Source organism: Solanum lycopersicum, chromosome 12 (assembly GCF_036512215.1).
Source record: "Solanum lycopersicum chromosome 12, SLM_r2.1".
Taxonomy (NCBI): domain Eukaryota; kingdom Viridiplantae; phylum Streptophyta; class Magnoliopsida; order Solanales; family Solanaceae; genus Solanum; species Solanum lycopersicum.
The window spans coordinates 69,697,081-69,769,169 of record NC_090811.1 but is presented as its reverse complement, the minus strand read 5'-3'; positions in this window follow the sequence as shown (position 1 = coordinate 69,769,169).

Here is a 72,089-nt window from a genome sequence, read left to right as displayed (position 1 = left end):
TTTTTTGGGTGATCGGGATTCCGACGTCAAAAATGCCAAATTTGTTCGTGGACGTCCGTCAAGACGTTGTCTATGCATACGGTTGGCCATCACGGGTTTTCTGGGCCGTTTGGAAGGTCAAACGAGCCCCGGAGCGAGCATACGCCTCATTTTGACGATTTTCGTGTGCTATTGCACACCATTTTTTGGGTGATCGAGATTCCGACGTCAAAAATGCCAAATTTGTTCGTGGACGTCTGTCAAGACGTTGTCTATGCATACGGTTGGCCATCACGGGTTTTCTGGGCCATTTGGAAGGTCAAACGAGCCCCGGAGCGAGCATACGCCTCATTTTGACGATTTTCGTGTGCTATTGCACACCATTTTTTGGGTGATCAGGATTCCGACGTCAAAAATGTCAAATTTGTTCGTGGACGTCCGTCAAGACGTTGTCTATGCATACTGTTGGCCATCACGGGTTTTCTGGGCCGTTTGGAAGGTCAAACGAGCCCCGGAGCGAGCATACGCCTCATTTTGACGATTTTCGTGTGCTATTGCACACCATTTTTTGGGTGATCGGGATTCCGACGTCAAAAATGCCAAATTTGTTTGTGGACGTCCGTCAAGACGTTGTCTATGCATACGGTTGGCCATCACGGGTTTTCTGGGCCGTTTGGAAGGTCAAACGAGCCCCGGAGCGAGCATACGCCTCATTTTGATGATTTTCGTGTGCTATTGCACACCATTTTTTGGGTGATCGGGATTCCGACGTCAAAAATGCCAAATTTGTTCGTGGACGTCCGTCAAGACGTTGTCTATGCATACGGTTGGCCATCACGGGTTTTCTGGGCCGTTTGGAAGGTCAAACGAGCCCCGGAGCGAGCATACGCCTCATTTTGACAATTTTCGTGTGCTATTGCACACCATTTTTTGGGTGATCGGGATTCCGACGTCAAAAATGCCAAATTTGTTCGTGGGCGTCCGTCAAGACGCTGTCTATGCATACGGTTGGCCATCACGGGTTTTCTGGGCCATTTGGAAGGTCAAACGAGCCCCGGAGCGAGCATACGCCTCATTTTGACGATTTTCGTGTGCTATTGCACACCATTTTTTGGGTGATCGGGATTCCGACGTCAAAAATGCTAAATTTGTTCGTGGACGTCCGTCAAGACGTTGTCTATGCATACGGTTGGCCATCACGGGTTTTCTGGGCCGTTTGGAAGGTCAAACGAGCCCCGGAGCGAGCATACGCCTCATTTTGACGATTTTCGTGTGCTATTGCACACCATTTTTTGGGTGATCGGGATTCCGACGTCAAAAATGCAAAATTTGTTCGTGGACGTCCGTCAAGACGTTGTCTATGCATACGGTTGGCCATCACGGGTTTTCTGGGCCGTTTGGAAGGTCAAACGAGCCCCGGAGCGAGCATACGCCTCATTTTGACGATTTTCATGTGCTATTGCACACCATTTTTTGGGTGATCGGGATTCCGACGTCAAAAATGCCAAATTTGTTCGTGGACGTCCGTCAAGACGTTGTCTATGCATACGGTTTGCCATCACGGGTTTTCTGGGCCGTTTGGAAGGTCAAACGAGCCCCGGAGCGAGCATACGCCTCATTTTGACGATTTTCGTGTGCTATTGCACACCATTTTTTGGGTGATCGAGATTCCGACGTCAAAAATGCCAAATTTGTTCGTGGACGTCCGTCAAGACGTTGTCTATGCATACGGTTGGCCATCACGGGTTTTCTGGGCCATTTGGAAGGTCAAACGAGCCCCGGAGCGAGCATACGCCTCATTTTGACGATTTTCGTGTGCTATTGCACACCATTTTTTGGGTGATCAGGATTCCGACGTCAAAAATGTCAAATTTGTTCGTGGACGTCCGTCAAGACGTTGTCTATGCATACTGTTGGCCATCACGGGTTTTTTGGGCCGTTTGGAAGGTCAAACGAGCCCCGGAGCGAGCATACGCCTCATTTTGACGATTTTCGTGTGCTATTGCACACCATTTTTTGGGTGATCGGGATTCCGACGTCAAAAATGCCAAATTTGTTCGTGGACGTCCGTCAAGACGTTGTCTATGCATGTGGTTTGCCATCACGGGTTTTCTGGGCCGTTTGGAAGGTCAAACGAGCCCCGGAGCGAGCATACGCCTCATTTTGACGATTTTCGTGTGCTATTGCACACCATTTTTTGGGTGATCGGGATTCCGACGTCAAAAATGCAAAATTTGTTCGTGGACGTCCGTCAAGACGTTGTCTATGCATACGGTTGGCCATCACGGGTTTTCTGGGCCGTTTGGAAGGTCAAACGAGCCCCGGAGCGAGCATACGCCTCATTTTGACGATTTTCGTGTGCTATTGCACACCATTTTTTGGGTGATCGGGATTCCGACGTCAAAAATGCCAAATTTGTTCGTGGGCGTCCGTCAAGACGCTGTCTATGCATACGGTTGGCCATCACGGGTTTTCTGGGCCATTTGGAAGGTCAAACGAGCCCCGGAGCGAGCATACGCCTCATTTTGACGATTTTCGTGTGCTATTGCACACCATTTTTTGGGTGATCGGGATTCCGACGTCAAAAATGCTAAGTTTGTTCGTGGGCGTCCGTCAAGACGTTGTCTATGCATACGGTTGGCCATCACGGGTTTTCTGGGCCGTTTGGAAGGTCAAACGAGCCCCGGAGCGAGCATACGCCTCATTTTGACGATTTTCGTGTGCTATTGCACACCATTTTTTGGGTGATCGGGATTCCGACGTCAAAAATGCCAAATTTGTTCGTGGGCGTCCGTCAAGACGCTGTCTATGCATACGGTTGGCCATCACGGGTTTTCTGGGCCATTTGGAAGGTCAAACGAGCCCCGGAGCGAGCATACGCCTCATTTTGACGATTTTCGTGTGCTATTGCACACCATTTTTTGGGTGATCGGGATTCCGACGTCAAAAATGCTAAATTTGTTCGTGGACGTCCGTCAAGACGTTGTCTATGCATACGGTTGGCCATCACGGGTTTTCTGGGCCGTTTGGAAGGTCAAACGAGCCCCGGAGCGAGCATACGCCTCATTTTGACGATTTTCGTGTGCTATTGCACACCATTTTTTGGGTGATCGGGATTCCGACGTCAAAAATGCAAAATTTGTTCGTGGACGTCCGTCAAGACGTTGTCTATGCATACGGTTGGCCATCACGGGTTTTCTGGGCCGTTTGGAAGGTCAAACGAGCCCCGGAGCGAGCATACACCTCATTTTGACGATTTTCATGTGCTATTGCACACCATTTTTTGGGTGATCAGGATTCCGACGTCAAAAATGCCAAATTTGTTCGTGGACGTCCGTCAAGACGTTGTCTATGCATACTGTTGGCCATCACGGGTTTTCTGGGCCGTTTGGAAGGTCAAACGAGCCCCGGAGCGAGCATACGCCTCATTTTGACGATTTTCGTGTGCTATTGCACACCATTTTTTGGGTGATCGGGATTCCGACGTCAAAAATGCAAAATTTGTTCGTGGACGTCCGTCAAGACGTTGTCTATGCATACGGTTGGCCATCACGGGTTTTCTGGGCCATTTGGAAGGTCAAACGAGCCCCGGAGCGAGCATACGCCTCATTTTGACGATTTTCGTGTGCTATTGCACACCATTTTTTGGGTGATCAGGATTCCGACGTCAAAAATGCCAAATTTGTTCGTGGACGTCCGTCAAGACGTTGTCTATGCATACTGTTGGCCATCACGGGTTTTTTGGGCCGTTTGGAAGGTCAAACGAGCCCCGGAGCGAGCATACGCCTCATTTTGACGATTTTCGTGTGCTATTGCACACCATTTTTTGGGTGATCGGGATTCCGACGTCAAAAATGCAAAATTTGTTCGTGGACGTCCGTCAAGACGTTGTCTATGCATGTGGTTGGCCATCACGGGTTTTCTGGGCCGTTTGGAAGGTCAAACGAGCCCCGGAGCGAGCATACGCCTCATTTTGACGATTTTCGTGTGCTATTGCACACCATTTTTTGGGTGATCGGGATTCCGACGTCAAAAATGCAAAACTTGTTCGTGGACGTCCGTCAAGACGTTGTCTATGCATACGGTTGGCCATCACGGGTTTTCTGGGCCGTTTGGAAGGTCAAACGAGCCCCGGAGCGAGCATACGCCTCATTTTGACGATTTTCGTGTGCTATTGCACACCATTTTTTGGGTGATCGGGATTCCGACGTCAAAAATGCCAAATTTGTTCGTGGGCGTCCGTCAAGACGCTGTCTATGCATACGGTTGGCCATCACAGGTTTTCTGGGCCATTTGGAAGGTCAAACGAGCCCCGGAGCGAGCATACGCCTCATTTTGACGATTTTCGTGTGCTATTGCACACCATTTTTTGGGTGATCGGGATTCCGACGTCAAAAATGCTAAATTTGTTCGTGGACGTCCGTCAAGACATTGTCTATTCATACGGTTGGCCATCACGGGTTTTCTGGGCCGTTTGGAAGGTCAAACGAGCCCCGGAGCGAGCATACGCCTCATTTTGACGATTTTCGTGTGCTATTGCACACCATTTTTTGGGTGATCGGGATTCCGACGTCAAAAATGCAAAATTTGTTCGTGGACGTCCGTCAAGACGTTGTCTATGCATACGGTTGGCCATCACGGGTTTTCTGGGCCGTTTGGAAGGTCAAACGAGCCCCGGAGCGAGCATACGCCTCATTTTGACGATTTTCGTGTGCTATTGCACACCATTTTTTGGGTGATCGGGATTCCGACGTCAAAAATGCCAAATTTGTTCGTGGACGTCCGTCAAGACGTTGTCTATGCATACGGTTGGCCATCACGGGTTTTCTGGGCCATTTGGAAGGTCAAACGAGCCCCGGAGCGAGCATACGCCTCATTTTGACGATTTTCGTGTGCTATTGCACACCATTTTTTGGGTGATCATGATTCCGACGTCAAAAATGCCAAATTTGTTCGTGGACGTCCGTCAAGACGTTGTCTATGCATACTGTTGGCCATCACGGGTTTTTTGGGCCGTTTGGAAGGTCAAACGAGCCCCGGAGCGAGCATACGCCTCATTTTGACGATTTTCGTGTGCTATTGCACACCATTTTTTGGGTGATCGGGATTCCGACGTCAAAAATGCAAAATTTGCTCGTGGACGTCCGTCAAGACGTTATCTATGCATACAGTTGGCCATCACGGGTTTTCTGGGCCGTTTGGAAGGTCAAACGAGCCCCGGAGCGAGCATACGCCTCATTTTGACGATTTTCGTGTGCTATTGCACACCATTTTTTGGGTGATCGAGATTCCGACGTCAAAAATGCAAAATTTGTTCGTGGACGTCCGTCAAGACGTTGTCTATGCATACGGTTGGCCATCACGGGTTTTCTGGGCCGTTTGGAAGGTCAAACGAGCCCCGGAGCGAGCATACGCCTCATTTTGACGATTTTCGTGTGCTATTGCACACCATTTTTTGGGTGATCGGGATTCCGACGTCAAAAATGCAAAATTTGTTCGTGGACGTCCGTCAAGACGTTGTCTATGCATGTGGTTGGCCATCACGGGTTTTTTGGGCCGTTTGGAAGGTCAAACGAGCCCCGGAGCGAGCATACGCCTCATTTTGACTATTTTCGTGTGCTATTGCACACCATTTTTTGTGTGATCGGGATTCCGACGTCAAAAATGCCAAATTTGTTCGTGGGCGTCCTTCAAGACGCTGTCTATGCATACGGTTGGCCATCACGGGTTTTCTGGGCCGTTTGGAAGGTCAAACGAGCCCCGGAGCGAGCATACGCCTCATTTTGATGATTTTCGTGTGCTATTGCACACCATTTTTTGGGTGATCGGGATTCCGACGTCAAAAATGCAAAATTTGTTCGTGGACGTCCGTCAAGACGTTGTCTATGCATACGGTTGGCCATCACGGGTTTTCTGGGCCGTTTGGAAGGTCAAACGAGCCCCGGAGCGAGCTTACGCCTCATTTTGACGATTTTCGTGTGCTATTGCACACCATTTTTTGGGTGATCGGGATTCCGACGTCAAAAATGCCAAATTTGTTCGTGGACGTCCGTCAAGACGTTGTCTATGCATACGGTTGGCCATCACGGGTTTTCTGGGCCGTTTGGAAGGTCAAACGAGCCCCGGAGCGAGCATACGCCTCATTTTGACGATTTTCGTGTGCTATTGCACACCATTTTTTGGGTGATCGGGATTCCGACGTCAAAAATGCAAAATTTGTTCGTGGACGTCCGTCAAGACGTTGTCTATGCATACGGTTGGCCATCACGGGTTTTCTGGGCCGTTTGGAAGGTCAAACGAGCCCCGGAGCGAGCATACGCCTCATTTTGACGATTTTCGTGTGCTATTGCACACCATTTTTTGGGTGATCGGGATTCCGACGTCAAAAATGCCAAATTTGTTCGTGGACGTCCGTCAAGACGTTGTCTATGCATACGGTTGGCCATCACGGGTTTTCTGGGCCGTTTGGAAGGTCAAACGAGCCCCGGAGCGAGCATACGCCTCATTTTGACGATTTTCGTGTGCTATTGCACACCATTTTTTGGGTGATCGGGATTCCGACGTCAAAAATGCAAAATTTGTTCGTGGACGTCCGTCAAGACGTTGTCTATGCATACGGTTGGCCATCACGGGTTTTCTGGGCCGTTTGGAAGGTCAAACGAGCCCCGGAGCGAGCATACGCCTCATTTTGACGATTTTCGTGTGCTATTGCACACCATTTTTTGGGTGATCGGGATTCCGACGTCAAAAATGCCAAATTTGTTCGTGGACGTCCGTCAAGACGTTGTCTATGCATACGGTTGGCCATCACGGGTTTTCTGGGCCGTTTGGAAGGTCAAACGAGCCCCGGAGCGAGCATACGCCTCATTTTGACGATTTTCGTGTGCTATTGCACACCATTTTTTGGGTGATCGGGATTCCGACGTCAAAAATGCAAAATTTGTTCGTGGACGTCCGTCAAGACGTTGTCTATGCATACGGTTGGCCATCACGGGTTTTCTGGGCCGTTTGGAAGGTCAAACGAGCCCCGGAGCGAGCATACGCCTCATTTTGACGATTTTCGTGTGCTATTGCACACCATTTTTTGGGTGATCGGGATTCCGACGTCAAAAATGCCAAATTTGTTCGTGGACGTCCGTCAAGACGTTGTCTATGCATACGGTTGGCCATCACGGGTTTTCTGGGCCGTTTGGAAGGTCAAACGAGCCCCGGAGCGAGCATACGCCTCATTTTGACGATTTTCGTGTGCTATTGCACACCATTTTTTGGGTGATCGGGATTCCGACGTCAAAAATGCAAAATTTGTTCGTGGACGTCCGTCAAGACGTTGTCTATGCATACGGTTGGCCATCACGGGTTTTCTGGGCCGTTTGGAAGGTCAAACGAGCCCCGGAGCGAGCATACGCCTCATTTTGACGATTTTCGTGTGCTATTGCACACGTTTTTTGGGTGATCAGGATTCCGACGTCAAAAATGCCAAATTTGTTCGTGGACGTCCGTCAAGACGTTGTCTATGCATACGGTTGGCCATCACGGGTTTTCTGGGCCGTTTGGAAGGTCAAACGAGCCCCGGAGCGAGCGTACGCCTCATTTTGACGATTTTCGTGTGCTATTGCACACCATTTTTTGGGTGATCAGGATTCCGACGTCAAAAATGCCAAATTTGTTCGTGGACGTCCGTCAAGACGTTGTCTATGCATACGGTTGGCCATCACGGGTTTTCTGGGCCGTTTATAAGGTCAAACGAGCCCCGGAGCGAGCATACGCCTCATTTTGACGATTTTCGTGTGCTATTGCACACCATTTTTTGGGTGATCGGGATTCCGACGTCAAAAATGCCAAATTTGTTTGTGGACGTCCGTCAAGACGTTGTCTATGCATACGGTTGGCCATCACGGGTTTTCTGGGCCATTTGGAAGGTGAAACGAGCCCCGGACCGAGCATACGCCTCATTTTGACGATTTTTGTGTGCTATTGCACACCATTTTTTGGGTGATCAGGATTCCGACGTCAAAAATGCCAAATTTGTTCGTGGACGTCCGTCAAGACATTGTCTATGCATACGGTTGGCCATCACGGGTTTTCTGGGCCGTTTGGAAGGTCAAACGAGCCCCGGAGCGAGCATACGCCTCATTTTGACGATTTTCGTGTGCTATTGCACACCATTTTTTGGGTGATCGGGATTCCGAAGTCAAAAATGCAAAATTTGTTCGTGGACGTCCGTCAAGACGTTGTCTATGCATACGGTTGGCCATCACGGGTTTTCTGGGCCGTTTGGAAGGTCAAACGAGCCCCGGAGCGAGCATACGCCTCATTTTGACGATTTTCGTGTGCTATTGCACACCATTTTTTGGGTGATCGGGATTCCGACGTCAAAAATGCCAAATTTGTTCGTGGACATCCGTCAAGACGTTGTCTATGCATACGGTTGGCCATCACGGGTTTTCTGGGCCGTTTGGAAGGTCAAACGAGCCCCGAAGCGAGCATACGCCTCATTTTGACGATTTTCGTGTGCTATTGCACACCATTTTTTGGGTGATCGGGATTCCGACGTCAAAAATGAAAAATTTGTTCGTGGACGTCCGTCAAGACGTTGTCTATGCATACGGTTGGCCATCACGGGTTTTCTGGGCCGTTTGGAAGGTCAAACGAGCCCCGGAGCGAGCATACGCCTCATTTTGACGATTTTCGTGTGCTATTGCACACCATTTTTTGGGTGATCAGGATTCCGACGTCAAAAATGCCAAATTTCTTCGTGGACGTCCGTCAAGACGTTGTCTATGCATACGGTTGGCCATCACGGGTTTTCTGGGCCGTTTGGAAGGTCAAACGAGCCCCGGAGCGAGCATACGCCTCATTTTGACGATTTTCGTGTGCTATTGCACACCATTTTTTGGGTGATCGGGATTCCGACGTCAAAAATGCAAAATTTGTTCGTGGACGTCCGTCAAGACGTTGTCTATGCATACGGTTGGCCATCACGGGTTTTCTGGGCCGTTTGGAAGGTCAAACGAGCCCCGGAGCGAGCGTACGCCTCATTTTGACGATTTTCGTGTGCTATTGCACACCATTTTTTGGGTGATCAGGATTCCGACGTCAAAAATGCCAAATTTGTTCGTGGACGTCCGTCAAGACGTTGTCTAGCATACGGTTGGCCATCACGGGTTTTCTGGGCCGTTTAGAAGGTCAAACAAGCCCCGGAGCGAGCATACGCCTCATTTTGACGATTTTCGTGTGCTTTTGCACACCATTTTTTGGGTGATCGGGATTCCGACGTCAAAAATGCAAAATTTGTTCGTGGACGTCCGTCAAGACGTTGTCTATGCATACGGTTGGCCATCACGGGTTTTCTGGGCCGTTTGGAAGGTCAAACGAGCCCCGGAGCGAGCATACACCTCATTTTGACGATTTTCGTGTGCTATTGCACACCATTTTTTGGGTGATCGGGATTCCGACGTCAAAAATGCCAAATTTGTTCGTGGACGTCCGTCAAGACGTTGTCTATGCATACGGTTGGCCATCACGGGTTTTCTGGGCCATTTGGAAGGTCAAACGAGCCCCGGAGCGAGCATACGCCTCATTTTGACGATTTTCGTGTGCTATTGCACACCATTTTTTGGGTGATCAGGATTCCGACGTCAAAAATGCCAAATTTGTTCGTGGACGTCCGTCAAGACGTTGTCTATGCATACGGTTGGCCATCACGGGTTTTCTGGGCCGTTTGGAAGGTCAAACGAGCCCCGGAGCGAGCATACGCCTCATTTTGACGATTTTCGTGTGCTATTGCACACCATTTTTTGGGTGATCGGGATTCCGACGTCAAAAATGCAAAATTTGTTCGTGGACGTCCGTCAAGACGTTGTCTATGCATATGGTTGGCCATCACGGGTTTTCTGGGCTGTTTGGAAGGTCAAACGAGCCCCGGAGCGAGCATACGCCTCATTTTGACGATTTTCGTGTGCTATTGCACACCATTTTTTGGGTGATCGGGATTCCGACGTCAAAAATGCAAAATTTGTTCGTGGACGTCCGTCAAGACGTTGTCTATGCATATGGTTGGCCATCACGGGTTTTCTGGGCCGTTTGGAAGGTCAAACGAGCCCCGGAGCGAGCATACGCCTCATTTTGATGATTTTCGTGTGCTATTGCACACCATTTTTTGCGTAATCGGGATTCCGACGTCAAAAATGCAAAATTTGTTCGTGGACGTCCGTCAAGACGTTGTCTATGCATATGGTTGGCCATCACGGGTTTTCTGGGCCATTTGGAAGGTCAAACGAGCCCCGGAGCGAGCATACGCCTCATTTTGACGATTTTCGTGTGCTATTGCACACCATTTTTTGGGTGATCAGGATTCCGACGTCAAAAATGCCAAATTTGTTCGTGGACGTCCGTCAAGACGTTGTCTATGCATACGGTTGGCCATCATGGGTTTTCTGGGCCATTTGGAAGGTCAAACAAGCCCCGGAGCGAGCATACGCCTCATTTTGACGATTTTCGTGTGCTATTGCACACCATTTTTTGGGTGATAAGGATTCCGACGTCAAAAATGCCAAATTTGTTCGTGGACATCCGTCAAGACGTTGTCTATGCATACGGTTGGCAATCACGGGTTTTCTGGGCCGTTTGGAAGGTCAAACGAGCCCCGGAGCGAGCATACGCCTCATTTTGACGATTTTCGTGTGCTATTGCACACCATTTTTTGGGTGATCGGGATTCCGACGTCAAAAATGCCAAATTTGTTCGAGGACGTCCGTCAAGACGTTGTCTATGCATACGATTGGCCATCACGGGTTTTCTGGGCCATTTGGAAGGTCAAACGAGCCCCGGAGCGAGCATACGCCTCATTTTGACGATTTTCGTGTGCTATTGCACACCATTTTTTGGTTGATCAGGATTCCAACGTCAAAAATGCCAAATTTGTTCGTGGACGTCCGTCAAGACATTGTCTATGCATACGGTTGGCCATCACGGGTTTTCTGGGCCGTTTGGAAGGTCAAACGAGCCCCGGAGCGAGCATACGCCTCATTTTGACGATTTTCGTGTGCTATTGCACACCATTTTTTGGGTGATCGGGATTCCGACGTCAAAAATGCCAAATTTGTTCGTGGACGTCCGTCAAGATATTGTCTATGCATACGGTTGGCCATCACGGGTTTTCTGGGCCGTTTGGAAGGTCAAACGAGCCCCGGAGCGAGCATACGCCTCATTTTGACGATTTTCGTGTGCTATTGCACACCATTTTTTGGGTGATCGGGATTCCGACGGCAAAAATGCAAAATTTGTTCGTGGACGTCCATCAAGACGTTGTCTATGCATATGGTTGGCCATCTTGGGTTTTCTAGGCCGTTTGGAAGGTCAAACGAGCCCCGGAGCGAGCATACGCCTCATTTTGACGATTTTCGTGTGCTATTGCACACCTTTTTTGGGTGATCGGGATTCCGACGTCAAAAATGCCAAATTTGTTCGTGGACGTCCGTCAAGACGTTGTCTATGCATACGGTTGGCCATCACGGGTTTTCTGGGCCATTTGGAAGGTCAAACGAGCCCCGGAGCGAGCATACGCCTCATTTTGACGATTTTCGTGTGCTATTGCACACCATTTTTTGGGTGATCGGGATTTCGACATCAAAAATGCAAAATTTGTTCGTGGACGTCCGTCAAGACGTTGTCTATGCATACGGTTGGCCATCACGGGTTTTCTGGGCCGTTTGGAAGGTCAAACGAGCCCCGGAGCGAGCATACGCCTCATTTTGACGATTTTCGTGTGCTATTGCACACCATTTTTTGGGTGATCGGGATTATGACGTCAAAAATGCCAAATTTGTTCGTGGACGTCCGTCAAGATGTTGTCTATGCATACGGTTGGCCATCACGGGTTTTCTGGGCCGTTTGGAAGGTCAAACGAGCCCCGGAGCGAGCATACGCCTCATTTTGACGATTTTCGTGTGCTATTGCACACCATTTTTTGGGTGATCGGGATTCCGACTTCAAAAATGAAAAATTTGTTCGTGGACGTCTGTCAAGACGTTGTCTATGCATACGGTTGGCCATCACGGGTTTTCTGGGCCGTTTGGAAGGTCAAACGAGCCCCGGAGCGAGCATACGCCTCATTTTGACGATTTTCGTGTGCTATTGCACACCATTTTTTGGGTGATCAGGATTCCGACGTCAAAAATGCCAAATTTTTTCGTGGACGTCCGTCAAGACGTTGTCTATGCATACGGTTGGCCATCACGGGTTTTCTGGGCCGTTTGGAAGGTCAAACGAGCCCCGGAGCGAGCATACGCCTCATTTTGACGATTTTCGTATGCTATTGCACACCATTTTTTGGGTGATCGGGATTCCGACGTCAAAAATGCCAAATTTGTTCGTGGACGTCCGTCAAGACGTTGTCTATGCATACGGTTGGCCATCACGGGTTTTCTGGGCCATTTGGAAGGTCAAACGAGCCCCGGAGCGAGCATACGCCTCATTTTGACGATTTTCGTGTGCTATTGCACACCATTTTTTGGGTGATTAGTATTCCGACGTCAAAAATGCCAAATTTGTTCGTGGACGTCCGTCAAGACGTTGTCTATGCATACGGTTGGCCATCACGGGTTTTCTGGGCCGTTTGGAAGGTCAAACGAGCCCCGGAGCGAGCATACGCCTCATTTTGACGATTTTCGTGTGCTATTGCACACCATTTTTTGGGTGATCGGGATTCCGTCGTCAAAAATGCAAAATTTGTTCGTGGACGTCCGTCAAGACGTTGTCTATGCATATGGTTGGCCATCACGGGTTTTTTGGGCCGTTTGGAAGGTCAAACGAGCCCCGGAGCGAGCATACGCCTCATTTTGACGATTTTCGTGTGCTATTGCACACCATTTTTTGGGTGATCGGGATTCCGACGTCAAAAATGCAAAATTTGTTCGTGGACGTCCGTCAAGACGTTGTCTATGCATACGGTTGGCCATCACGGGTTTTCTGGGCCGTTTGGAAGGTCAAACGAGCCCCGGAGCGAGCATACGCCTCATTTTGACGATTTTCGTGTGCTATTGCACACCATTTTTTGGGTGATCGGGATTCCGACGTCAAAAATACAAAATTTCTTCGTGGACGTCCGTCAAGATGTTGTCTATGCATACGGTTGGCCATCACGGGTTTTCTGGGCCGTTTGGAAGGTCAAAGGAGCCCCGGAGCGAGCATACGCCTCATTTTGACGATTTTCGTGTGCTATTGCACACCATTTTTTGGGTGATCAGGATTCCGACGTCAAAAATGCCAAATTTGTTCGTGGACGTCCGTCAAGACGTTGTCTATGCATACGGTTGGCCATCACGGGTTTTCTGGGCCGTTTGGACGGTTAAACGAGCCCCGGAGCGAGCATACGCCTCATTTTGACGATTTTCGTGTGCTATTGCACACCATTTTTTTGGGTGATCGGGATTCCGACGTCAAAAATGCCAAATTTGTTCGTGGACGTCCGTCAAGACGTTGTCTATGCATACGGTTGGCCATCACGGGTTTTCTGGGCCGTTTGGAAGGTCAAACGAGCCCCGGAGCGAGCATACGCCTCATTTTGACGATTTTCGTGTGCTATTGCACACCATTTTTTGGGTGATCGGGATTCCGACGTCTTAAATGCCAAATTTGTTCGTGGACGTCCGTCAAGACGTTGTCTATGCATACGGTTGGCCATCACGGGTTTTCTGGGCCGTTTGGAAGGTCAAACAAGCCCCGGAGCGAGCATATGCCTTATTTTGACGATTTTCGTGTGCTATTGCACACCATTTTTTGGGTGATCGGGATTCCGACGTCAAAAATGCAAAATTTGTTCGTGGACGTCCGTCAAGACGTTGTCTATGCATACGGTTGGCCATCACGGGTTTTCTGGGCCGTTTGGAAGGTCAAACGAGCCCCGGAGCGAGCATACGCCTCATTTTGACGATTTTCGTGTGCTATTGCACACCATTTTTTGGGTGATCGGGATTCCGACGTCAAAAATGCAAAAACTGTTCGTGGACGTCCGTCAAGACGTTGTCTATGCATACGTTTGGCCATCACGGGTTTTCTGGGCCATTTGGAAGGTCAAACGAGCCCCGGAGCGAGCATACGCCTCATTTTGACGATTTTCGTGTGCTATTGCACACCATTTTTTGGGTGATCGGGATTCCGACGTCAAAAATACCAAATTTTTTCGTGGACGTCCGTCAAGACATTGTCTATGCATACGATTGGCCATCACGGGTTTTCTGGGCCATTTGGAAGGTCAAACGAGCCCCGGAGCGAGCATACGCCTCATTTTGACGATTTTCGTGTGCTATTGCACACCATTTTTTGGGTGATCAGGATTCCGACGTCAAAAATGCCAAATTTGTTCGTGGACGTCCGTCAAGACGTCTATGCATACGGTTGGCCATCACTGGTTTTCTGGGCCGTTTGGAAGGTCAAACGAGCCCCGGAGCGAGCATACGCCTCATTTTGACGATTTTCGTGTGCTATTGCACACCATTTTTTGGGTGATCGGGATTCCGACGTCAAAAATACAAAATTTGTTCGTGGACGTCCGTCAAGACGTCTATGCATACGGTTGGCCATCACGGGTTTTCTGGGCCGTTTGGAAGGTCAAACGAGCCCCGGAGCGAGCATACGCCTCATTTTGACGATTTTCGTGTGCTATTGCACACCATTTTTTGGGTGATCGGGATTCTGACGTCAAAAATGCAAAAACTGTTCGTGGACGTCCGTCAAGACGTTGTCTATGCATACGTTTGGCCATCACGGGTTTTCTGGGCCGTTTGGAAGGTCAAACGAGCCCCGGAGCGAGCATACGCCTCATTTTGACGATTTTCGTGTGCTATTGCACACCATTTTTTGGGTGATCGGGATTCCGACGTCAAAAATGCCAAATTTGTTCGTGGACGTCCGTCAAGACGTTGTCTATGCATACGGTTGGCCATCACGGGTTTTCTGGGCCGTTTGGAAGGTCAAACGAGCCCCGGAGCGAGCATATGCCTTATTTTGACGATTTTCGTGTGCTATTGCACACCATTTTTTGGGTGATCGGGATTCCGACGTCAAAAATGCAAAATTTGTTCGTGGACGTCCGTCAAGACGTTGTCTATGCATACGGTTGGCCATCACGGGTTTTCTGGGCCGTTTGGAAGGTCAAACGAGCCCCGGAGCGAGCATACGCCTCATTTTGACGATTTTCGTGTGCTATTGCACACCATTTTTTGGGTGATCGGGATTCCAACGTCAAAAATGCAAAAACTGTTCGTGGACGTCCGTCAAGACGTTGTCTATGCATACGTTTGGCCATCACGGGTTTTCTGGGCCATTTGGAAGGTCAAACGAGCCCCGGAGCGAGCATACGCCTCATTTTGACGATTTTCGTGTGCTATTGCACACCATTTTTTGGGTGATCAGGATTCCGACGTCAAAAATGCCAAATTTGTTCGTGGACGTCCGTCAAGATGTTGTCTATGCATACGGTTGGCCATCACGGGTTTTCTGGGCTGTTTGGAAGGTCAAACGAGCCCCGGAGCGAGCATACGCCTCATTTTGACGATTTTCGTGTGCTATTGCACACCATTTTTTGGGTGATCGGGATTCCGACGTCAAAAATGCAAAATTTGTTCGTGGACGTCCGTCAAGACGTTTTCTATGCATAAGGTTGGCCATCACGGGTTTTCTGGGCCGTTTGGAAGGTCAAACGAGCCCCGGAGCGAGCATACGCCTCATTTTGACGATTTTCGTGTGCATAGCACACCATTTTTTGGGTGATCGGGATTCCGACGTCAAAAATGCCAAATTTGTTCGTGGATGTCCGTCAAGACGTTGTCTATGCATACGGTTGGCCATCACGGGTTTTCTGGGCCGTTTGGAAGGTCAAACGAGCCCCGGAGCGAGCATACGCCTCATTTTGACGATTTTCGTGTGCTATTGCACACCATTTTTTGGGTGATCGGGATTCCGACGTCAAAAATGCAAAATTTGTTCGTGGACGTCCGTCAAGACGTTGTCTATGCATACGGTTGGCCATCACGGGTTTTCTGGGCCGTTTGGAAGGTCAAACGAGCCCCGGAGCGAGCATACGCCTCATTTTGACGATTTTCGTGTGCTATTGCACACCATTTTTTGGGTGATCGGGATTCCGACGTCAAAAATACCAAATTTTTTCGTGGACGTCCGTCAAGACGTTGTCTATGCATACGATTGGCCATCACGGGTTTTCTGGGCCATTTGGAAGGTCAAACGAGCCCTGGAGCGAGCATACGCCTCATTTTGACGATTTTCGGGTGCTATTGCACACCATTTTTTGGGTGATCAGGATTCCGACGTCAAAAATGCCAAATTTGTTCGTGGACGTCCGTCAAGACGTCTATGCATACGGTTGGCCATCACTGGTTTTCTGGGCCGTTTGGAAGGTCAAACGAGCCCCGGAGCGAGCATACGCCTCATTTTGACAATTTTCGTGTGCTATTGCACACCATTTTTTGGGTGATCGGGATTCCGACGTCAAAAATACAAAATTTGTTCGTGGACGTCCGTCAAGACGTCTATGCATACGGTTGGCCATCACGGGTTTTCTGGGCCGTTTGGAAGGTCAAACGAGCCCCGGAGAGAGCATACGCCTCATTTTGACGATTTTCGTGTGCTATTGCACACCATTTTTTGGGTGATCGGGATTCCGACGTCAAAAATACAAAATTTGTTCGTGGACGTCCGTCAAGACGTTGTCTATGCATACGGTTGGCCATCACGGGTTTTCTGGGCCATTTGGAAGGTCAAAGGAGCCCCGGAGCGAGCATACGCCTCATTTTGACGATTTTCGTGTGCTATTGCACACCATTTTTTGGGTGATCAGGATTCCGACGTCAAAAATGCCAAATTTGTTCGTGGTCGTCCGTCAAGACGTTGTCTATGCATACGGTTGGCCATCACGGGTTTTCTGGGCCGTTTGGAAGGTTAAACGAGCCCCGGAGCGAGCATACGCCTCATTTTGACGATTTTCGTGTGCTATTGCACACCATTTTTTTGGGTGATCGGGATTCCGACGTCAAAAATGCCAAATTTGTTCGTGGACGTCCGTCAAGACGTTGTCTATGCATACGGTTGGCCATCACGGGTTTTCTGGGCCGTTTGGAAGGTCAAACGAGCCCCGGAGCGAGCATACGCCTCATTTTGACGATTTTCGTGTGCTATTGCACACCATTTTTTGGGTGATCGGGATTCCGACGTCAAAAATGCCAAATTTGTTCGTGGACGTCCGTCAAGACGTTGTCTATGCATACGGTTGGCCATCACGGGTTTTCTGGGCCGTTTGGAAGGTCAAACGAGCCCCGGAGCGAGCATACGCCTCATTTTGACGGCACACCATTTTTTGGGTGATCAGGATTCCGACGTCAAAAATGCCAAATTTGTTCGTGGACGTCCGTCAAGACGTTGTCTATGCATACGGTTGGCCATCACGGGTTTTCTGGGCCGTTTGGAAGGTCAAACGAGCCCCGGAGCGAGCATACGCCTCATTTTGACGATTTTCGTGTGCTATTGCACACCATTTTTTGGGTGATCGGGATTCCGACGTCAAAAATGCAAAATTTGTTCGTGGACGTCCGTCAAGACATTGTCTATGCATACGGTTGGCCATCACGGGTTTTCTGGGCCGTTTGGAAGGTCAAACGAGCCCCGGAGCGAGCGTACGCCTCATTTTGACGATTTTCGTGTGCTATTGCACACCATTTTTTGGGTGATCAGGATTCCGACGTCAAAAATGCCAAATTTGTTCGTGGACGTCCGTCAAGACGTTGTCTAGCATACGGTTGGCCATCACGGGTTTTCTGGGCCGTTTAGAAGGTCAAACAAGCCCCGGAGCGAGCATACGCCTCATTTTGACGATTTTCGTGTGCTTTTGCACACCTTTTTTTGGGTGATCGGGATTCCGACGTCAAAAATGCAAAATTTGTTCGTGGACGTCCGTCAAGACGTTGTCTATGCATACGGTTGGCCATCACGGGTTTTCTGGGCCGTTTAGAAGGTCAAACGAGTCCCGGAGCGAGCATACACCTCATTTTGACGATTTTCGTGTGCTATTGCACACCATTTTTTGGGTGATCGGGATTCCGACGTCAAAAATGCCAAATTTGTTCGTGGACGTCCGTCAAGACGTTGTCTATGCATATGGTTGGCCATCACGGGTTTTCTGGCACATTTGGAAGGTCAAACGAGCCCCGGAGCGAGCATACGCCTCATTTTGACGATTTTCGTGTGCTATTGCACACCATTTTTTGGGTGATCAGGATTCCGACGTGAAAAATGCCAAATTTGTTCGTGGACGTCCGTCAAGACGTTGTCTATGCATACGGTTGGCCATCACGGGTTTTCTGGGCCGTTTGGAAGGTCAAACGAGCCCCGGAGCGAGCATACGCCTCATTTTGACGATTTTCGTGTGCTATTGCACACCATTTTTTGGGTGATCGGGATTCCGACGTCAAAAATGCAAAATTTGTTCGTGGACGTCCGTCAAGACGTTGTCTATGCATATGGTTGGCCATCACGGGTTTTCTGGGCAGTTTGGAAGGTCAAACGAGCCCCGGAGCGAGCATACGCCTCATTTTGACGATTTTCGTGTGCTATTGCACACCATTTTTTGGGTGATCGGGATTCCGACGTCAAAAATGCCAAATTTGTTCGTGGACGTCCGTCAAGACGTTGTCTATGCATACGGTTGGCCATCACGGGTTTTCTGGGCCGTTTGGAAGGTCAAACGAGCCCCGGAGCGAGCATACGCCTCATTTTGACGATTTTCGTGTGCTATTGCACACCATTTTTTGGGTAATCGGGATTCCGACGTCAAAAATGCAAAATTTGTTCGTGGACGTCCGTCAAGACGTTGTCTATGCATATGGTTGGCCATCACGGGTTTTCTGGGCCGTTTGGAAGGTCAAACGAGCCCCGGAGCGAGCATACGCCTCATTTTGACGATTTTCGTGTGCTATTGAACACCATTTTTTGGGTGATCAGGATTCCGACGTCAAAAATACCAAATTTGTTCGTGGACGTCCGTCAAGACGTTGTCTATGCATACGGTTGGCCATCACGGGTTTTCTGGGCCATTTGGAAGGTCAAACGAGCCCCGGAGCGAGCATACGCCTCATTTTGACGATTTTCGTGTGCTATTGCACACCATTTTTTGGGTGATAAGGATTCCGACGTCAAAAATGCCAAATTTGTTCGTGGACGTCCGTCAAGACGTTGTCTATGCATACGGTTGGCCATCACGGGTTTTTTGGGCCGTTTGGAAGGTCAAACGAGCCCCGGAGCGAGCATACGCCTCATTTTGACGATTTTCGTGTGCTATTGCACACCATTTTTTGGGTGATCGGCATTCCAACGTCAAAAATGCAAAATTTGTTCGTGGACGTCCGTCAAGACGTTGTCTATGCATACGGTTGGCCATCACGGGTTTTCTGGGCCGTTTGGAAGGTCAAACGAGCCCCGGAGCGAGCATACGCCTCATTTTGACGATTTTCGTGTGCTATTGCACACCATTTTTTGGGTGATCGGGATTCCGACGTCAAAAATGCCAAATTTGTTCGTGGACGTCCGTCAAGACGTTGTCTATGCATACGGTTGGCCATCACGGGTTTTCTGGGCCATTTGGAAGGTCAAAGGAGCCCCGGAGCGAGCATACGCCTCATTTTGACGATTTTCGTGTGCTATTGCACACTATTTTTTGGGTGATCAGGATTCCGACGTCAAAAATGCCAAATTTGTTCGTGGACATCCGTCAAGACGTTGTCTATGCATACGGTTGGCCATCATGGGTTTTCTGGGCCGTTTGGAAGGTTAAACGAGCCCCGGAGCGAGCATACGCCTCATTTTGACGATTTTCGTGTGCTATTGCACACCATTTTTTGGGTGATCGGGATTCCGACGTCAAAAATGCCAAATTTGTTCGTGGACGTCCGTCAAGACGTTGTCTATGCATACGGTTGGCCATCACGGGTTTTCTGGGCCGTTTGGAAGGTCAAACGAGCCCCGGAGCGAGCATACGCCTCATTTTGACGATTTTCGTGTGCTATTGAACATCATTTTTTGGGTGATCGGGATTCCGACGTCAAAAATGCCAAATTTGTTCGTGGACGTCCGTCAAGACGTTGTCGATGCATACGGTTGGCCATCACGGGTTTTCTGGGCCGTTTGGAAGGTCAAACGAGCCCCGGAGCGAGCATACGCCTCATTTTGACGATTTTCGTGTGCTATTGCACACCATTTTTTGGGTGATCGGGATTCCGACGTCAAAAATGCAAAATTTGTTCGTGGACATCCGTCAAGACGTTGTCTATGCATACGGTTGGCCATCACGGGTTTTCTGGGCCGTTTGGAAGGTCAAACGAGCCCCGGAGCGAGCATACGCCTCATTTTGACGATTTTCGTGTGCTATTGCACACCATTTTTTGGGTGATCGGGATTCCGACGTCAAAAATGCCAAATTTGTTCGTGGACGTCCGTCAAGACGTTGTCTATGCATACGGTTGGCCATCACGGGTTTTCTGGGCCATTTGGAAGGTCAAACGAGCCCCGGAGCGAGCATACGCCTCATTTTGACGATTTTCGTGTGCTACTGCACACCATTTTTTGGGTGATCAGGATTCCGACGTCAAAAATGCCAAATTTGTTCGTGGACGTCCGTCAAGACGTTGTCTATGCATACGGTTGGCCATCACGGGTTTTCTGGGCCGTTTGGAAGGTCAAACGAGCCCCGGAGCGAGCAGACGCCTCATTTTGACGATTTTCGTGTGCTATTGCACACCATTTTTTGGGTGATCGAGATTCCGACGTCAAAAATGCCAAATTTGTTCGTGGACGTCCGTCAAGACGTTGTCTATGCATACGGTTGGCCATCACGGGTTTTCTGGGCCGTTTGGAAGGTCAAACGAGCCCCGGAGCGAGCATACGCCTCATTTTGACGATTTTCGTGTGCTATTGCACACCATTTTTTGGGTGATCGGGATTCCGACGTCAAAAATGCAAAATTTGTTCGTTGACGTCCGTCAAGACGTTGTCTATGCATACGGTTGGCCATCACGGGTTTTCTGGGCCGTTTGGAAGGTCAAACGAGCCCCGGAGCGAGCATACGCCTCATTTTGACGATTTTCGTGTGCTATTGCACACCATTTTTTGGGTGATCAGGATTCCGACGTCAAAAATGCAAAATTTGTTCGTGGACGTCCGTCAAGACGTTGTCTATGCATACGGTTGTCCATCACGGGTTTTCTGGGCCATTTGGATGGTCAAACGAGCCCCCGAGCGAGCATACGCCTCATTTTGACGATTTTCGTGTGCTATTGCACACCATTTTTTGGGTGATCAGGATTCCAACGTCAAAAATGCCAAATTTGTTCGTGGACGTCCGTCAAGACATTGTCTATGCATACGGTTGGCCATCACGGGTTTTCTGGGCCGTTTGGAAGGTCAAACGAGCCTCGGAGCGAGCATACGCCTCATTTTGACAATTTTCGTGTGCTATTGCACACCATTTTTTGGGTGATCGGGATTCCGACGTCAAAAATGCAAAATTTGTTCGTGGACGTCCGTCAAGACGTTGTCTATGCATACGGTTGGCCATCACGGGTTTTCTGGGCCGTTTGGAAGGTCAAACGAGCCACGGAGCGAGCATACGCCTCATTTTGACGATTTTCGTGTGCTATTGCACACCATTTTTTGGGTGATCGGGATTCCAACGTCAAAAATGCCAAATTTGTTCGTGGACGTCCGTCAAGACGTTGTCTATGCATACGGTTGGCCATCACGGGTTTTCTGGGCCGTTTGGAAGGTCAAACGAGCCCCGGAGCGAGCATACGCCTCATTTTGACGATTTTCGTGTGCTATTGCACACCATTTTTTTGGTGATCGGGATTCCAACGTCAAAAATGCCAAATTTGTTCGTGGACGTCCGTCAAGACGTTGTCTATGCATACGGTTGGCCATCACGGGTTTTCTGGGCCGTTTGGAAGGTCAAACGAGCCCCGGAGCGAGCATACGCCTCATTTTGACGATTTTCGTGTGCTATTGCACACCATTTTTTTGGTGATCGGGATTCCGACGTCAAAAATGCAAAATTTGTTCGTGGACGTCCGTCAAGACGTTGTCTATGCATAAGGTTGGCCATCACGGGTTTTCTGGGCCATTTGGAAGGTCAAACGAGCCCCGGAGCGAGCATACGCCTCATTTTGACGATTTTCGTGTGCTATTGCACACCATTTTTTGGGTGATCAGGATTCCGACGTCAAAAATGCCAAATTTGTTCGTGGACGTCCGTCAAGACGTTGTCTATGCATACGGTTGGCCATCACGGGTTTTCTGGGCCATTTGGAAGGTCAAACGAGCCCCAGAGCGAGCATACGCCTCATTTTGACGATTTTCGTGTGCTATTGCACACCATTTTTTGGGTGATCAGGATTCCGACGTCAAAAATGCCAAATTTATTCGTGGACGTCCGTCAAGACGTTGTCTACGCATACGGTTGGCCATCACGGGTTTTCTGGGCCGTTTGGAAGGTCAAACGAGCCCCGGAGCGAGCATACGCCTCATTTTGACGATTTTCGTGTGCTACTGCACACCATTTTTTGGGTGATCGGGATTCCGACGTCAAAAATGCAAAATTTGTTCATGGACGTCCGTCAAGACGTTGTCTATGCATACGGTTGGCCATCACAGGTTTTTTGGGCCGTTTGGAAGGTCAAACGAGCCCTGGAGCGAGCATACGCCTCATTTTGACGATTTTCGTGTGCTATTGCACACCATTTTTTGTGTGATCGGGATTCCGACGTCAAAAATGCCAAATTTGTTCGTGGACTACCGTTAAGACGTTGTCTATGCATACGGTTGGCCATCACGGGTTTTCTGGGCCGTTTGGAAGGTCAAACGAGCCCCGGAGCGAGCATACGCCTCATTTTGACGATTTTCGTGTGCTATTGCACACCATTTTTTGGGTGATCGGGATTCCGACGTCAAAAATGCAAAATTTGTTCGTGGACGTCCGTCAAGACGTTGTCTATGCATACGGTTGGCCATCACGGGTTTTCTGGGCCGTTTGGAAGGTCAAACGAGCCCCGGAGCGAGCATACGCCTCATTTTGATGATTTTCGTGTGCCATTGCACACCATTTTTTGGGTGATCGGGATTCCGACGTCAAAAATGCCAAATTTGTTCGTGGACGTCCGTCAAGACGTTGTCTATGCATACGGTTGGCCATCACGGGTTTTCTGGGCCGTTTGGAAGGTCAAACGAGCCCCGGAGCGAGCATACGCCTCATTTTGACGATTTTCGTGTGCTATTGCACACCATTTTTTGGGTGATCGGGATTCCGACGTCAAAAATGCAAAATTTGTTCGTGGACGTCCGTCAAGACGTTGTCTATGCATACGGTTGGCCATCACGGGTTTTCTGGGCCGTTTGGAAGGTCAAACGAGCCCCGGAGCGAGCATACGCCTCATTTTGACGATTTTCGTGTGCTATTGCACACCATTTTTTGGGTGATCGGGATTCCAACGTCAAAAATGCCAAATTTGTTCGTGGACGTCCGTCAAGACGTTGTCTATGCATACGGTTGGCCATCACGGGTTTTCTGGGCCGTTTGGAAGGTCAAACGAGCCCCGGAGCGAGCATACGCCTCATTTTGACGATTTTCGTGTGCTATTGCACACCATTTTTTGGGTGATCGGGATTCCGACGTCAAAAATGCAAAATTTGTTCGTGGACGTCCGTCAAGACGTTGTCTATGCATACGGTTGGCCATCACGGGTTTTCTGGGCCGTTTGGAAGGTCAAACGAGCCCCGGAGCGAGCATACGCCTCATTTTGACGATTTTCGTGTGCTATTGCACACCATTTTTTGGGTGATCGGGATTCCGACGTCAAAAATGCCAAATTTGTTCGTGGACGTCCATCAAGACGTTGTCTATGCATACGGTTGACCATCACGGGTTTTCTAGGCCGTTTGGAAGGTCAAACGAGCCCCGGAGCGAGCATACGCCTCATTTTGACGATTTTTGTGTGCTATTGCACACCATTTTTTGGGTGATCGGGATTCCGACGTCAAAAATGCAAAATTTGTTCGTGGACGTCCGTTAAGACGTTGTCTATGCATACGGTTGGCCATCACGGATTTTCTGGGCCGTTTGGAAGGTCAAACGAGCCCCGGAGCGAGCATACGCCTCATTTTGACGATTTTCGTGTGCTATTGCACACCATTTTTTGGGTGATCGGGATTCCGACGTCAAAAATGCAAAATTTGTTCGTGGACGTCTGTCAAGACGTTGTCTATGCATACGGTTGGCCATCACGGGTTTTCTGGGCCATTTGGAAGGTCAAACGAGCCCCGGAGCGAGCATACGCCTCATTTTGACGATTTTCGTGTGCTATTGCACAACATTTTTTGGGTGATCAGGATTCCGACGTCAAAAATGCAAAATTTGTTCGTGGACGTCCGTCAAGATGTTGTCTATGCATACGGTTGTCCATCACGGGTTTTCTGGGCCATTTAGATGGTCAAACGAGCCCCCGAGCGAGCATACGCCTCATTTTGACGATTTTCGTGTGCTATTGCACACCATTTTTTGGGTGATCAGGATTCCGACGTCAAAAATGCCAAATTTGTTCGTGGACGTCCGTCAAGACATTGTCTATGCATACGGTTGGCCATCACGGGTTTTCTGGGCCGTTTGGAAGGTCAAACGAGCCCCGAAGCGAGCATACGCCTCATTTTGACGATTTTCGTGTGCTATTGCACACCATTTTTTGGGTGATCGGGATTCCAACGTCAAAAATGCAAAATTTGTTCGTGGACGTCCGTCAAGACGTTGTCTATGCATACGGTTGGCCATCACGGGTTTTCTGGGCCGTTTGGAAGGTCAAACGAGCCCCGGAGCGAGCATACGCCTCATTTTGACGATTTTCGTGTGCTATTGCACACCATTTTTTGGGTGATCGGGATTCCGACGTCAAAAATGCCAAATTTGTTCGTGGACGTCCGTCAAGACGTTGTCTATGCATACGGTTGGCCATCACGGGTTTTCTGGGCCGTTTGGAAGGTCAAACGAGCCCCGGAGCGAGCATACGCCTCATTTTGACGATTTTCGTGTGCTATTGCACACCATTTTTTGGGTGATCGGGATTCCGACGTCAAAAATGCCAAATTTGTTCGTGGACGTCCATCAAGACGTTGTCTATGCATACGGTTGGCCATCACGGGTTTTCTGGGCCATTTGGAAGGTCAAACGAGCCCCGGAGCGAGCATACGCCTCATTTTGACGATTTTCGTGTGCTATTGCACACCATTTTTTGGGTGATCAGGATTCCGACGTCAAAAATGCCAAATTTGTTCGTGGACGTCCGTCAAGACGTTGTCTATGCATACGGTTGGCCATCACGGGTTTTCTGGGCCGTTTGGAAGGTCAAACGAGCCCCGGAGCGAGCATACGCCTCATTTTGACGATTTTCGTGTGCTATTGCACACCATTTTTTGGGTGATCGGGATTCCGACGTCAAAAATGCAAAATTTGTTCGTGGACGTCCGTCAAGACGTTGTCTATGCATACGTTGGCCATCACGGGTTTTCTGGGCCGTTTGGAAGGTCAAACGAGCCCCAGAGCGAGCATACGCCTCATTTTGACGATTTTCGTGTGCTATTGCACACCATTTTTTGGGTGATCGGGATTCCGACGTCAAAAATGCAAAATTTGTTCGTGGACGTCCGTCAAGACGTTGTTTATGCATACGGTTGGCCATCACGAGTTTTCTGGGCCGTTTGGAAGGTCAAACGAGCCCCGGAGCGAGCATACGCCTCATTTTGACGATTTTCGTGTGCTATTGCACACCATTTTTTGGGTGATCGGGATTCCGACGTCAAAAATGCAAAATTTGTTCGTGGACGTCCGTCAAGACGTTGTCTATGCATACGTTGGCCATCACGGGTTTTCTGGGCCGTTTGGAAGGTCAAACGAGCCCCAGAGCGAGCATACGCCTCATTTTGACGATTTTCGTGTGCTATTGCACACCATTTTTTGGGTGATCGGGATTCCGACGTCAAAAATGCAAAATTTGTTCGTGGACGTCCGTCAAGACGTTGTTTATGCATACGGTTGGCCATCACGAGTTTTCTGGGCCGTTTGGAAGGTCAAACGAGCCCCGGAGCGAGCATACGCCTCATTTTGACGATTTTCGTGTGCTATTGCACACCATTTTTTGGGTGATCGGGATTCCGACGTCAAAAATGCCAAATTTGTTCGTGGACGTCCATCAAGACGTTGTCTATGCATACGGTTGGCCATCACGGGTTTTCTGGGCCATTTGGAAGGTCAAACGAGCCCCGGAGCGAGCATACGCCTCATTTTGACGATTTTCGTGTGCTATTGCACACCATTTTTTGGGTGATCAGGATTCCGACGTCAAAAATGCCAAATTTGTTCGTGGACGTCCGTCAAGACGTTGTCTATGCATACGGTTGGCCATCACGGGTTTTCTGGGCCGTTTGGAAGGTCAAACGAGCCCCGGAGCGAGCATACGCCTCATTTTGACGATTTTCGTGTGCTATTGCACACCATTTTCTGGGTGATCGGGATTCCGACGTCAAAAATGCAAAATTTGTTCGTGGACGTCCGTCAAGACGTTGTCTATGCATACGGTTGGCCATCACGGGTTTTCTGGGCCGTTTGGAAGGTCAAACGAGCCCCGGAGCGAGCATACGCCTCATTTTGACGATTTTCGTGTGCTATTGCACACCATTTTTTGGGTGATCGGGATTCCGACGTCAAAAATGCAAAATTTGTTCGTGGACGTCCGTCAAGACGTTGTCTATGCATACGGTTGGCCATCACGGGTTTTCTGGGCCGTTTGGAAGGTCAAACGAGCCCCGGAGCGAGCATACGCCTCATTTTGACGATTTTCGTGTGCTATTGCACACCATTTTTTGGGTGATCGGGATTCCGACGTCAAAAATGCCAAATTTGTTCGTGGACGTCCGTCAAGACGTTGTCTATGCATACGGTTGGCCATCACGGGTTTTCTGGGCCATTTGGAAGGTCAAACGAGCCCCGGAGCGAGCATACGCCTGATTTTGACGATTTTCGTGTGCTATTGCACACCATTTTTTGGGTGATCAGGATTCCGACGTCAAAAATGCCAAATTTGTTCGTGGACGTCCGTCAAGACGTTGTCTATGCATACGGTTGGCCATCACGGGTTTTCTGGACCGTTTGGAAGGTCAAACGAGCCCCGGAGCGAGCATACGCCTCATTTTGACGATTTTCGTGTGCTATTGCACACCATTTTTTGGGTGATCGGGATTCCGACGTCAAAAATGCAAAATTTGTTCGTGGACGTCCGTCAAGACGTTGTCTATGCATACGGTTGGCCATCACGGGTTTTCTGGGCCGTTTGGAAGGTCAAACGAGCCCCGGAGCGAGCATACGCCTCATTTTGACGATTTTCGTGTGCTATTGCACACCATTTTTTGGGTGATCGGGATTCCGACGTCAAAAATGCAAAATTTGTTCGTGGACGTCCGTCAAGACATTGTCTATGCATACGGTTGGCCATCACGGGTTTTCTGGGCCGTTTGGAAGGTCAAACGAGCCCCGGAGCGAGCATACGCCTCGTTTTGACGATTTTCGTGTGCTATTGCACACCATTTTTTGGGTGATCGGGATTCCGACGTCAAAAATGCAAAATTTGTTCGTGGACGTCCGTCAAGACGTTGTCTATGCATACGGTTGGCCATCACGGGTTTTCTGGGCCGTTTGGAAGGTCAAACGAGCCCCGGAGCGAGCATACGCCTCATTTTGACGATTTTCGTGTGCTATTGCACACCATTTTTTGGGTGATCTGGATTCCGACGTCAAAAATGCCAAATTTGTTCGTGGACGTCCATCAAGACGTTGTCTATGCATACGGTTGGCCATCACGGGTTTTCTGGGCCATTTGGAAGGTCAAACGAGCCCCGGAGCGAGCATACGCCTCATTTTGATGATTTTCGTGTGCTATTGCACACCATTTTTTGGGTGATCAGGATTCCGACGTCAAAAATGCCAAATTTGTTCGTGGACGTCCGTCAAGACGTTGTCTATGCATACGGTTGGCCATCACGGGTTTTCTGGGCCGTTTGGAAGGTCAAACGAGCCCCGGAGCGAGCATACGCCTCATTTTGACGATTTTCGTGTGCTATTGCACACCATTTTTTGGGTGATCGGGATTCCGACGTCAAAAATGCAAAATTTGTTCGTGGACGTCCGTCAAGACGTTGTCTATGCATACGGTTGGCCATCACGGGTTTTCTGGGCCGTTTGGAAGGTCAAACGAGCCCCGGAGCGAGCATACGCCTCATTTTGACGATTTTCGTGTGCTATTGCACACCATTTTTTGGGTGATCGGGATTCCGACGTCAAAAATGCATAATTTGTTCGTGGACGTCCGTCAAGATGTTGTCTATGCATACGGTTGGCCATCACGGGTTTTCTAGGCCGTTTGGAAGGTCAAACGAGCCCCGGAGCGAGCATACGCCTCATTTTGACGATTTTCTTGAGCTATTGCACACCATTTTTTGGGTGATCGGGATTCCGACGTCAAAAATGCCAAATTTGTTCGTGGACGTCCGTCAAGACGTTGTCTATGCATACGGTTGGCCATCACGGGTTTTCTGGGCCGTTTGGAAGGTCAACGAGCCCCGGAGCGAGCATACGCCTCATTTTGACGATTTTCGTGTGCTATTGCACACCATTTTTTGGGTGATCGGGATTCCGACGTCAAAAATGCCAAATTTGTTCGTGAACGTCCGTCAAGACGTTGTCTATGCATACGGTTGGCCATCACGGGTTTTCTGGGCCATTTGGAAGGTCAAACGAGCCCCGGAGCGAGCATACGCCTCATTTTGACGATTTTCGTGTGCTATTGCACACCATTTTTTGGGTGATCAGGATTCCGACGTCAAAAATGCCAAATTTGTTCGTGGACGTCCGTCAAGACGTTGTCTATGCATACGGTTGGCCATCACGGGTTTTCTGGGCCGTTTGGAAGGTCAAACGAGCCCCGGAGCGAGCATACGCCTCATTTTGACGATTTTCGTGTGCTATTGCACACCATTTTTTGGGTGATCGGGATTCCGACGTCAAAAATGCAAAATTTGTTCGTGGACGTCCGTCAAGACGTTGTCTATGCATACGGTTGGCCATCACGGGTTTTCTGGGCCGTTTGGAAGGTCAAACGAGCCCCGGAGCGAGCATACGCCTCATTTTGACAATTTTCGTGTGCTATTGCACACCATTTTTTGGGTGATCGGGATTCCGACGTCAAAAATGCCAAATTTGTTCGTGGACGTCCGTCAAGACGTTGTCTATGCATACGGTTGGCCATCACGGGTTTTCTGGGCCGTTTGGAAGGTCAAACGAGCCCCGGAGCGAGCATACGCCTCATTTTGACGATTTTCGTGTGCTATTGCACACCATTTTTTGGGTGATCGGGATTCCGACGTCAAAAATGCAAAATTTGTTCGTGGACGTCCGTCAAGACGTTGTCTATGCATACGGTTGGCCATCACGGGTTTTCTGGGCCGTTTGGAAGGTCAAACGAGCCCCGGAGCGAGCATACGCCTCATTTTGACGATTTTCGTGTGCTATTGCACACCATTTTTTGGGTGATCGGGATTCCGACGTCAAAAATGCCAAATTTGTTCGTGGACGTCCGTCAAGACGTTGTCTATGCATACGGTTGGCCATCACGGGTTTTCTGGGCCATTTGGAAGGTCAAACGAGCCCCGGAGCGAGCATACGCCTGATTTTGACGATTTTCGTGTGCTATTGCACACCATTTTTTGGGTGATCAGGATTCCGACGTCAAAATTGCCAAATTTGTTCGTGGACGTCCGTCAAGACGTTGTCTATGCATACGGTTGGCCATCACGGGTTTTCTGGGCCGTTTGGAAGGTCAAACGAGCCCCGGAGCGAGCATACGCCTCATTTTGACGATTTTCGTGTGCTATTGCACACCATTTTTTGGGTGATCGGGATTCCGACGTCAAAAATGCAAAATTTGTTCGTGGACGTCCGTCAAGACGTTGTCTATGCATACGGTTGGCCATCACGGGTTTTCTGGGCCGTTTGGAAGGTCAAACGAGCCCCGGAGCGAGCATACGCCTCATTTTGACGATTTTCGTGTGCTATTGCACACCATTTTTTGGGTGATCGGGATTCCGACGTCAAAAATGCAAAATTTGTTCGTGGACGTCCGTCAAGACATTGTCTATGCATACGGTTGGCCATCACGGGTTTTCTGGGCCGTTTGGAAGGTCAAACGAGCCCCGGAGCGAGCATACGCCTCATTTTGACGATTTTCGTGTGCTATTGCACACCATTTTTTGGGTGATCGGGATTCCGACGTCAAAAATGCAAAATTTGTTCGTGGACGTCCGTCAAGACGTTGTCTATGCATACGGTTGGCCATCACGGGTTTTCTGGGCCGTTTGGAAGGTCAAACGAGCCCCGGAGCGAGCATACGCCTCATTTTGACGATTTTCGTGTGCTATTGCACACCATTTTTTGGGTGATCGGGATTCCGACGTCAAAAATGCCAAATTTGTTCGTGGACGTCCATCAAGACGTTGTCTATGCATACGGTTGGCCATCACGGGTTTTCTGGGCCATTTGGAAAGTCAAACGAGCCCCGGAGCGAGCATACGCCTCATTTTGACGATTTTCGTGTGCTATTGCACACCATTTTTTGGGTGATCAGGATTCCGACGTCAAAAATGCCAAATTTGTTCGTGGACGTCCGTCAAGACGTTGTCTATGCATACGGTTGGCCATCACGGGTTTTCTGGGCCGTTTGGAAGGTCAAACGAGCCCCGGAGCGAGCATACGCCTCATTTTGACGATTTTCGTGTGCTATTGCACACCATTTTTTGGGTGATCGGGATTCCGACGTCAAAAATGCAAAATTTGTTCGTGGACGTCCGTCAAGACGTTGTCTATGCATACGGTTGGCCATCACGGGTTTTCTGGGCCGTTTGGAAGGTCAAACGAGCCCCGGAGCGAGCATACGCCTCATTTTGACGATTTTCGTGTGCTATTGCACACCATTTTTTGGGTGATCGGGATTCCGACGTCAAAAATGCCAAATTTGTTCGTGGACGTCCGTCAAGATGTTGTCTATGCATACGGTTGGCCATCACGGGTTTTCTAGGCCGTTTGGAAGGTCAAACGAGCCCCGGAGCGAGCATACGCCTCATTTTGACGATTTTCTTGAGCTATTGCACACCATTTTTTGGGTGATCGGGATTCCGACGTCAAAAATGCCAAATTTGTTCGTGGACGTCCGTCAAGACGTTGTCTATGCATACGGTTGGCCATCACGGGTTTTCTGGGCCGTTTGGAAGGTCAACGAGCCCCGGAGCGAGCATACGCCTCATTTTGACGATTTTCGTGTGCTATTGCACACCATTTTTTGGGTGATCGGGATTCCGACGTCAAAAATGCCAAATTTGTTCGTGAACGTCCGTCAAGACGTTGTCTATGCATACGGTTGGCCATCACGGGTTTTCTGGGCCATTTGGAAGGTCAAACGAGCCCCGGAGCGAGCATACGCCTCATTTTGACGATTTTCGTGTGCTATTGCACACCATTTTTTGGCTGATCAGGATTCTGACGTCAAAAATGCCAAATTTTTTCGTGGACGTCCGTCAAGACGTTGTCTATGCATACGGTTGGCCATCACGGGTTTTCTGGGCCGTTTGGAAGGTCAAACGAGCCCCGGAGCGAGCATACGCCTCATTTTGACGATTTTCGTGTGCTATTGCACACCATTTTTTGGGTGATCGGGATTCCGACGTCAAAAATGCAAAATTTGTTCGTGGACGTCCGTCAAGACGTTGTCTATGCATACGGTTGGCCATCACGGGTTTTCTGGGCCGTTTGGAAGGTCAAACGAGCCCCGGAGCGAGCATACGCCTCATTTTGACAATTTTCGTGTGCTATTGCACACCATTTTTTGGGTGATCGGGATTCCGACGTCAAAAATGCCAAATTTGTTCGTGGACGTCCGTCAAGACGTTGTCTATGCATACGGTTGGCCATCACGGGTTTTCTGGGCCGTTTGGAAGGTCAAACGAGCCCCGGAGCGAGCATACGCCTCATTTTGACGATTTTCGTGTGCTATTGCACACCATTTTTTGGGTGATCGGGATTCCGACGTCAAAAATGCCAAATTTGTTCGTGGACGTCCGTCAAGACGTTGTCTATGCATACGGTTGGCCATCACGGGTTTTCTGGGCCATTTGGAAGGTCAAACGAGCCCCGGAGCGAGCATACGCCTGATTTTGACGATTTTCGTGTGCTATTGCACACCATTTTTTGGGTGATCAGGATTCCGACGTCAAAAATGCCAAATTTGTTCGTGGACATCCGTCAAGACGTTGTCTATGCATACGGTTGGCCATCACAGGTTTTCTGGGCCGTTTGGAAGGTCAAACGAGCCCCGGAGCGAGCATACGCCTCATTTTGACGATTTTCGTGTGCTATTGCACACCATTTTTTGGGTGATCGGGATTCCGACGTCAAAAATGCAAAATTTGTTCGTGGACGTCCGTCAAGACGTTGTCTATGCATACGGTTGGCCATCACGGGTTTTCTGGGCCGTTTGGAAGGTCAAACGAGCCCCGGAGCGAGCATACGCCTCATTTTGACAATTTTCGTGTGCTATTGCACACCATTTTTTGGGTGATCGGGATTCCGACGTCAAAAATGCCAAATTTGTTCGTGGACGTCCGTCAAGACGTTGTCTATGCATACGGTTGGCCATCACGGGTTTTCTGGGCCGTTTGGAAGGTCAAACGAGCCCCGGAGCGAGCATACGCCTCATTTTGACGATTTTCGTGTGCTATTGCACACCATTTTTTGGGTGATCGGGATTCCGACGTCAAAAATGCAAAATTTGTTCGTGGACGTCCGTCAAGACGTTGTCTATGCATACGGTTGGCCATCACGGGTTTTCTGGGCCGTTTGGAAGGTCAAACGAGCCCCGGAGCGAGCATACGCCTCATTTTGACGATTTTCGTGTGCTATTGCACACCATTTTTTGGGTGATCGGGATTCCGACGTCGAAAATGCCAAATTTGTTCGTGGACGTCCGTCAAGACGTTGTCTATGCATACGGTTGGCCATCACGGGTTTTCTGGGCCATTTGGAAGGTCAAACGAGCCCCGGAGCGAGCATACGCCTGATTTTGACGATTTTCGTGTGCTATTGCACACCATTTTTTGGGTGATCAGGATTCCGACGTCAAAAATGCCAAATTTGTTCGTGGACGTCCGTCAAGACGTTGTCTATGCATACGGTTGGCCATCACGGGTTTTCTGGGCCGTTTGGAAGGTCAAACGAGCCCCGGAGCGAGCATACGCCTCATTTTGACGATTTTCGTGTGCTATTGCACACCATTTTTTGGGTGATCGAGATTCCGACGTCAAAAATGCAAAATTTGTTCGTGGACGTCCGTCAAGACGTTGTTTATGCATACGGTTGGCCATCACGGGTTTTCTGGGCCGTTTGGAAGGTCAAACGAGCCCCGGAGCGAGCATACGCCTCATTTTGACGATTTTCGTGTGCTATTGCACACCATTTTTTGGGTGATCGGGATTCCGACGTCAAAAATGCCAAATTTGTTCGTGGACGTCCGTCAAGACGTTGTCTATGCATACGGTTGGCCATCACGGGTTTTCTGGGCCGTTTGGAAGGTCAAACGAGCCCCGGAGCGAGCATACGCCTCATTTTGACGATTTTCGTGTGCTATTGCACACCATTTTTTGGGTGATCGGGATTCCGACGTCAAAAATGCAAAATTTGTTCGTGGACGTCCGTCAAGACATTGTCTATGCATACGGTTGGCCATCACGGGTTTTCTGGGCCGTTTGGATGGTCAAACGAGCCCCGGAGCGAGCATACGCCTCATTTTGACAATTTTCGTGTGCTATTGCACACCATTTTTTGGGTGATCGGGATTCCGACGTCAAAAATGCCAAATTTGTTCGTGGACGTCCGTCAAGACGTTGTCTATGCATACGGTTGGCCATCACGGGTTTTCTGGGCCATTTGGAAGGTCAAACGAGCCCCGGAGCGAGCATACGCCTCATTTTGACGATTTTCGTGTGCTATTGCACACCATTTTTTGGGTGATCAGGATTCTGACGTCAAAAATGCCAAATTTGTTCGTGGACGTCCGTCAAGACGTTGTCTATGCATACGGTTGTCCATCACGGGTTTTCTGGGCCGTTTGGAAGGTCAAACGAGCCCCGGAGCGAGCATACGCCTCATTTTGACGATTTTCGTGTGCTATTGCACACCATTTATTGGGTGATCGGGATTCCGACGTCAAAAATGCAAAATTTGTTCGTGGACGTCCTTCAAGACGTTGTCTATGCATACGGTTGGCCATCACGGGTTTTCTGGGCCGTTTGGAAGGTCAAACGAGCCCCGGAGCGAGCATACGCCTCATTTTGACGATTTTCGTGTGCTATTGCACACCATTTTTTGGGTGATCGGGATTCCGACGTCAAAAATGCCAAATTTGTTCGTGGACGTCCGTCAAGACGTTGTCTATGCATACGGTTGGCCATCACGGGTTTTCTGGGCCGTTTGGAAGGTCAAACGAGCCCCGGAGCGAGCATACGCCTCATTTTGACGATTTTCGTGTGCTATTGCACACCATTTTTTGGGTGATCGGGATTCCGACGTCAAAAATGCAAAATTTGTTCGTGGACGTCCGTCAAGACGTTGTCTATGCATACGGTTGGCCATCACGGGTTTTCTGGGCCGTTTGGAAGGTCAAACGAGCCCCGGAGCGAGCATACGCCTCATTTTGACGATTTTCGTGTGCTATTGCACACCATTTTTTGGGTGATCGGGATTCCGACGTCAAAAATGCAAAATTTGTTCGTGGACGTCCGTCAAGGCGTTGTCTATGCATACGGTTGGCCATCACGGGTTTTCTGGGCCGTTTGGAAGGTCAAACGAGCCCCGGAGTGAGCATACGCCTCATTTTGACGATTTTCGTGTGCTATTGCACACCATTTTTTGGGTGATCGGGATTCCGACGTCAAAAATGCCAAATTTGTTCGTGGACGTCCATCAAGACGTTGTCTATGCATACGGTTGGCCATCACGGGTTTTCTGGGCCGTTTGGAAGGTCAAAGGAGCCCCGGAGCGAGCATACGCCTCATTTTGACGATTTTCGTGTGCTATTGCACACCATTTTTTGGGTGATCGGGATTCCGACGTCAAAAATGCAAAATTTGTTTGTGGACGTCCGTCAAGACGTTGTCTATGCATACGGTTGGCCATCACGGGTTTTCTGGGCCGTTTGGAAGGTCAAACGAGCCCCGGAGCGAGCATACGCCTCATTTTGACGATTTTCGTGTGCTATTGCACACCATTTTTTGGGTGATCGGGATTCCGACGTCAAAAATGCAAAATTTGTTCGTGGACGTCCGTCAAGACGTTGTCTATGCATACGGTTGGCCATCACGGGTTTTCTGGGCCGTTTGGAAGGTCAAACGAGCCCCGGAGCGAGCATACGCCTCATTTTGACGATTTTCGTGTGCTATTGCACACCATTTTTTGGGTGATCGGGATTCCGACGTCAAAAATGCAAAATTTGTTCGTGGACGTCCGTCAAGGCGTTGTCTATGCATACGGTTGGCCATCACGGGTTTTCTGGGCCGTTTGGAAGGTCAAACGAGCCCCGGAGTGAGCATACGCCTCATTTTGACGATTTTCGTGTGCTATTGCACACCATTTTTTGGGTGATCGGGATTCCGACGTCAAAAATGCCAAATTTGTTCGTGGACGTCCATCAAGACGTTGTCTATGCATACGGTTGGCCATCACGGGTTTTCTGGGCCGTTTGGAAGGTCAAAGGAGCCCCGGAGCGAGCATACGCCTCATTTTGACGATTTTCGTGTGCTATTGCACACCATTTTTTGGGTGATCGGGATTCCGACGTCAAAAATGCAAAATTTGTTTGTGGACGTCCGTCAAGACGTTGTCTATGCATACGGTTGGCCATCACGGGTTTTCTGGGCCGTTTGGAAGGTCAAACGAGCCCCGGAGCGAGCATACGCCTCATTTTGACGATTTTCGTGTGCTATTGCACACCATTTTTTGGGTGATCGGGATTCCGACGTCAAAAATGCCAAATTTGTTCGTGGACGTCCGTCAAGACGTTGTCTATGCATACGGTTGGCCATCACGGGTTTTCTGGGCCATTTGGAAGGTCAAACGAGCCCCAGAGCGAGCATACGCCTCATTTTGACGATTTTCGTGTGCTATTGCACACCATTTTCTAGGTGATCAGGATTCCGACGTCAAAAATGCCAAATTTGTTCGTGGACGTCCGTCAAGACGTTGTCTATGCATACGGTTGGCCATCACGGGTTTTCTGGGCCGTTTGGAAGGTCAAACGAGCCCCGGAGCGAGCATACGCCTCATTTTGACGATTTTCGTGTGCTATTGCACACCATTTTTTGGGTGATCGGGATTCCGACGTCAAAAATGCCAAATTTGTTCGTGGACGTCCGTCAAGACGTTGTCTATGCATAAGGTTGGCCATCACGGGTTTTCTGGGCCGTTTGGAAGGTCAAACGAGCCCCGGAGCGAGCATACGCCTCATTTTGACGATTTTCGTGTGCTATTGCACACCATTTTTTGGGTGATCGGGATTCCGACGTCAAAAATGCAAAATTTGTTCGTGGACGTCCGTCAAGACGTTGTCTATGCATACGGTTGGCCATCACGGGTTTTCTGGGCCGTTTGGAAGGTCAAACGAGCCCCGGAGCGAGCATACGCCTCATTTTGACGATTTTCGTGTGCTATTGCACACCATTTTTTGGGTGATCGGGATTCTGACGTCAAAAATGTCAAATTTGTTCGTGGACGTCCGTCAAGACGTTGTCTATGCATACGGTTGGCCATCACGGGTTTTCTGGGCCATTTGGAAGGTCAAACGAGCCCCGGAGCGAGCATACGCCTCATTTTTACAATTTTCGTGTGCTATTGCACACCATTTTTTGGGTGATCAGGATTCCGACGTCAAAAATGCTAAATTTGTTCGTGGACGTCTGTCAAGACGTTGTCTATGCATACGGTTGGCCATCACGGGTTTTCTGGGTCGTTTGGAAGGTCAAACGAGCCCCGGAGGGAGCATACGCCTCATTTTGACGATTTTCATGTGCTATTGCACACCATTTTTTGGGTGATCGGGATTCCGACGTCAAAAATGCAAAATTTGTTCGTGGACGTCCGTCAAGACGTTGTCTATGCATACGGTTGGCCATCACGGGTTTTCTGGGCCGTTTGGAAGGTCAAACGAGCCCCGGAGCGAGCATACGCCTCATTTTGACGATTTTCGTGTGCTATTGCACACCATTTTTTGGGTGATCGGGATTCCAACGTCAAAAATGCCAAATTTGTTCGTGGACGTCCGTCAAGACGTTGTCTATGCATACGGTTGGCCATCACGGGTTTTCTGGGCCATTTGGAAGGTCAAACGAGCCCCGGAGCGAGCATACGCCTCATTTTGACGATTTTCGTGTGCTATTGCACACCATTTTTTGGGTGATTGGGATTTCGACGTCAAAAATGCCAAATTTGTTCGTGGACGTCCGTCAAGACGTTGTCTATGCATACGGTTGGCCATCACGGTTTTTCTGGGCCGTTTGGAAGGTCAAACGAGCCCCGGAGCGAGCATACGCCTCATTTTGACGATTTTCGTGTGCTATTGTACACCATTTTTTGGGTGATCGAGATTCCGACGTCAAAAATGCAAAATTTGTTCGTGGACGTCCGTCAAGACGTTGTCTATGCATACGGTTGGCCATCACGGGTTTTCTGGGCCGTTTGGAAGGTCAAACGAGCCCCGGAGCGAGCATACGCCTCATTTTGACGATTTTCGTGTGCTATTGCACACCATTTTTTGGGTGATCGAGATTCCGACGTCAAAAATGCAAAATTTGTTCGTGGACGTCCGTCAAGACGTTGTCTATGCATACGGTTGGCCATCACGGATTTTCTGGGCCGTTTGGAAGGTCAAACGAGCCCCGGAGCGAGCATACGCCTCATTTTGATGATTTTCGTGTGCTATTGCACACCATTTTTTGGGTGATCGGGATTCCGACGTCAAAAATGCCAAATTTGTTCGTGGACGTCCGTCAAGACGTTGTCTATGCATACGGTTGGCCATCAGGGGTTTTCTGGGCCGTTTGGAAGGTCAAACGAGCCCCGGAGCGAGCATACGCCTCATTTTGACGATTTTCGTGTGCTATTGCACACCATTTTTTGGGGATCGGGATTCCGACGTCAAAAAATCAAAATTTGTTCGTGGACGTCCGTCAAGACGTTGTCTATGCATACGGTTGGCCATCACGGGTTTTCTGGGCCGTTTGGAAGGTCAAACGAGCCCCGGAGCGAGCATACGCCTCATTTTGACGATTTTCGTGTGCTATTGCACACCATTTTTTGGGTGATCGGGATTCCGACGTCAAAAATGCAAAATTTGTTCGTGGACGTCCGTCAAGACGTTGTCTATGCATACGGTTGGCCATCACGGGTTTTCTGGGCCGTTTGGAAGGTCAAACGAGCCCCGGAGCGAGCATACGCCTCATTTTGACGATTTTCGTGTGCTATTGCACACCATTTTTTGGGTGATCGGGATTCCGACGTCAAAAATGCAAAATTTGTTCGTGGACGTCCGTCAAGACGTTGTCTATGCATACGGTTGGCCATCACGGGTTTTCTGGGCTGTTTGGAAGGTTAAACGAGCCCTGGAGCGAGCATACGCCTCATTTGTACGATTTTCGTGTGCTATTGCACACCATTTTTTGGGTGATCGGGATTCCGACGTCAAAAATGCCAAATTTGTTCGTGGACGTCCGTCAAGACGTTGTCTATGCATACGGTTGGCCATCACGGGTTTTCTGGGCCATTTGGAAGGTCAAACAAGCCCCGGAGCGAGCATACGCCTCATTTTGACGATTTTCGTGTGCTATTGCACACCATTTTTTGGGTGATCAGGATTCCGACGTCAAAAATGCAAAATTATTTCGTGGACGTCCGTCAAGACTTTGTCTATGCATACGGTTGGCCATCACGGGTTTTCTGGGCCGTTTGGAAGGTCAAACGAGCCCCGGAGCGAGCATACGCCTCATTTTGACGATTTTCGTGTGCTATTGCACACCATTTTTTGGGTGATCGGGATTCCGACGTCAAAAATGCCAAATTTGTTCGTGGACATCCGTCAAGACGTTGTCTATGCATACGGTTGGCCATCACGGGTTTTCTGGGCCGTTTGGAAGGTCAAACGAGCCCCGGAGCGAGCATACGCCTCATTTTGACGATTTTCGTGTGCTATTGCACACCATTTTTTGGGTGATCGGGATTCCGACGTCAAAAATGCAAAATTTGTTTGTGGACGTCCGTCAAGACGTTGTCTATGCATACGGTTGTCCATCACGGATTTTCTGGGCCGTTTGGAAGGTCAAACGAGCCCCGGAGCGAGCATACGCCTCATTTTGATGATTTTCGTGTGCTATTGCACACCATTTTTTGGGTGATCGGGATTCCGACGTCAAAAATGCCAAATTTGTTCGTGGACGTCCGTCAAGACGTTGTCTATGCATACGGTTGGCCATCACGGGTTTTCTGGGCCGTTTGGAAGGTCAAACGAGCCCCGGAGCGAGCATACGCCTCATTTTGACGATTTTCGTGTGCTATTGCACACCATTTTTTGGGTGATCGGGATTCCGACGTCAAAAATTCAAAATTTGTTCGTGGACGTCCGTCAAGACGTTGTCTATGCATACGGTTGGCCATCACGGGTTTTCTGGGCCGTTTGGAAGGTCAAACGAGCCCCGGAGCGAGCATACGCCTCATTTTGACGATTTTCGTGTGCTATTGCACACCATTTTTTGGGTGATAGGGATTCCGACGTCAAAAATGCCAAATTTGTTCGTGGACGTCCGTCAAGACGTTGTCTATGCATACGGTTGGCCATCACGGGTTTTCTGGGCCATTTGGAAGGTCAAACGAGCCCCGGAGCGAGCATACGCCTCATTTTGACGATTTTCGTGTGTTATTGCACACCATTTTTTGGGTGATCAGGATTCCGACGTCAAAAATGCCAAATTTGTTCGTGGACGTCCGTCAAGACGTTGTCTATGCATACGGTTGGCCATCATGGGTTTTCTGGGCCGTTTGGAAGGTCAAACGAGCCCCGGAGCGAGCATACGCCTCATTTTGACGATTTTCGTGTGCTATTGCACACCATTTTTTGGGTGATTGGGATTCCGACGTCAAAAATGCAAAATTTGTTCGTGGACATCCGTCAAGACGTTGTCTATGCATACGGTTGGCCATCACGGGTTTTCTGGGCCGTTTGGAAGGTCAAACGAGCCCCGGAGCGAGCATACGCCTCATTTTGACGATTTTCGTGTGCTATTGCACACAATTTTTTGGGTGATCGGGATTCCGACGTCAAAAATGCCAAATTTGTTCGTGGACGTCCGTCAAGACGTTGTCTATGCATACAGTTGGCCATCACAGGTTTTCTGGGCCGTTTGGAAGGTCAAACGAGCCCCGTAGCGAGCATACGCCTCATTTTGACGATTTGCGTGTGCTAATGCACACCATTTTTTGGGTGATCGGGATTCCGACGTCAAAAATGCAAAATTTGTTCGTGAACGTCCGTCAAGACGTTGTCTATGCATACGGTTGGCCATCACGGGTTTTCTGGGCCGTTTGGAAGGTCAAACGAGCCCCAGAGCGAGCATACGCCTCATTTTGACGATATTTTTTGGTGATCGGGATTCTGACGTCAAAAATGCCAAATTTGTTCGTGGACGTCCGTCAAGACGTTGTCTATGCATACGGTTGGCCATCACGGGTTTTCTGGGTCGTTTGGAAGGTCAAACGAGCCCCGGAGGGAGCATACGCCTCATTTTGACAATTTTCGTGTGCTATTGCACACCATTTTTTGGGTGATCGGGATTCCGACGTCAAAAATGCAAAATTTGTTCGTGGACGTCCGTCAAGACGTTGTCTATGCATACGGTTGGCCATCACGGGTTTTCTGGGCCGTTTGGAAGGTCAAACGAGCCCCGGAGCGAGCATACGCCTCATTTTGACGATTTTCGTGTGCTATTGCACACCATTTTTTGGGTGATCGGGATTCCGACGTCAAAAATGCCAAATTTGTTCGTGGACGTCCGTCAAGACGTTGTCTATGCATACGGTTGGCCATCACGGGTTTTCTGGGCCGTTTGGAAGGTCAAACGAGCCCCGGAGCGAGCATACGCCTCATTTTGACGATTTTCGTGTGCTATTGCACACCATTTTTTGGGTGATCGGGATTCCGACGTCAAAAATGCAAAATTTGTTCGTGGACGTCCGTCAAGACGTTGTCTATGCATACGGTTGGCCATCACGGGTTTTCTGGGCCGTTTGGAAGGTCAAACGAGCCCCGGAGCGAGCATACGCCTCATTTTGACGATTTTCGTGTGCTATTGCACACCATTTTTTGGGTGATCGGGATTCCGACGTCAAAAATGCAAAATTTGTTCGTGGACGTCCGTCAAGACGTTGTCTATGCATACGGTTGGCCATCACGGGTTTTCTGGGCCGTTTGGAAGGTCAAACGAGCCCCGGAGCGAGCATACGCCTCATTTTGACGATTTTCGTGTGCTATTGCACACCATTTTTTGGGTGATCGGGATTCCGACGTCAAAAATGCAAAATTTGTTCGTGGACGTCCGTCAAGACGTTGTCTATGCATACGGTTGGCCATCACGGGTTTTCTGGGCTGTTTGGAAGGTTAAACGAGCCCTGGAGCGAGCATACGCCTCATTTGTACGATTTTCGTGTGCTATTGCACACCATTTTTTGGGTGATCGGGATTCCGACGTCAAAAATGCCAAATTTGTTCGTGGACGTCCGTCAAGACGTTGTCTATGCATACGGTTGGCCATCACGGGTTTTCTGGGCCATTTGGAAGGTCAAACGAGCCCCGGAGCGAGCATACGCCTCATTTTGACGATTTTCGTGTGCTATTGCACACCATTTTTTGGGTGATCAGGATTCCGACGTCAAAAATGCCAAATTTGTTCGTGGACGTCCGTCAAGACGTTTTCTATGCATACGGTTGGCCATCACGGTTTTTCTGGGCCGTTTGGAAGGTCAAACGAGCCCCGGAGCGAGCATACGCCTCATTTTGACGATTTTCGTGTGCTATTGCACACCATTTTTTGGGTGATCGAGATTCCGACGTCAAAAATGCAAAATTTGTTCGTGGACGTCCGTCAAGACGTTGTCTATGCATACGGTTGGCCATCACGGGTTTTCTGGGCCGTTTGGAAGGTCAAACGAGCCCCGGAGCGAGCATACGCCTCATTTTGACGATTTTCGTGTGCTATTGCACACCATTTTTTGGGTGATCGAGATTCCGACGTCAAAAATGCAAAATTTGTTCGTGGACGTCCGTCAAGACGTTGTCTATGCATACGGTTGGCCATCACGGATTTTCTGGGCCGTTTGGAAGGTCAAACGAGCCCCGGAGCGAGCATACGCCTCATTTTGATGATTTTCGTGTGCTATTGCACACCATTTTTTGGGTGATCGGGATTCCGACGTCAAAAATGCCAAATTTGTTCGTGGACGTCCGTCAAGACGTTGTCTATGCATACGGTTGGCCATCAGGGGTTTTCTGGGCCGTTTGGAAGGTCAAACGAGCCCCGGAGCGAGCATACGCCTCATTTTGACGATTTTCGTGTGCTATTGCACACCATTTTTTGGGTGATCGGGATTCCGACGTCAAAAAATCAAAATTTGTTCGTGGACGTCCGTCAAGACGTTGTCTATGCATACGGTTGGCCATCACGGGTTTTCTGGGCCGTTTGGAAGGTCAAACGAGCCCCGGAGCGAGCATACGCCTCATTTTGACGATTTTCGTGTGCTATTGCACACCATTTTTTGGGTGATCGGGATTCCGACGTTAAAAATGCAAAATTTGTTCGTGGACGTCCGTCAAGACGTTGTCTATGCATACGGTTGGCCATCACGGGTTTTCTGGGCCGTTTGGAAGGTCAAACGAGCCCCGGAGCGAGCATACGCCTCATTTTGACGATTTTCGTGTGCTATTGCACACCATTTTTTGGGTGATCGGGATTCCGACGTCAAAAATGCCAAATTTGTTCGTGGACATCCGTCAAGACATTGTCTATGCATACGGTTGGCCATCACGGGTTTTCTGGGCCGTTTGGAAGGTCAAACGAGCCCCGGAGCGAGCATACGCCTCATTTTGACGATTTTCGTGTGCTATTGCACACCATTTTTTGGGTGATCGGGATTCCGACGTCAAAAATGCAAAATTTGTTCGTGGACGTTTGTCAAGACGTTGTCTATGCATACGGTTGGCCATCACGGGTTTTCTGGGCCGTTTGGAAGGTCAAACGAGCCCCGGAGCGAGCATACGCCTCATTTTGACGATTTTCGTGTGCTATTGCACACCATTTTTTGGGTGATCGGGATTCCGACGTCAAAAATGCAAAATTTGTTTGTGGACGTCCGTCAAGACGTTGTCTATGCATACGGTTGGCCATCACGGGTTTTCTGGGCCATTTGGAAGGTCAAACGAGCCCCGGAGCAAGCATACGCCTCATTTTGACGATTTTCGTGTGCTATTGCACACCATTTTTTGGGTGATCAGGATTCCGACGTCAAAAATGCCAAATTTGTTCGTGGACGTCCGTCAAGACGTTGTCTATGCATACGGTTGGCCATCACGGGTTTTCTGGGCCGTTTGGAAGGTCAAACGAGCCCCGGAGTGAGCATACGCCTCATTTTGATGATTTTCGTGTGCTATTGCACACCATTTTTTGGGTGATCGGGATTCCGACGTCAAAAATGCAAAATTATTTCGTGGACGTCCGTCAAGACTTTGTCTATGCATACGGTTGGCCATCACGGGTTTTCTGGGCCGTTTGGAAGGTCAAACGAGCCCCGGAGCGAGCATACGCCTCATTTTGACGATTTTCGTGTGCTATTGCACACCATTTTTTGGGTGATCGGGATTCCGACGTCAAAAATGCCAAATTTGTTCGTGGACATCCGTCAAGACGTTGTCTATGCATACGGTTGGCCATCACGGGTTTTCTGGGCCGTTTGGAAGGTCAAACGAGCCCCGGAGCGAGCATACGCCTCATTTTGACGATTTTCGTGTGCTATTGCACACCATTTTTTGGGTGATCGGGATTCCGACGTCAAAAATGCAAAATTTGTTTGTGGACGTCCGTCAAGACGTTGTCTATGCATACGGTTGTCCATCACGGATTTTCTGGGCCGTTTGGAAGGTCAAACGAGCCCCGGAGCGAGCATACGCCTCATTTTGATGATTTTCGTGTGCTATTGCACACCATTTTTTGGGTGATCGGGATTCCGACGTCAAAAATGCCAAATTTGTTCGTGGACGTCCGTCAAGACGTTGTCTATGCATACGGTTGGCCATCACGGGTTTTCTGGGCCGTTTGGAAGGTCAAACGAGCCCCGGAGCGAGCATACGCCTCATTTTGACGATTTTCGTGTGCTATTGCACACCATTTTTTGGGTGATCGGGATTCCGACGTCAAAAATTCAAAATTTGTTCGTGGACGTCCGTCAAGACGTTGTCTATGCATACGGTTGGCCATCACGGGTTTTCTGGGCCGTTTGGAAGGTCAAACGAGCCCCGGAGCGAGCATACGCCTCATTTTGACGATTTTCGTGTGCTATTGCACACCATTTTTTGGGTGATAGGGATTCCGACGTCAAAAATGCCAAATTTGTTCGTGGACGTCCGTCAAGACGTTGTCTATGCATACGGTTGGCCATCACGGGTTTTCTGGGCCATTTGGAAGGTCAAACGAGCCCCGGAGCGAGCATACGCCTCATTTTGACGATTTTCGTGTGTTATTGCACACCATTTTTTGGGTGATCAGGATTCCGACGTCAAAAATGCCAAATTTGTTCGTGGACGTCCGTCAAGACGTTGTCTATGCATACGGTTGGCCATCATGGGTTTTCTGGGCCGTTTGGAAGGTCAAACGAGCCCCGGAGCGAGCATACGCCTCATTTTGACGATTTTCGTGTGCTATTGCACACCATTTTTTGGGTGATTGGGATTCCGACGTCAAAAATGCAAAATTTGTTCGTGGACATCCGTCAAGACGTTGTCTATGCATACGGTTGGCCATCACGGGTTTTCTGGGCCGTTTGGAAGGTCAAACGAGCCCCGGAGCGAGCATACGCCTCATTTTGACGATTTTCGTGTGCTATTGCACACAATTTTTTGGGTGATCGGGATTCCGACGTCAAAAATGCCAAATTTGTTCGTGGACGTCCGTCAAGACGTTGTCTATGCATACAGTTGGCCATCACGGGTTTTCTGGGCCGTTTGGAAGGTCAAACGAGCCCCGGAGCGAGCATACGCCTCATTTTGACGATTTGCGTGTGCTAATGCACACCATTTTTTGGGTGATCGGGATTCCGACGTCAAAAATGCAAAATTTGTTCGTGAACGTCCGTCAAGACGTTGTCTATGCATACGGTTGGCCATCACGGGTTTTCTGGGCCGTTTGGAAGGTCAAACGAGCCCCAGAGCGAGCATACGCCTCATTTTGACGATTTTCGTGTGCTATTGCACACCATTTTTTGGGTGATCGGGATTCCGACGTCAAAAATGCAAAATTTGTTCGTGGACGTCCGTCAAGACGATGTCAATGCATACGGTTGGACATCACGGGTTTTCTGGGCCGTTTGGAAGGTCAAACGAGCCCCGGAGCGAGCATACGCCTCATTTTGATGATTTTCGTGTGCTATTGCACACCATTTTTTGGGTGATCGGGATTCCGACGTCAAAAATGCAAAATTTGTTCGTGGACGTCCGTCAAGACGTTGTCTATGCATACGGTTGGCCATCACGGGTTTTCTGGGCCGTTTGGAAGGTCAAACGAGCCCCGGAGCGAGCATACGCCTCATTTTGACGATTTTCGTGTGCTATTGCACACCATTTTTTGGGTGATCAGGATTCCGACGTCAAAAATGCCAAATTTGTTCGTGGACGTCCGTCAAGACGTTGTCTATGCATACGGTTGGCCATCACGGGTTTTCTGGGTCGTTTGGAAGGTCAAACGAGCCCCGGAGCGAGAATACGCCTCATTTTGACGATTTTCGTGTGCTATTGCACACCATTTTTTGGGTGATCGGGATTCCGACGTCAAAAATGCAAAATTTGTTCGTGGACGTCCGTCAAGACGTTGTCTATGCATACGGTTGGCCATCACGGGTTTTCTGGGCCGTTTGGAAGGTCAAACGAGCCCCGGAGCGAGCATACGCCTCATTTTGACGATTTTCGTGTGCTATTGCACACCATTTTTTGGGTGATCGGGATTCCGACGTCAAAAATGCAAAATTTGTTCGTGGACGTCCGTCAAGACGTTGTCTATGCATACGGTTGGCCATCACGGGTTTTCTGGGCCGTTTGGAAGGTCAAACGAGCCCCGGAGCGAGCATACGCCTCATTTTGACGATTTTCGTGTGCTATTGCACACCATTTTTTGGGTGATCGGGATTCCGACGTCAAAAATGCAAAATTTGTTTGTGGACGTCCGTCAAGACGTTGTCTATGCATACGGTTGGCCTTCACGGGTTTTCTGGGCCGTTTGGAAGGTCAAACGAGCCCCGGAGCGAGCATACGCCTCATTTTGACGATTTTCGTGTGCTATTGCACACCATTTTTTGGGTGATCGGGATTCCGACGTCAAAAATGCAAAATTTGTTCGTGGACGTCCGTCAAGACGTTGTCTATGCATACGGTTTGCCATCACGGGTTTTCTGGGCCGTTTGGAAGGTCAAACGCGCCCCGGAGCGAGCATACGCCTCCTTTTAACGATTTTCGTGTGCTATTGCACACCATTTTTTGGGTGATCGGGATTCCGATGTCAAAAATGCAAAATTTGTTCGTGGACGTCCGTCAAGACGTTTTCTATGCATACGGTTGGCCATCACGGGTTTTCTGGGCCGTTTGGAAGGTCAAACGAGCCCCGGAGCGAGCATACGCCTTATTTTGACGATTTTCGTGTGCTATTGCACACCATTTTTTGGGTGATCAGGATTCCAACGTCAAAAATGCCAAATTTATTCGTGGACGTCCGTCAAGACGTTGTCTATGCATACGGTTGGCCATCACGGGTTTTCTGGGCCGTTTGGAAGGTCAAACGAGCCCCGGAGCGAGCATACGCCTCATTTTGACGATTTTCGTGTGCTATTGCACACCATTTTTTGGGTGATCGGGATTCCGACGTCAAAAATGCAAAATTTGTTTGTGGACGTCCGTCAAGACGTTGTCTATGCATACGGTTGGCCTTCACGGGTTTTCTGGGCCGTTTGGAAGGTCAAACGAGCCCCGGAGCGAGCATACGCCTCATTTTGACGATTTTCGTGTGCTATTGCACACCATTTTTTGGGTGATCGGGATTCCGACGTCAAAAATACCAAATTTGTTCGTGGACGTCCGTCAAGACGTTGTCTATGCATACGGTTGGCCATCACGGGTTTTCTGGGCCGTTTGGAAGGTCAAACTAGCCCCGGAGCGAGCATACGCCTCATTTTGACGATTTTCGTGTGCTATTGCACACCATTTTTTGGGTGATCGGGATTCCAACGTCAAAAATGCAAAATTTGTTCGTGGACTTCCGTCAAGACGTTGTCTATGCATACGGTTGGCCATCACGGGTTTTCTGGGCCGTTTGGAAGGTCAAACGAGCCCCAGAGCGAGCATTCGCCTCATTTTGACGATTTTCGTGTGCTATTGCACACCATTTTTTGGGTGATCGGGATTCCGACGTCAAAAATGCCAAATTTGTTTGTGGACGTCCGTCAAGACGTTGTCTATGCATACGGTTGGCCATCACGGGTTTTCTGGGCCATTTGGAAGGTCAAACGAGCCCCGGAGCGAGCATACGCCTCATTTTGACGATTTTCGTGTGCTATTGCACACCATTTTTTGGGTGATCAGGATTCCGACGTCAAAAATGCCAAATTTGTTCGTGGACGTCCGTCAAGACGTCATCTATGCATACGGTTGGCCATCACGGGTTTTCTGGGCCGTTTGGAAGGTCAAACGAGCCCCGGAGCGAGCATACGCCTCATTTTAACGATTTTCGTGTGCTATTGCACACCATTTTTTGGGTGATCGGGATTCCGACGTCAAAATCGCAAAATTTGTTCGTGGACGTCCGTCAAGACGTTGTCTATGCATACGGTTGGCCATCACGGGTTTTCTGGGCCGTTTGGAAGGTCAAACGAGCCCCTGAGCGAGCATACGCCTCATTTTGACGATTTTCGTGTGCTATTGCACACCATTTTTTGGGTGATCGCAATTCTGACGTCAAAAATGCCAAATTTGTTCGCGGACGTCCGTCAAGACGTTGTCTATGCATACGGTTGGCCATCACGGGTTTTCTGGGCCGTTTGGAAGGTCAAACGAGCCCCGGAGCGAGCATACGCCTTATTTTGACGATAGCATACCATTTTTTGGGTGATCGGGATTCCAACGTCAAAAATGCAAAATTTGTTCGTGGACTTCTGTCAAGACGTTGTCTATGCATACGGTTGGCCATCACGGGTTTTCTGGGCCGTTTGGAAGGTCAAACGAGCCCCAGAGCGAGCATACGCCTCATTTTAACGATTTTCGTGTGCTATTGCACACCATTTTTTGGGTGATCGGGATTCCGACGTCAAAAATGCAAAATTTGTTCGTGGACGTCCGTCAAGACGTTGTCTATGCATACGGTTGGCCATCACGGGTTTTCTGGGCCGTTTGGAAGGTCAAACGAGCCCCGGAGCGAGCATACGCCTCATTTTGACGATTTTCGTGTGCTATTGCACACCATTTTTTGGGTGATCAGGATTCCGACGTCAAAAATGCAAAATTTGTTCGTGGACGTCCGTCAAGACGTTGTCTATGCATACGGTTGGTCATCACGGGTTTTCTGGGCCGTTTGGAAGGTCAAACGAGCCCCGGAGCGAGCATACGCCTCATTTTGACGATTTTCGTGTGCTATTGCACACCATTTTTTGGGTGATCGGGATTCCGACGTCAAAAATGCCAAATTTGTTCGTGGACGTCCGTCAAGACGTTGTCTATGCATACGGTTGGCCATCACGGGTTTTCTGGGCCATTTGGAAGGTCAAACGAGCCCCGGAGCGAGCATACGCCTCATTTTGACGATTTTCGTGTGCTATTGCACACCATTTTTTGGCTGATCAGGATTCCGACGTCAAAAATGCCAAATTTGTTCGTGGACGTCCGTCAAGACGTTGTCTATGCATACGGTTGGCCATCACGGGTTTTCTGGGCCGTTTGGAAGGTCAAACGAGCCCCGGAGTGAGCATACGCCTCATTTTGACGATTTTCATGTGCTATTGCACACCATTTTTTGGGTGATCGGGATTCCGACGTCAAAAATGCCAAATTTGTTCGTGGACGTCCGTCAAGACGTTGTCTATGCATACGGTTGGCCATCACAGGTTTTCTGGGCCGTTTGGAAGGTCAAACGAGCCCCGGAGCGAGCATACGCCTCATTTTGACGATTTTCGTGTGCTATTGCACACCATTTTTGGGTGATCGGGATTCCGACGTCAAAAATGCCAAATTTGTTCGTGGACGTCCATCAAGACGTTGTCTATGCATACGGTTGGCCATCACGGGTTTTCTGGGCCGTTTGGAAGGTCAAACGAGCCCCGGAGCGAGCATACGCCTCATTTTGACGATTTTCGTGTGCTATTGCACACCATTTTTTGGGTGATTGGGATTCCGACGTCAAAAATGCAAAATTTGTTCGTGGATGTCCGTCAAGACGTTGTCTATGCATACGGTTGTCCATCACGGGTTTTCTGGGCGGTTTGGAAGGTCAAACGAGCCCCGGAGCGAGCATACGCCTCATTTTGACGATTTTCGTGTGCTATTGCACACCATTTTTTGGGTGATCGGGATTCCGACGTCAAAAATGCCAAATTTGTTCGTGGACGTCCGTCAAGACGTTGTCTATGCATACGGTTGGCCATCACGGGTTTTCTGGGCCATTTGACAGGTCAAACGAGCCCCGGAGCGAGCATACGCCTCATTTTGACGATTTTCGTGTGCTATTGCACACCATTTTTTGGGTGATCAGGATTCCGACGTCAAAAATACCAAATTTGTTCTTGCACGTCCGTCAAGACGTTGTCTATGCATACGGTTGGCCATCACGGGTTTTCTGGGCCGTTTGGAAGGTCAAACGAGCCCCGGAGCGAGCATACGCCTCATTTTGACGATTTTCGTGTCCTATTGCACACCATTTTTTGGGTGATCGGGATTCCGACGTCAAAAATGCAAAATTTGTTCGTGGACGTCCGTCAAGACGTTGTCTATGCATACGGTTGGCCATCACGGGTTTTCTGGGCCGTTTGGAAGGTCAAACGAGCCCCGGAGCGAGCATACGCCTCATTTTGACGATTTTCGTGTGCTATTGCACACCATTTTTTGGGTGATCGGGATTCCGACGTCAAAAATGCAAAATTTGTTCGTGGACGTCCGTCAAGACGTTGTCTATGCATACGGTTGGCCATCACGGGTTTTCTGGGCCGTTTGGAAGGTCAAACAAGCCCCGGAGCGAGCATACGCCTCATTTTGACGATTTTCGTGTGCTATTGCACACCATTTTTTGGGTGATCGGGATTCCGACGTCAAAAATGCTAAATTTGTTCGTGGACGTCCGTCAAGACGTTGTCTATGCATACGGTTGGCCATCACGGGTTTTCTGGGCCATTTGGAAGGTCAAACGAGCCCCGGAGCGAGCATACGCCTCATTTTGACGATTTTCGTGTGCTATTGCACACCATTTTTTGGGTGATCAGGATTCCGACGTCAAAAATGCCAAATTTGTTCGTGGACGTCCGTCAAGACGTTGTCTATGCATACGGTTGGCCATCACGGGTTTTCTGGGCCGTTTGGAAGGTCAAACGAGCCCCGGAGCGAGCATACGCCTCATTTTGACGATTTTCGTGTGCTATTGCACACCATTTTTTGGGTGATCGGGATTCCGACGTCAAAAATGCCAAATTTGTTCGTGGACGTCCGTCAAGACGTTGTCTATGCATACGGTTGGCCATCACGGGTTTTCTGGGCCGTTTGGAAGGTCAAACGAGCCCCGGAGCGAGCATACGCCTTATTTTGACGATTTTCGTGTGCTATTGCACACCATTTTTTGGGTGATCAGGATTCCAACGTCAAAAATGCCAAATTTATTCGTGGACGTCCGTCAAGACGTTGTCTATGCATACGGTTGGCCATCACGGGTTTTCTGGGCCGTTTGGAAGGTCAAACGAGCCCCGGAGCGAGCATACGCCTCATTTTGACGATTTTCGTGTGCTATTGCACACCATTTTTTGGGTGATCGGGATTCCGACGTCAAAAATGCCAAATTTGTTCGTGGACGTCCGTCAAGACGTTGTCTATGCATACGGTTGGCCATCACGGGTTTTCTGGGCCATTTGGAAGGTCAAACGAGCCCCGGAGCGAGCATACGCCTCATTTTGACGATTTTCGTGTGCTATTGCACACCATTTTTTGGCTGATCAGGATTCCGACGTCAAAAATGCCAAATTTGTTCGTGGACGTCCGTCAAGACGTTGTCTATGCATACGGTTGGCCATCACGGGTTTTCTGGGCCGTTTGGAAGGTCAAACGAGCCCCGGAGCGAGCATACGCCTCATTTTGACGATTTTCATGTGCTATTGCACACCATTTTTTGGGTGATCGAGATTCCGACGTCAAAAATGCCAAATTTGTTCGTGGACGTCCGTCAAGACGTTGTCTATGCATACGGTTGGCCATCACAGGTTTTCTGGGCCGTTTGGAAGGTCAAACGAGCCCCGGAGCGAGCATACGCCTCATTTTGACGATTTTCGTGTGCTATTGCACACCATTTTTTGGGTGATCGGGATTCCGACGTCAAAAATGCCAAATTTGTTCGTGGACGTCCGTCAAGACGTTGTCTATGCATACGGTTGGCCATCACGGGTTTTCTGGGCCATTTGGAAGGTCAAACGAGCCCCGGAGCGAGCATACGCCTCATTTTGACGATTTTCGTGTGCTATTGCACACCATTTTTTGGCTGATCAGGATTCCGACGTCAAAAATGCCAAATTTGTTCGTGGACGTCCGTCAAGACGTTGTCTATGCATACGGTTGGCCATCACGGGTTTTCTGGGCCGTTTGGAAGGTCAAACGAGCCCCGGAGCGAGCATACGCCTCATTTTGACGATTTTCATGTGCTATTGCACACCATTTTTTGGGTGATCGAGATTCCGACGTCAAAAATGCCAAATTTGTTCGTGGACGTCCGTCAAGACGTTGTCTATGCATACGGTTGGCCATCACAGGTTTTCTGGGCCGTTTGGAAGGTCAAACGAGCCCCGGAGCGAGCATACGCCTCATTTTGACGATTTTCGTGTGCTATTGCACACCATTTTTGGGTGATCGGGATTCCGACGTCAAAAATGCCAAATTTGTTCGTGGACGTCCATCAAGACGTTGTCTATGCATACGGTTGGCCATCACGGGTTTTCTGGGCCGTTTGGAAGGTCAAACGAGCCCCGGAGCGAGCATACGCCTCATTTTGACGATTTTCGTGTGCTATTGCACACCATTTTTTGGGTGATTGGGATTCCGACGTCAAAAATGCAAAATTTGTTCGTGGACGTCCGTCAAGACGTTGTCTATGCATACGGTTGTCCATCACGGGTTTTCTGGGCGGTTTGGAAGGTCAAACGAGCCCCGGAGCGAGCATACGCCTCATTTTGACGATTTTCGTGTGCTATTGCACACCATTTTTTGGGTGATCGGGATTCCGACGTCAAAAATGCCAAATTTGTTCGTGGACGTCCATCAAGACGTTGTCTATGCATACGGTTGGCCATCACAGGTTTTCTGGGCCGTTTGGAAGGTCAAACGAGCCCCGGAGCGAGCATACGCCTCATTTTGACGATTTTCGTGTGCTATTGCACACCATTTTTTGGGTGATCGGGATTCCGACGTCAAAAATGCCAAATTTGTTCGTGGACATCCGTCAAGACGTTGTCTATGCATACGGTTGGCCATCACGGGTTTTCTGGGCCGTTTGGAAGGTCAAACGAGCCCCGGAGCGAGCATACGCCTCATTTTGACGATTTTCGTGTGCTATTGCACACCATTTTTTGGGTGATCGGGATTCCGACGTCAAAAATGCAAAATTTGTTTGTGGACGTCCGTCAAGACGTTGTCTATGCATACGGTTGTCCATCACGGATTTTCTGGGCCGTTTGGAAGGTCAAACGAGCCCCGGAGCGAGCATACGCCTCATTTTGATGATTTTCGTGTGCTATTGCACACCATTTTTTGGGTGATCGGGATTCCGACGTCAAAAATGCCAAATTTGTTCGTGGACGTCCGTCAAGACGTTGTCTATGCATACGGTTGGCCATCACGGGTTTTCTGGGCCGTTTGGAAGGTCAAACGAGCCCCGGAGCGAGCATACGCCTCATTTTGACGATTTTCGTGTGCTATTGCACACCATTTTTTGGGTGATCGGGATTCCGACGTCAAAAATTCAAAATTTGTTCGTGGACGTCCGTCAAGACGTTGTCTATGCATACGGTTGGCCATCACGGGTTTTCTGGGCCGTTTGGAAGGTCAAACGAGCCCCGGAGCGAGCATACGCCTCATTTTGACGATTTTCGTGTGCTATTGCACACCATTTTTTGGGTGATAGGGATTCCGACGTCAAAAATGCCAAATTTGTTCGTGGACGTCCGTCAAGACGTTGTCTATGCATACGGTTGGCCATCACGGGTTTTCTGGGCCATTTGGAAGGTCAAACGAGCCCCGGAGCGAGCATACGCCTCATTTTGACGATTTTCGTGTGTTATTGCACACCATTTTTTGGGTGATCAGGATTCCGACGTCAAAAATGCCAAATTTGTTCGTGGACGTCCGTCAAGACGTTGTCTATGCATACGGTTGGCCATCATGGGTTTTCTGGGCCGTTTGGAAGGTCAAACGAGCCCCGGAGCGAGCATACGCCTCATTTTGACGATTTTCGTGTGCTATTGCACACCATTTTTTGGGTGATTGGGATTCCGACGTCAAAAATGCAAAATTTGTTCGTGGACATCCGTCAAGACGTTGTCTATGCATACGGTTGGCCATCACGGGTTTTCTGGGCCGTTTGGAAGGTCAAACGAGCCCCGGAGCGAGCATACGCCTCATTTTGACGATTTTCGTGTGCTATTGCACACAATTTTTTGGGTGATCGGGATTCCGACGTCAAAAATGCCAAATTTGTTCGTGGACGTCCGTCAAGACGTTGTCTATGCATACAGTTGGCCATCACAGGTTTTCTGGGCCGTTTGGAAGGTCAAACGAGCCCCGTAGCGAGCATACGCCTCATTTTGACGATTTGCGTGTGCTAATGCACACCATTTTTTGGGTGATCGGGATTCCGACGTCAAAAATGCAAAATTTGTTCGTGAACGTCCGTCAAGACGTTGTCTATGCATACGGTTGGCCATCACGGGTTTTCTGGGCCGTTTGGAAGGTCAAACGAGCCCCAGAGCGAGCATACGCCTCATTTTGACGATATTTTTTGGTGATCGGGATTCTGACGTCAAAAATGCCAAATTTGTTCGTGGACGTCCGTCAAGACGTTGTCTATGCATACGGTTGGCCATCACGGGTTTTCTGGGTCGTTTGGAAGGTCAAACGAGCCCCGGAGGGAGCATACGCCTCATTTTGACAATTTTCGTGTGCTATTGCACACCATTTTTTGGGTGATCGGGATTCCGACGTCAAAAATGCAAAATTTGTTCGTGGACGTCCGTCAAGACGTTGTCTATGCATACGGTTGGCCATCACGGGTTTTCTGGGCCGTTTGGAAGGTCAAACGAGCCCCGGAGCGAGCATACGCCTCATTTTGACAATTTTCGTGTGCTATTGCACACCATTTTTTGGGTGATCGGGATTCCGACGTCAAAAATGCCAAATTTGTTCGTGGACGTCCGTCAAGACGTTGTCTATGCATACGGTTGGCCATCACGGGTTTTCTGGGCCGTTTGGAAGGTCAAACGAGCCCCGGAGCGAGCATACGCCTCATTTTGACGATTTTCGTGTGCTATTGCACACCATTTTTTGGGTGATCGGGATTCCGACGTCAAAAATGCAAAATTTGTTCGTGGACGTCCGTCAAGACGTTGTCTATGCATACGGTTGGCCATCACGGGTTTTCTGGGCCGTTTGGAAGGTCAAACGAGCCCCGGAGCGAGCATACGCCTCATTTTGACGATTTTCGTGTGCTATTGCACACCATTTTTTGGGTGATCGGGATTCCGACGTCAAAAATGCAAAATTTGTTCGTGGACGTCCGTCAAGACGTTGTCTATGCATACGGTTGGCCATCACGGGTTTTCTGGGCCGTTTGGAAGGTCAAACGAGCCCCGGAGCGAGCATACGCCTCATTTTGACGATTTTCGTGTGCTATTGCACACCATTTTTTGGGTGATCGGGATTCCGACGTCAAAAATGCAAAATTTGTTCGTGGACGTCCGTCAAGACGTTGTCTATGCATACGGTTGGCCATCACGGGTTTTCTGGGCTGTTTGGAAGGTTAAACGAGCCCTGGAGCGAGCATACGCCTCATTTGTACGATTTTCGTGTGCTATTGCACACCATTTTTTGGGTGATCGGGATTCCGACGTCAAAAATGCCAAATTTGTTCGTGGACGTCCGTCAAGACGTTGTCTATGCATACGGTTGGCCATCACGGGTTTTCTGGGCCATTTGGAAGGTCAAACGAGCCCCGGAGCGAGCATACGCCTCATTTTGACGATTTTCGTGTGCTATTGCACACCATTTTTTGGGTGATCAGGATTCCGACGTCAAAAATGCCAAATTTGTTCGTGGACGTCCGTCAAGACGTTTTCTATGCATACGGTTGGCCATCACGGTTTTTCTGGGCCGTTTGGAAGGTCAAACGAGCCCCGGAGCGAGCATACGCCTCATTTTGACGATTTTCGTGTGCTATTGCACACCATTTTTTGGGTGATCGAGATTCCGACGTCAAAAATGCAAAATTTGTTCGTGGACGTCCGTCAAGACGTTGTCTATGCATACGGTTGGCCATCACGGGTTTTCTGGGCCGTTTGGAAGGTCAAACGAGCCCCGGAGCGAGCATACGCCTCATTTTGACGATTTTCGTGTGCTATTGCACACCATTTTTTGGGTGATCGAGATTCCGACGTCAAAAATGCAAAATTTGTTCGTGGACGTCCGTCAAGACGTTGTCTATGCATACGGTTGGCCATCACGGATTTTCTGGGCCGTTTGGAAGGTCAAACGAGCCCCGGAGCGAGCATACGCCTCATTTTGATGATTTTCGTGTGCTATTGCACACCATTTTTTGGGTGATCGGGATTCCGACGTCAAAAATGCCAAATTTGTTCGTGGACGTCCGTCAAGACGTTGTCTATGCATACGGTTGGCCATCAGGGGTTTTCTGGGCCGTTTGGAAGGTCAAACGAGCCCCGGAGCGAGCATACGCCTCATTTTGACGATTTTCGTGTGCTATTGCACACCATTTTTTGGGTGATCGGGATTCCGACGTCAAAAAATCAAAATTTGTTCGTGGACGTCCGTCAAGACGTTGTCTATGCATACGGTTGGCCATCACGGGTTTTCTGGGCCGTTTGGAAGGTCAAACGAGCCCCGGAGCGAGCATACGCCTCATTTTGACGATTTTCGTGTGCTATTGCACACCATTTTTTGGGTGATCGGGATTCCGACGTTAAAAATGCAAAATTTGTTCGTGGACGTCCGTCAAGACGTTGTCTATGCATACGGTTGGCCATCACGGGTTTTCTGGGCCGTTTGGAAGGTCAAACGAGCCCCGGAGCGAGCATACGCCTCATTTTGACGATTTTCGTGTGCTATTGCACACCATTTTTTGGGTGATCGGGATTCCGACGTCAAAAATGCCAAATTTGTTCGTGGACATCCGTCAAGACATTGTCTATGCATACGGTTGGCCATCACGGGTTTTCTGGGCCGTTTGGAAGGTCAAACGAGCCCCGGAGCGAGCATACGCCTCATTTTGACGATTTTCGTGTGCTATTGCACACCATTTTTTGGGTGATCGGGATTCCGACGTCAAAAATGCAAAATTTGTTCGTGGACGTTTGTCAAGACGTTGTCTATGCATACGGTTGGCCATCACGGGTTTTCTGGGCCGTTTGGAAGGTCAAACGAGCCCCGGAGCGAGCATACGCCTCATTTTGACGATTTTCGTGTGCTATTGCACACCATTTTTTGGGTGATCGGGATTCCGACGTCAAAAATGCAAAATTTGTTTGTGGACGTCCGTCAAGACGTTGTCTATGCATACGGTTGGCCATCACGGGTTTTCTGGGCCATTTGGAAGGTCAAACGAGCCCCGGAGCAAGCATACGCCTCATTTTGACGATTTTCGTGTGCTATTGCACACCATTTTTTGGGTGATCAGGATTCCGACGTCAAAAATGCCAAATTTGTTCGTGGACGTCCGTCAAGACGTTGTCTATGCATACGGTTGGCCATCACGGGTTTTCTGGGCCGTTTGGAAGGTCAAACGAGCCCCGGAGTGAGCATACGCCTCATTTTGATGATTTTCGTGTGCTATTGCACACCATTTTTTGGGTGATCGGGATTCCGACGTCAAAAATGCAAAATTATTTCGTGGACGTCCGTCAAGACTTTGTCTATGCATACGGTTGGCCATCACGGGTTTTCTGGGCCGTTTGGAAGGTCAAACGAGCCCCGGAGCGAGCATACGCCTCATTTTGACGATTTTCGTGTGCTATTGCACACCATTTTTTGGGTGATCGGGATTCCGACGTCAAAAATGCCAAATTTGTTCGTGGACATCCGTCAAGACGTTGTCTATGCATACGGTTGGCCATCACGGGTTTTCTGGGCCGTTTGGAAGGTCAAACGAGCCCCGGAGCGAGCATACGCCTCATTTTGACGATTTTCGTGTGCTATTGCACACCATTTTTTGGGTGATCGGGATTCCGACGTCAAAAATGCAAAATTTGTTTGTGGACGTCCGTCAAGACGTTGTCTATGCATACGGTTGTCCATCACGGATTTTCTGGGCCGTTTGGAAGGTCAAACGAGCCCCGGAGCGAGCATACGCCTCATTTTGATGATTTTCGTGTGCTATTGCACACCATTTTTTGGGTGATCGGGATTCCGACGTCAAAAATGCCAAATTTGTTCGTGGACGTCCGTCAAGACGTTGTCTATGCATACGGTTGGCCATCACGGGTTTTCTGGGCCGTTTGGAAGGTCAAACGAGCCCCGGAGCGAGCATACGCCTCATTTTGACGATTTTCGTGTGCTATTGCACACCATTTTTTGGGTGATCGGGATTCCGACGTCAAAAATTCAAAATTTGTTCGTGGACGTCCGTCAAGACGTTGTCTATGCATACGGTTGGCCATCACGGGTTTTCTGGGCCGTTTGGAAGGTCAAACGAGCCCCGGAGCGAGCATACGCCTCATTTTGACGATTTTCGTGTGCTATTGCACACCATTTTTTGGGTGATAGGGATTCCGACGTCAAAAATGCCAAATTTGTTCGTGGACGTCCGTCAAGACGTTGTCTATGCATACGGTTGGCCATCACGGGTTTTCTGGGCCATTTGGAAGGTCAAACGAGCCCCGGAGCGAGCATACGCCTCATTTTGACGATTTTCGTGTGTTATTGCACACCATTTTTTGGGTGATCAGGATTCCGACGTCAAAAATGCCAAATTTGTTCGTGGACGTCCGTCAAGACGTTGTCTATGCATACGGTTGGCCATCATGGGTTTTCTGGGCCGTTTGGAAGGTCAAACGAGCCCCGGAGCGAGCATACGCCTCATTTTGACGATTTTCGTGTGCTATTGCACACCATTTTTTGGGTGATTGGGATTCCGACGTCAAAAATGCAAAATTTGTTCGTGGACATCCGTCAAGACGTTGTCTATGCATACGGTTGGCCATCACGGGTTTTCTGGGCCGTTTGGAAGGTCAAACGAGCCCCGGAGCGAGCATACGCCTCATTTTGACGATTTTCGTGTGCTATTGCACACAATTTTTTGGGTGATCGGGATTCCGACGTCAAAAATGCCAAATTTGTTCGTGGACGTCCGTCAAGACGTTGTCTATGCATACAGTTGGCCATCACGGGTTTTCTGGGCCGTTTGGAAGGTCAAACGAGCCCCGGAGCGAGCATACGCCTCATTTTGACGATTTGCGTGTGCTAATGCACACCATTTTTTGGGTGATCGGGATTCCGACGTCAAAAATGCAAAATTTGTTCGTGAACGTCCGTCAAGACGTTGTCTATGCATACGGTTGGCCATCACGGGTTTTCTGGGCCGTTTGGAAGGTCAAACGAGCCCCAGAGCGAGCATACGCCTCATTTTGACGATTTTCGTGTGCTATTGCACACCATTTTTTGGGTGATCGGGATTCCGACGTCAAAAATGCAAAATTTGTTCGTGGACGTCCGTCAAGACGATGTCAATGCATACGGTTGGACATCACGGGTTTTCTGGGCCGTTTGGAAGGTCAAACGAGCCCCGGAGCGAGCATACGCCTCATTTTGATGATTTTCGTGTGCTATTGCACACCATTTTTTGGGTGATCGGGATTCCGACGTCAAAAATGCAAAATTTGTTCGTGGACGTCCGTCAAGACGTTGTCTATGCATACGGTTGGCCATCACGGGTTTTCTGGGCCGTTTGGAAGGTCAAACGAGCCCCGGAGCGAGCATACGCCTCATTTTGACGATTTTCGTGTGCTATTGCACACCATTTTTTGGGTGATCAGGATTCCGACGTCAAAAATGCCAAATTTGTTCGTGGACGTCCGTCAAGACGTTGTCTATGCATACGGTTGGCCATCACGGGTTTTCTGGGTCGTTTGGAAGGTCAAACGAGCCCCGGAGCGAGAATACGCCTCATTTTGACGATTTTCGTGTGCTATTGCACACCATTTTTTGGGTGATCGGGATTCCGACGTCAAAAATGCAAAATTTGTTCGTGGACGTCCGTCAAGACGTTGTCTATGCATACGGTTGGCCATCACGGGTTTTCTGGGCCGTTTGGAAGGTCAAACGAGCCCCGGAGCGAGCATACGCCTCATTTTGACGATTTTCGTGTGCTATTGCACACCATTTTTTGGGTGATCGGGATTCCGACGTCAAAAATGCAAAATTTGTTCGTGGACGTCCGTCAAGACGTTGTCTATGCATACGGTTGGCCATCACGGGTTTTCTGGGCCGTTTGGAAGGTCAAACGAGCCCCGGAGCGAGCATACGCCTCATTTTGACGATTTTCGTGTGCTATTGCACACCATTTTTTGGGTGATCGGGATTCCGACGTCAAAAATGCAAAATTTGTTTGTGGACGTCCGTCAAGACGTTGTCTATGCATACGGTTGGCCTTCACGGGTTTTCTGGGCCGTTTGGAAGGTCAAACGAGCCCCGGAGCGAGCATACGCCTCATTTTGACGATTTTCGTGTGCTATTGCACACCATTTTTTGGGTGATCGGGATTCCGACGTCAAAAATGCAAAATTTGTTCGTGGACGTCCGTCAAGACGTTGTCTATGCATACGGTTTGCCATCACGGGTTTTCTGGGCCGTTTGGAAGGTCAAACGCGCCCCGGAGCGAGCATACGCCTCATTTTAACGATTTTCGTGTGCTATTGCACACCATTTTTTGGGTGATCGGGATTCCGATGTCAAAAATGCAAAATTTGTTCGTGGACGTCCGTCAAGACGTTTTCTATGCATACGGTTGGCCATCACGGGTTTTCTGGGCCGTTTGGAAGGTCAAACGAGCCCCGGAGCGAGCATACGCCTTATTTTGACGATTTTCGTGTGCTATTGCACACCATTTTTTGGGTGATCAGGATTCCAACGTCAAAAATGCCAAATTTATTCGTGGACGTCCGTCAAGACGTTGTCTATGCATACGGTTGGCCATCACGGGTTTTCTGGGCCGTTTGGAAGGTCAAACGAGCCCCGGAGCGAGCATACGCCTCATTTTGACGATTTTCGTGTGCTATTGCACACCATTTTTTGGGTGATCGGGATTCCGACGTCAAAAATGCAAAATTTGTTTGTGGACGTCCGTCAAGACGTTGTCTATGCATACGGTTGGCCTTCACGGGTTTTCTGGGCCGTTTGGAAGGTCAAACGAGCCCCGGAGCGAGCATACGCCTCATTTTGACGATTTTCGTGTGCTATTGCACACCATTTTTTGGGTGATCGGGATTCCGACGTCAAAAATACCAAATTTGTTCGTGGACGTCCGTCAAGACGTTGTCTATGCATACGGTTGGCCATCACGGGTTTTCTGGGCCGTTTGGAAGGTCAAACTAGCCCCGGAGCGAGCATACGCCTCATTTTGACGATTTTCGTGTGCTATTGCACACCATTTTTTGGGTGATCGGGATTCCAACGTCAAAAATGCAAAATTTGTTCGTGGACTTCCGTCAAGACGTTGTCTATGCATACGGTTGGCCATCACGGGTTTTCTGGGCCGTTTGGAAGGTCAAACGAGCCCCAGAGCGAGCATTCGCCTCATTTTGACGATTTTCGTGTGCTATTGCACACCATTTTTTGGGTGATCGGGATTCCGACGTCAAAAATGCCAAATTTGTTTGTGGACGTCCGTCAAGACGTTGTCTATGCATACGGTTGGCCATCACGGGTTTTCTGGGCCATTTGGAAGGTCAAACGAGCCCCGGAGCGAGCATACGCCTCATTTTGACGATTTTCGTGTGCTATTGCACACCATTTTTTGGGTGATCAGGATTCCGACGTCAAAAATGCCAAATTTGTTCGTGGACGTCCGTCAAGACGTCGTCTATGCATACGGTTGGCCATCACGGGTTTTCTGGGCCGTTTGGAAGGTCAAACGAGCCCCGGAGCGAGCATACGCCTCATTTTAACGATTTTCGTGTGCTATTGCACACCATTTTTTGGGTGATCGGGATTCCGACGTCAAAATCGCAAAATTTGTTCGTGGACGTCCGTCAAGACGTTGTCTATGCATACGGTTGGCCATCACGGGTTTTCTGGGCCGTTTGGAAGGTCAAACGAGCCCCTGAGCGAGCATACGCCTCATTTTGACGATTTTCGTGTGCTATTGCACACCATTTTTTGGGTGATCGCAATTCTGACGTCAAAAATGCCAAATTTGTTCGCGGACGTCCGTCAAGACGTTGTCTATGCATACGGTTGGCCATCACGGGTTTTCTGGGCCGTTTGGAAGGTCAAACGAGCCCCGGAGCGAGCATACGCCTTATTTTGACGATAGCATACCATTTTTTGGGTGATCGGGATTCCAACGTCAAAAATGCAAAATTTGTTCGTGGACTTCTGTCAAGACGTTGTCTATGCATACGGTTGGCCATCACGGGTTTTCTGGGCCGTTTGGAAGGTCAAACGAGCCCCAGAGCGAGCATACGCCTCATTTTAACGATTTTCGTGTGCTATTGCACACCATTTTTTGGGTGATCGGGATTCCGACGTCAAAAATGCAAAATTTGTTCGTGGACGTCCGTCAAGACGTTGTCTATGCATACGGTTGGCCATCACGGGTTTTCTGGGCCGTTTGGAAGGTCAAACGAGCCCCGGAGCGAGCATACGCCTCATTTTGACGATTTTCGTGTGCTATTGCACACCATTTTTTGGGTGATCAGGATTCCGACGTCAAAAATGCAAAATTTGTTCGTGGACGTCCGTCAAGACGTTGTCTATGCATACGGTTGGTCATCACGGGTTTTCTGGGCCGTTTGGAAGGTCAAACGAGCCCCGGAGCGAGCATACGCCTCATTTTGACGATTTTCGTGTGCTATTGCACACCATTTTTTGGGTGATCGGGATTCCGACGTCAAAAATGCCAAATTTGTTCGTGGACGTCCGTCAAGACGTTGTCTATGCATACGGTTGGCCATCACGGGTTTTCTGGGCCATTTGGAAGGTCAAACGAGCCCCGGAGCGAGCATACGCCTCATTTTGACGATTTTCGTGTGCTATTGCACACCATTTTTTGGCTGATCAGGATTCCGACGTCAAAAATGCCAAATTTGTTCGTGGACGTCCGTCAAGACGTTGTCTATGCATACGGTTGGCCATCACGGGTTTTCTGGGCCGTTTGGAAGGTCAAACGAGCCCCGGAGCGAGCATACGCCTCATTTTGACGATTTTCATGTGCTATTGCACACCATTTTTTGGGTGATCGGGATTCCGACGTCAAAAATGCCAAATTTGTTCGTGGACGTCCGTCAAGACGTTGTCTATGCATACGGTTGGCCATCACAGGTTTTCTGGGCCGTTTGGAAGGTCAAACGAGCCCCGGAGCGAGCATACGCCTCATTTTGACGATTTTCGTGTGCTATTGCACACCATTTTTGGGTGATCGGGATTCCGACGTCAAAAATGCCAAATTTGTTCGTGGACGTCCATCAAGACGTTGTCTATGCATACGGTTGGCCATCACGGGTTTTCTGGGCCGTTTGGAAGGTCAAACGAGCCCCGGAGCGAGCATACGCCTCATTTTGACGATTTTCGTGTGCTATTGCACACCATTTTTTGGGTGATTGGGATTCCGACGTCAAAAATGCAAAATTTGTTCGTGGACGTCCGTCAAGACGTTGTCTATGCATACGGTTGTCCATCACGGGTTTTCTGGGCGGTTTGGAAGGTCAAACGAGCCCCGGAGCGAGCATACGCCTCATTTTGACGATTTTCGTGTGCTATTGCACACCATTTTTTGGGTGATCGGGATTCCGACGTCAAAAATGCCAAATTTGTTCGTGGACGTCCGTCAAGACGTTGTCTATGCATACGGTTGGCCATCACGGGTTTTCTGGGCCATTTGACAGGTCAAACGAGCCCCGGAGCGAGCATACGCCTCATTTTGACGATTTTCGTGTGCTATTGCACACCATTTTTTGGGTGATCAGGATTCCGACGTCAAAAATACCAAATTTGTTCTTGCACGTCCGTCAAGACGTTGTCTATGCATACGGTTGGCCATCACGGGTTTTCTGGGCCGTTTGGAAGGTCAAACGAGCCCCGGAGCGAGCATACGCCTCATTTTGACGATTTTCGTGTCCTATTGCACACCATTTTTTGGGTGATCGGGATTCCGACGTCAAAAATGCAAAATTTGTTCGTGGACGTCCGTCAAGACGTTGTCTATGCATACGGTTGGCCATCACGGGTTTTCTGGGCCGTTTGGAAGGTCAAACGAGCCCCGGAGCGAGCATACGCCTCATTTTGACGATTTTCGTGTGCTATTGCACACCATTTTTTGGGTGATCGGGATTCCGACGTCAAAAATGCAAAATTTGTTCGTGGACGTCCGTCAAGACGTTGTCTATGCATACGGTTGGCCATCACGGGTTTTCTGGGCCGTTTGGAAGGTCAAACAAGCCCCGGAGCGAGCATACGCCTCATTTTGACGATTTTCGTGTGCTATTGCACACCATTTTTTGGGTGATCGGGATTCCGACGTCAAAAATGCTAAATTTGTTCGTGGACGTCCGTCAAGACGTTGTCTATGCATACGGTTGGCCATCACGGGTTTTCTGGGCCATTTGGAAGGTCAAACGAGCCCCGGAGCGAGCATACGCCTCATTTTGACGATTTTCGTGTGCTATTGCACACCATTTTTTGGGTGATCAGGATTCCGACGTCAAAAATGCCAAATTTGTTCGTGGACGTCCGTCAAGACGTTGTCTATGCATACGGTTGGCCATCACGGGTTTTCTGGGCCGTTTGGAAGGTCAAACGAGCCCCGGAGCGAGCATACGCCTCATTTTGACGATTTTCGTGTGCTATTGCACACCATTTTTTGGGTGATCGGGATTCCGACGTCAAAAATGCCAAATTTGTTCGTGGACGTCCGTCAAGACGTTGTCTATGCATACGGTTGGCCATCACGGGTTTTCTGGGCCGTTTGGAAGGTCAAACGAGCCCCGGAGCGAGCATACGCCTTATTTTGACGATTTTCGTGTGCTATTGCACACCATTTTTTGGGTGATCAGGATTCCAACGTCAAAAATGCCAAATTTATTCGTGGACGTCCGTCAAGACGTTGTCTATGCATACGGTTGGCCATCACGGGTTTTCTGGGCCGTTTGGAAGGTCAAACGAGCCCCGGAGCGAGCATACGCCTCATTTTGACGATTTTCGTGTGCTATTGCACACCATTTTTTGGGTGATCGGGATTCCGACGTCAAAAATGCCAAATTTGTTCGTGGACGTCCGTCAAGACGTTGTCTATGCATACGGTTGGCCATCACGGGTTTTCTGGGCCATTTGGAAGGTCAAACGAGCCCCGGAGCGAGCATACGCCTCATTTTGACGATTTTCGTGTGCTATTGCACACCATTTTTTGGCTGATCAGGATTCCGACGTCAAAAATGCCAAATTTGTTCGTGGACGTCCGTCAAGACGTTGTCTATGCATACGGTTGGCCATCACGGGTTTTCTGGGCCGTTTGGAAGGTCAAACGAGCCCCGGAGCGAGCATACGCCTCATTTTGACGATTTTCATGTGCTATTGCACACCATTTTTTGGGTGATCGAGATTCCGACGTCAAAAATGCCAAATTTGTTCGTGGACGTCCGTCAAGACGTTGTCTATGCATACGGTTGGCCATCACAGGTTTTCTGGGCCGTTTGGAAGGTCAAACGAGCCCCGGAGCGAGCATACGCCTCATTTTGACGATTTTCGTGTGCTATTGCACACCATTTTTGGGTGATCGGGATTCCGACGTCAAAAATGCCAAATTTGTTCGTGGACGTCCATCAAGACGTTGTCTATGCATACGGTTGGCCATCACGGGTTTTCTGGGCCGTTTGGAAGGTCAAACGAGCCCCGGAGCGAGCATACGCCTCATTTTGACGATTTTCGTGTGCTATTGCACACCATTTTTTGGGTGATTGGGATTCCGACGTCAAAAATGCAAAATTTGTTCGTGGACGTCCGTCAAGACGTTGTCTATGCATACGGTTGTCCATCACGGGTTTTCTGGGCGGTTTGGAAGGTCAAACGAGCCCCGGAGCGAGCATACGCCTCATTTTGACGATTTTCGTGTGCTATTGCACACCATTTTTTGGGTGATCGGGATTCCGACGTCAAAAATGCCAAATTTGTTCGTGGACGTCCGTCAAGACGTTGTCTATGCATACGGTTGGCCATCACGGGTTTTCTGGGCCATTTGACAGGTCAAACGAGCCCCGGAGCGAGCATACGCCTCATTTTGACGATTTTCGTGTGCTATTGCACACCATTTTTTGGGTGATCAGGATTCCGACGTCAAAAATACCAAATTTGTTCTTGCACGTCCGTCAAGACGTTGTCTATGCATACGGTTGGCCATCACGGGTTTTCTGGGCCGTTTGGAAGGTCAAACGAGCCCCGGAGCGAGCATACGCCTCATTTTGACGATTTTCGTGTCCTATTGCACACCATTTTTTGGGTGATCGGGATTCCGACGTCAAAAATGCAAAATTTGTTCGTGGACGTCCGTCAAGACGTTGTCTATGCATACGGTTGGCCATCACGGGTTTTCTGGGCCGTTTGGAAGGTCAAACGAGCCCCGGAGCGAGCATACGCCTCATTTTGACGATTTTCGTGTGCTATTGCACACCATTTTTTGGGTGATCGGGATTCCGACGTCAAAAATGCAAAATTTGTTCGTGGACGTCCGTCAAGACGTTGTCTATGCATACGGTTGGCCATCACGGGTTTTCTGGGCCGTTTGGAAGGTCAAACAAGCCCCGGAGCGAGCATACGCCTCATTTTGACGATTTTCGTGTGCTATTGCACACCATTTTTTGGGTGATCGGGATTCCGACGTCAAAAATGCTAAATTTGTTCGTGGACGTCCGTCAAGACGTTGTCTATGCATACGGTTGGCCATCACGGGTTTTCTGGGCCATTTGGAAGGTCAAACGAGCCCCGGAGCGAGCATACGCCTCATTTTGACGATTTTCGTGTGCTATTGCACACCATTTTTTGGGTGATCAGGATTCCGACGTCAAAAATGCCAAATTTGTTCGTGGACGTCCGTCAAGACGTTGTCTATGCATACGGTTGGCCATCACGGGTTTTCTGGGCCGTTTGGAAGGTCAAACGAGCCCCGGAGCGAGCATACGCCTCATTTTGACGATTTTCGTGTGCTATTGCACACCATTTTTTGGGTGATCGGGATTCCGACGTCAAAAATGCCAAATTTGTTCGTGGACGTCCGTCAAGACGTTGTCTATGCATACGGTTGGCCATCACGGGTTTTCTGGGCCGTTTGGAAGGTCAAACGAGCCCCGGAGCGAGCATACGCCTTATTTTGACGATTTTCGTGTGCTATTGCACACCATTTTTTGGGTGATCAGGATTCCAACGTCAAAAATGCCAAATTTATTCGTGGACGTCCGTCAAGACGTTGTCTATGCATACGGTTGGCCATCACGGGTTTTCTGGGCCGTTTGGAAGGTCAAACGAGCCCCGGAGCGAGCATACGCCTCATTTTGACGATTTTCGTGTGCTATTGCACACCATTTTTTGGGTGATCGGGATTCCGACGTCAAAAATGCAAAATTTGTTTGTGGACGTCCGTCAAGACGTTGTCTATGCATACGGTTGGCCATCACGGGTTTTCTGGGCCGTTTGGAAGGTCAAACGAGCCCCGGAGCGAGCATACGCCTCATTTTGACGATTTTCATGTGCTATTGCACACCATTTTTTGGGTGATCGGGATTCCGACGTCAAAAATGCCAAATTTGTTCGTGGACGTCCGTCAAGACGTTGTCTATGCATACGGTTGGCCATCACAGGTTTTCTGGGCCGTTTGGAAGGTCAAACGAGCCCCGGAGCGAGCATACGCCTCATTTTGACGATTTTCGTGTGCTATTGCACACCATTTTTGGGTGATCGGGATTCCGACGTCAAAAATGCCAAATTTGTTCGTGGACGTCCATCAAGACGTTGTCTATGCATACGGTTGGCCATCACGGGTTTTCTGGGCCGTTTGGAAGGTCAAACGAGCCCCGGAGCGAGCATACGCCTCATTTTGACGATTTTCGTGTGCTATTGCACACCATTTTTTGGGTGATCGGGATTCCGACGTCAAAAATTCAAAATTTGTTCGTGGACGTCCGTCAAGACGTTGTCTATGCATACGGTTGGCCATCACGGGTTTTCTGGGCCGTTTGGAAGGTCAAACGAGCCCCGGAGCGAGCATACGCCTCATTTTGACGATTTTCGTGTGCTATTGCACACCATTTTTTGGGTGATAGGGATTCCGACGTCAAAAATGCCAAATTTGTTCGTGGACGTCCGTCAAGACGTTGTCTATGCATACGGTTGGCCATCACGGGTTTTCTGGGCCATTTGGAAGGTCAAACGAGCCCCGGAGCGAGCATACGCCTCATTTTGACAATTTTCGTGTGTTATTGCACACCATTTTTTGGGTGATCAGGATTCCGACGTCAAAAATGCCAAATTTGTTCGTGGACGTCCGTCAAGACGTTGTCTATGCATACGGTTGGCCATCATGGGTTTTCTGGGCCGTTTGGAAGGTCAAACGAGCCCCGGAGCGAGCATACGCCTCATTTTGACGATTTTCGTGTGCTATTGCACACCATTTTTTGGGTGATTGGGATTCCGACGTCAAAAATGCAAAATTTGTTCGTGGACATCCGTCAAGACGTTGTCTATGCATACGGTTGGCCATCACGGGTTTTCTGGGCCGTTTGGAAGGTCAAACGAGCCCCGGAGCGAGCATACGCCTCATTTTGACGATTTTCGTGTGCTATTGCACACAATTTTTTGGGTGATCGGGATTCCGACGTCAAAAATGCCAAATTTGTTCGTGGACGTCCGTCAAGACGTTGTCTATGCATACAGTTGGCCATCACGGGTTTTCTGGGCCGTTTGGAAGGTCAAACGAGCCCCGGAGCGAGCATACGCCTCATTTTGACGATTTGCGTGTGCTAATGCACACCATTTTTTGGGTGATCGGGATTCCGACGTCAAAAATGCAAAATTTGTTCGTGAACGTCCGTCAAGACGTTGTCTATGCATACGGTTGGCCATCACGGGTTTTCTGGGCCGTTTGGAAGGTCAAACGAGCCCCAGAGCGAGCATACGCCTCATTTTGACGATTTTCGTGTGCTATTGCACACCATTTTTTGGGTGATCGGGATTCCGACGTCAAAAATGCAAAATTTGTTCGTGGACGTCCGTCAAGACGATGTCAATGCATACGGTTGGACATCACGGGTTTTCTGGGCCGTTTGGAAGGTCAAACGAGCCCCGGAGCGAGCATACGCCTCATTTTGATGATTTTCGTGTGCTATTGCACACCATTTTTTGGGTGATCGGGATTCCGACGTCAAAAATGCAAAATTTGTTCGTGGACGTCCGTCAAGACGTTGTCTATGCATACGGTTGGCCATCACGGGTTTTCTGGGCCGTTTGGAAGGTCAAACGAGCCCCGGAGCGAGCATACGCCTCATTTTGACGATTTTCGTGTGCTATTGCACACCATTTTTTGGGTGATCAGGATTCCGACGTCAAAAATGCCAAATTTGTTCGTGGACGTCCGTCAAGACGTTGTCTATGCATACGGTTGGCCATCACGGGTTTTCTGGGTCGTTTGGAAGGTCAAACGAGCCCCGGAGCGAGAATACGCCTCATTTTGACGATTTTCGTGTGCTATTGCACACCATTTTTTGGGTGATCGGGATTCCGACGTCAAAAATGCAAAATTTGTTCGTGGACGTCCGTCAAGACGTTGTCTATGCATACGGTTGGCCATCACGGGTTTTCTGGGCCGTTTGGAAGGTCAAACGAGCCCCGGAGCGAGCATACGCCTCATTTTGACGATTTTCGTGTGCTATTGCACACCATTTTTTGGGTGATCGGGATTCCGACGTCAAAAATGCAAAATTTGTTCGTGGACGTCCGTCAAGACGTTGTCTATGCATACGGTTGGCCATCACGGGTTTTCTGGGCCGTTTGGAAGGTCAAACGAGCCCCGGAGCGAGCATACGCCTCATTTTAACATTTTCGTGTGCTATTGCACACCATTTTTTGGGTGATCGGGATTCCGACGTCAAAAATGCAAAATTTGTTCGTGGACGTCCGTCAAGACGTTGTCTATGCATACGGTTGGCCATCACGGGTTTTCTGGGCCGTTTGGAAGGTCAAACGAGCCCCTGAGCGAGCATACGCCTCATTTTGACGATTTTCGTGTGCTATTGCACACCATTTTTTGGGTGATCGGGATTCCGACGTCAAAAATGCCAAATTTGATCGTGGACGTCCGTCAAGACGTTGTCTATGCATACGATTGGCCATCACGGGTTTTCTGGGCCGTTTGGAAGGTCAAACGAGCCCCGGAGCGAGCATACGCCTCATTTTGACGATTTTCGTGTGCTATTGCACACCATTTTTTGGGTGATCGGGATTCCGACGTCAAAAATGCCAAATTTGTTCGTGGACGTCCGTCAAGACGTTGTCTATGCATACGGTTGGCCATCACGGGTTTTCTGGGCCATTTGGAAGGTCAAACGAGCCCCGGAGCGAGCATACGCCTCATTTTGACGATTTTCGTGTGCTATTGCACACCATTTTTTGGGTGATCGGGATTCCGACGTCAAAAATGCCAAATTTGTTCGTGGACGTCCGTCAAGACGTTGTCTATGCATACGGTTTGCCATCACGGGTTTTCTGGGCCGTTTGGAAGGTCAAACGCGCCCCGGAGCGAGCATACGCCTCATTTTAACGATTTTCGTGTGCTATTGCACACCATTTTTTGGGTGATCGGGATTCCGATGTCAAAAATGCAAAATTTGTTCGTGGACGTCCGTCAAGACGTTTTCTATGCATACGGTTGGCCATCACGGGTTTTCTGGGCCGTTTGGAAGGTCAAACGAGCCCCGGAGCGAGCATACGCCTTATTTTGACGATTTTCGTGTGCTATTGCACACCATTTTTTGGGTGATCAGGATTCCAACGTCAAAAATGCCAAATTTATTCGTGGACGTCCGTCAAGACGTTGTCTATGCATACGGTTGGCCATCACGGGTTTTCTGGGCCGTTTGGAAGGTCAAACGAGCCCCGGAGCGAGCATACGCCTCATTTTGACGATTTTCGTGTGCTATTGCACACCATTTTTTGGGTGATCGGGATTCCGACGTCAAAAATGCAAAATTTGTTTGTGGACGTCCGTCAAGACGTTGTCTATGCATACGGTTGGCCTTCACGGGTTTTCTGGGCCGTTTGGAAGGTCAAACGAGCCCCGGAGCGAGCATACGCCTCATTTTGACGATTTTCGTGTGCTATTGCACACCATTTTTTGGGTGATCGGGATTCCGACGTCAAAAATACCAAATTTGTTCGTGGACGTCCGTCAAGACGTTGTCTATGCATACGGTTGGCCATCACGGGTTTTCTGGGCCGTTTGGAAGGTCAAACTAGCCCCGGAGCGAGCATACGCCTCATTTTGACGATTTTCGTGTGCTATTGCACACCATTTTTTGGGTGATCGGGATTCCAACGTCAAAAATGCAAAATTTGTTCGTGGACTTCCGTCAAGACGTTGTCTATGCATACGGTTGGCCATCACGGGTTTTCTGGGCCGTTTGGAAGGTCAAACGAGCCCCAGAGCGAGCATTCGCCTCATTTTGACGATTTTCGTGTGCTATTGCACACCATTTTTTGGGTGATCGGGATTCCGACGTCAAAAATGCCAAATTTGTTTGTGGACGTCCGTCAAGACGTTGTCTATGCATACGGTTGGCCATCACGGGTTTTCTGGGCCATTTGGAAGGTCAAACGAGCCCCGGAGCGAGCATACGCCTCATTTTGACGATTTTC